The 72,089-nt window shown below is 41.3% G+C and overlaps 1 protein-coding gene across 5 annotated transcripts; it reads right to left on the minus strand.

Moving 5' to 3' along the window:
- Window positions 1–1,485: 1,485 nt before the first annotated feature.
- Window positions 1,486–50,599, minus strand: UGT8 (UDP glycosyltransferase 8). Of its 5 annotated transcripts, none has more exons than XM_076337316.1 (6): window positions 50,578–50,599; window positions 28,236–29,059; window positions 8,767–8,909; window positions 6,092–6,168; window positions 4,348–4,567; window positions 1,486–2,697 (listed from the first exon to the last, which is right to left on the minus strand). In XM_076337316.1, the coding sequence occupies exons 2-6, from the start codon at window positions 29,055–29,057 to the stop codon at window positions 2,334–2,336; spliced, it is 1,626 nt and encodes a 541-aa protein (XP_076193431.1). In that variant the 5' UTR covers window positions 29,058–29,059; window positions 50,578–50,599; the 3' UTR covers window positions 1,486–2,333. The 5 variants fall into 5 exon arrangements, with proteins under 5 accessions (XP_076193431.1, XP_076193430.1, XP_076193434.1 ...); XM_076337315.1 differs by lacking the exon at window positions 50,578–50,599 and adding an exon at window positions 50,117–50,487; XM_076337319.1 differs by lacking the exon at window positions 50,578–50,599 and adding an exon at window positions 49,567–49,585.
- Between the last annotated feature and the right edge of the window lie 21,490 nt (window positions 50,600–72,089).

A 72,089-nucleotide genomic window follows, 5' to 3' on the forward strand; every position in this document is an offset into this window, starting at 1 on the left:
AATGATCTCATCTAATATCACTGTGAAAAAATCTTTTGGTTTTGCTTTCTAAGAAACCGGTGTAACTTAACACATACAAAAAAATCCCACACTTTACCAGGAATGTTTACATAAACTTTAAAAATATTTTAACTGCCTTAAAAAAGAAATCTGGCTAAGCATTCCATCTGTCAATTGGTTCAATGCTCCTACAGGAAACAGATCTACATTCACAAAATACAATAATTTTTGATTTGAAATACGTATCATGCATCATGGTATATACTGGGAAGAAAGAATTCATGTATCCTAATAAGCATCCATTTATATACACTCACACACACTGCGTACTTTAAAATAAACAGCATTCATTTGAATAAAAATATACTTCCAACAACAGAATTTCTCTATTAAATCCATGTTTATTGCTTAAGTTTTATCACAGTGGAGATTAAATTATGCTTAATCATCCGGTCAGTGCTTTTGTACCTTCTTCAATGCCAAAAAAAACATTTAAACCAAGTCATTCATACACTCTAAGTCTTATTACCATCCCACCATTCATCGCCTCTGTGTGCTCCTTTAGTTGCCGCAAACTGCAAGATTGTAAAAAGGTATAGCTAATAGGCTTATTTATAATACCATTTTCTTCAAGTATTCAGAAAGCAGTACAAGTAGCTGTACTGTATATTAGAAACATAACTGCACTGTTATTTATTGCTACAGGATAGAGGCTCCTGATGGAATGATAGTGAAATATTGCATCACTGTGTATGAAGATGATCTCAGCATCCTGTAATCACCGCAACTCTTCCCATGTTAGTGAACAACACTAGGTAAATGGGTTTTCTTTCCTTTCTCTTTCAGGCATGGGTTTCGAACTACAAATAAATAAAGCATACACTCACATGTGTAGTGCAAATTCCAAGTAAACAGAATGACATGGAAATAAACTCATAGTTGCCAACTCTGGTTCCGCGGGGCAGTTATGATTTTATGCCCAGCGCCCTGCTTCCCCGCCCTCGGTGCACACCACCGCCAGCGTCCCATGTCGGCGACAATGATTGAAAGAGATTGTTGCAGGGAGGGGCCGTAGCAGGGGAAGGGGGAGATGACCACCTCTGCAAACCTCGCGCTCCGGTGGCCAGGCTTCACCCAACGCGTCCCGTCAGACCTCGGAAGGAAGGCTGGTCACCCACCCGGAGAGCAGCCTCCCGTCCCGCATCGGAGAATTTGTATTGGCAACTACGTGAAACATGGATTGCGTGGCCCAGACTAATAGAAGGTAATATTTTTCCGGATACAACCATTGAAAGAGAACATCTACAACATTGCAATTTAGAAAGAACTTAATAACAATGAGAATTAATAGGAAAGACATTCAACTTTAGGGTGGTGGGGGGGCACGTTTGTTGTTCATTCATTTTAAACAAACCCCAAATAGTGGTTTGATTCTGCACAGCTCTGGGCCGTTACAAAACCTTCTGCATTAAGCACAGGGCTAGATTTTTTTTGTCGTCGTCATCTCATTTATTTTTCTTAATTATGCAAGTCTGCCTCCCACACAGCCACATTTCAAACTGAAGTAGAACTCCCTAATATTTTCATGGCATAAATTATATATGCAGAGAAAGGCAACAAAAAATTTTTTATAAATTAAAAATTAAGACATATTGTAGACTTGCTCAAGACCCTTTTCTCCAAAGTACTGGTAGCGAGCAGAAGAGTCATGCAGCTTATCTGTAAAAGGAGTACATATTTTTTGCCATTTGTCTTCAGTGCTCATTTTAAGATTTTTTTTTTTAATGTCTGTTCTCAGTCCGCAACTTGCGATTTCTTGCACAAAGACTGGGGAAAATTATTTTTTTTTAAACAGCATTCTTACACAACATGTTGAACCTTCAACAAAGGAAACACAGAGCTAGCACTAAAGTTCTCTCAGCTAAAAGATGGATATATTAAAATAATAAAAAAATAAAAGGAAAAAACCTCTGCAAATAAAAAGAAACCTTTCCTCATTTGGGACACACATATGTAGCTTTTAAAAACTGAAAATTCATAAATACGGTCATTGTATAACTTTAGAGAATTAAGGCTTCTAAAAACTTCAATGCCAAAATAACCTCTCTGCATCAGTATTAAGAATAAAATATTTTCCATTTTAGGTTGTGCTTGCCTTTTTTTTTTTTTAAAAGACTTTTCTTAGTTCCGTAGAATTTTGTCACATAATATTACATACTGAAGGGGAGTGTTAGAACTGCTTATTGAGGTTTTAAGTAGTTGTTAGACTAAGTTACAGCGATAAAATTCGATTACTGATCTGATTCATTACTACTTTACATGGGGCAGTTGGCTCATTTCACCTTTTTTTCATGCTTAATGTGGCCATTTCTTCTATACTTGCCATTTGGTATCCCATTCTGGTAATGTCCATTAACAGCGCTATGTTCATCATTTGACCAAAGATGTTTGCTTTGTTTGCGGATAAATTTTGTTATCCTGGCCAAAATATAATAAAGTAAGGCAGCACCCACTAGTACAACAAAGGCAATATCCAGTAAGAAATACTGATATAAAGAGATGCTGTAAACAGCGGCACGTAGATGTTGGGCTCCGTTGTGACGGAGGATGTAATTAATCCAGTATACAGTCCGGTTAACAGGATGACCAGGTTGGTCTTTGTGGATCTCAGACAGCCTCTGGGCCCGCTGCCGGTAGCTGCAGGGAAGAAGAAGAAAGAAGAGGGAAGAAAGGAAAAATTGTTGTCAGCGCTCTGAGCCGCGCAAGCCTGCAAACACATAAATATACTTAAGCCTCTTCAGATCAAACAGCGTATTACCCCAGGACTCTCGCAACCACCAGCATACAGAGAGCTAGACAGGGCAGATAATCTGTCTCTAAATCAGTCCTTACAGCTCATTGATGAAGAATGACTAGAAAGGCAGACCCGTGTGTGACTAAAGGCAGAAAGCCACCCTCCAGCAAAGCTATGAAGAGCCAAGCTGACCTGCTGCCAGAGGGGAATCTTATCTAATCCAAAATGAATCCTATCCAGTGAGACACACTTGTAAAATGGCAACATACCCTGTCTAACGCACGACTCATTTAAGTCATTGTGCAACTGAATTACTAGAGAAACACAGAACAAAGCGAGAAACTCGGTTTTGATTGCGCAATAGACTTATTTCCGCTTGGGTCCAGAGTTCAGCCTAAAACTTTTTATTTTTCTCAACAGGCCGTCCCCAGCAGCCGATCATGTCAAATTCCTCCTCTCCGCCCTCACCGCAGCTGCAGGGTCAACAGGTTATTTATGCAGGACTTGCCTTTCTACTAAGGATAATTGCACAAGGGAAAGGTGATGCAACTGATGTTATCGAGATCTCTTTAGCAACATTCCCCTTTGCTGTGGTTCTGCTGCTCGCTCCTGACAGGTTTCTTCTCTCCCAAGGCAAGCGCCACTTAAAGACTTTGCTCCCATGCAAGCAAGAAGCATTGTCAGCACCGTACTCCAAAACTGCGGTTAGCCCAATACAATAAACCACCAGCTAACACATCATTATTTTTAATCTGGAGATGGTCTGAACATCACAGATGTTTAAAACAGAACAGTTGGAACAAACTTGTGAAGTGACTCTCCTCGCACTTTAACATCCCTGAGCAAATTCGTTTGCTGGAATTAGAAAGAGTTCCGAAACCCAGTTCATGGGCTTCTACTTATTCTGAGTAACAAAAAAAAAAAATTACAAAAAACAGACTGGAGTCCTCGTATTCATAATAATTTGTTAGAATATTGTCATTGCAACAAACACAAATGACCTTCCTGACCTTAAGAGGTATTACTGGCCAGAACAGGAAAATTTATTGTTGTTTTTTTTTTTAAATCAAATCACAGGACTTTAGAAAAGAGTCACTCATTTTGAACACCTCCATATTTTTAGCTACAATCCAAACATGCCACCCTACAATTGTATAGGTGTACTTTGCTCCAGGCCCCTTAGGCAGCACAACAGACAGACTGCTAAATATGGAGTAATCAAGACACACAAAAAGAGACATTGGTCTGCAGCAAAGAATAAGTCAGGACAGGTTTGTTTCTATAACCTTTCTGCCCTTCACATGGCAAGTGTCACAAAAAGCAGATGAGACAATTGAGTTTTGGTACGCTGAGCAACGAGCTTAGCACCTACACAGAAACCTGATCAATTGAGTAATCTTGTGAAATGGGACAACCATCCAAAGACTTGCCCCAACTGTACACACAAATAAATCCCAACATGCAGGTTTTTTTCCCTTGCACAAAGGTTCTGCATATGCATATTTATCTCATAACAATAACATAAAAGCAAGAAACACTTGCTCATTCCATACCTGGGATCATTAATAACTTTTACTAGGGCTTCATACAATTCATTCTCAGTGACAGTCTTCCAGTTCAACAATATTCCCATGCCTTTGGCCTGCACACGAGTCATAGTATCGTAATGGTCTCCAAAAAGGGGAATCCCCACCACCGGGACCCCATGGTACATGGTTTCAAAAATGCTGTTCAAACCTCCATGACTAAGAAAAGCTTTAATGTTAGAGTGACCTGAAAACAGAAGAGGCATGAAGATTAAAAAAAAAAAACACACCACAAAAAAACCCACACATTTACATGTCCTTAATGTAAAGTTATTGAAGCAACTGGGTACAACGCATTTGCCACCGTGTTTCTATGGCTGCAATTCAGGAAGGCAAAAATGAACGCAACCTGTTCTGAAGTTCTCCTTAAACCCACTCCACTGAAATTTCACATGCATTAGATGATTTCCTTACACACTAAGAGATGGGGAACAGCCAATGCAAAGAAAATTCTCATGTATGAGAGTTGTGTAAAATTATTAATGGAGTAATTAATATACATTGTTTACTCCTGAGTCGCTGCAGGTGGTGCCTACAACCAGCTTAGCAGTACAAATGAGCCAGGGAGAGAGCATTTTTCCTCATTATTCATACGAAATACAAGCTATTTAATGACAGGACAACTGATGTTACATTCTCTCTAAAGCTTCACACACCTTACTTCAGGCTAGCAAGATCTGACAATAATGATAACCTTATGTAATGGGAAAATGAGACTGCCTCAGAGCAATTTAGTAACCAAAACAAATTTACTCGGTTTAAAAGTCATTTGCCTAATCATTATGATAAATACATTATGATAAATACTCTAGCTGACATGCACACACACAGACACACATGCTTAACGCATTCATCAGCACCCATCATAGTACTGGCGCTGTTTTGCGAACCCACAAACATCCAGGTATCCCAGAGACAACCATAAACATTCTGTGGCCCCTCGGATCTGCAATGTATTCAGCTACCCTTCGACTGGGAAGGAAAGGAAAAGTAAAATACATAGACCCTAACATAGTCTTTACCAAAAGATGGAGGAATATCAAGTTTCACCTCTGCACCTAAGAACCCAGAGCACCTCAGGTTAGTTAACAGAAAGGTTATTATCAGCTTGCAACACATGCCCAAGTTCTGTTAGAGCTTTCTTTGGAGGAAAAATAAATGTGTATGTATACAGCACTACGAACAGACCCCCTAAATCTTGTTTTGATGCAATGTGAACAAATCTTGTACGCTCAGTTTTATGACTCTTCTATGAAGAGACCAGTGAACACCATACCATGCTTTTTCATAACAGAGACATTAAAAGTTACAGTCATCAGCTCCCTAAAATAGCAGATTCAAGAAAATCCCTACTTGCTTATCTTTAATAACTATTTTTTCCTCGAGCTGTATAGCTCCCATGGTATAGAAGACACTTGTCAAAAAGTTTTCCCATTTATTAGGCCAAAGAGTCTTTGGAATAACTATATCCTTCTCTACCCATTAACTTAAGGAAAAAAAGGCGTTACTACCAGGGAAAGATAATTAACATCAGAAAGGTGTTTGATTTCGTCATCTTGAAACTCCGACGAATTCTATATTCTTGTTCTATGACTTCCATTACAGAAATTATCCTAAATTTATGATGACTGGTAATTTAGTAGCATATTGTTGGAAGAACAACCTGAACTCGAGTCAGAATAAGCAGTGGATGATCAAAATAGATACTCACCAAGGAGGTCGTTTTGTGGTAACCATTCTATAAGCTTTGTATTGTTGCCTAAATTCCTTGGCTTGTTTCCTGAAAACCTAAAACAATAAAATCAAATTGAAACTGAGTTATCAAGACCTCCAAAATCGATAAACTCAAACCAGAGAATCAAACCAAATGATCCATGAGCCCTAAGCAGATCTCCAGCTACCCGGGGATACTGTTTACTCACTATTACAAGAAAACAAAATAGGCTCAACCAAAATGCTGTAAACAGCTAATAACTTCCAACTCCATGATGTTTTCATCATTCAGTTTCCTCACAATCTGGCTTGAAATGCAGTGTTTTCTATTAACATAATGGCAACGTAGTTCCTTCTCAACACATATATAACTCTTACCACTATGACTAGCAGGAGGTTTCATAACCTCCCCATGGCTCCGAGCCCATTGCTTTACTGAAAACTCTGGCTGGTACTAGATAAATAACTCCACCGAGAACATCCCATCAGCAGCACATAAATAATAATCCCTACCACCAACACAAGGCATTCCCTTTCAGTTGGCCAGTTTCCTGTAGCTATTGATAATCCACACTGTCTTATTTTAAAAGGAGTTACTAATACCAGGAAGGGAAAGGCTGACAGCTCAGCTTACGAGGCAAGAAGCTACTGATAAGAAGTTTGGGATCAGACTGTGAGACAAGTGTCTCACTTGTCTTACTTGCTCAACTGCCTGAAACCCAATGGCCACGTCTTGCTCACCTGAGGTTGCTGGAAAAGTTTAGCCCATAAAATACAGGCTCAAAGTACAAACTGGTTTACATATTAATGTTATAAGCAGTTAATATAGAAAGCTAAGTATATTCTAAACGGAAAAGAGTGAAAAAAATTACCAGTGACCACTAGAGGATAGAACTGTGTTGTGACAGTTCCATCGAACGACTTAAAAAATATTCTGGTTAGAGAGCATTAGAACTATAACTTCATAAAGAATCACCTACATATTCCCAATTAAGCAAGCCATACATCTTTACAACTGGCTGTACATTCTATATGTTGGAAAAAAGCCTACGTTATTTATGATAACTTATACAAAAGCAAATAAACTGTTACTAGTACTCCACAATCAAAAGCGTATGAAGAACTACAAAGATTTTCTTGATTTGGCATTGTGACATAAGACTGCCAAGCAGTACTACCTTCCTCATTTTCAGAAATATCTAGTATAAAAACCATCTGCGTCCAACAGACTATAGGCCAATGATCTGAAGAACAAAAAAAAAATCACAGTAAAGTTGGACTCATAATTTTGTATTTAGGTATTTAATTATGGATCTCAAATTCCCACTGGGGTGGCTGAAAGCCACTTGCTCAGCTCTCCCAAAGACCATGTCTTACACCTAGTCCCAGGGACATCTTTCCATTCCACAAATCCTGATGGAAAGAAACAGCAGGTGAGTTCCCTTATCCAAAAAGCCATTCAGCAGATAATAGATTGCAGATAAAAACAGAACAAAACAAAAAACAAAAATCATTGGTAAGGAAATACAAGTGAGGAAAATTAAACATTTTAAAAGGTGGCTTCAACTGAAATTGTTGCTTTTGCATTAAAAAAGTTATCCCCGAGAAAAATCCATTAAAATTTATGTATTTACTACAGGAAGTGGATACTTCCTACAGAAAAACATACCAGGGAAAAACACGATAAAAGAATAAAACAAAAGAAAAGCAGTAAGATCGAGTGGGACTAACAATTAATTATAAGCCAAGCAGTGTTGCAGGTTTCATGAGAAACAAACATATAGCAGCTCTACCCCAAACAAAAACTCATGAGATCTTCACTACAACTACCAAAGGTTCTGTGCCATGGCCTGAAGAATTTCCATTTTCCTGTTTGTTAGTGGGGTTCACTATTTCAATTATACACAGCGATGAAAACGGTCCCTAAGAGATGGTGGGGAACAGGACGCTAAATAGACTGCTAATACAACTCCAAAAGCGCAGCAAGGACAGCAGTCAAATTGTAAGACACTGATTATTTGGAAACCAATGGTTCACATGAACTCCTCTAAATTATATTCGAGCGACGCTCCATATGAAGCAGAGCTGACTAAACAGTTCTTGGATTTTTACAGTAAGTTTAGAGAGCCACTCAAGATGTTTTTAGAGCCAAAAAAGCTTGTTACTGATTTTTACTCCTGCAGATTTTTCTTCCTCCAATTTCTCACAGATAAAGACAAATGAGAAGAGCAATTATGAAAGTCTATATTTACAGATAAAAGAGGAGAAGGAGCCCAAAAAAAAAAAGAGAGGAAAAAAGAAAGATAAAGAAGAAAACCTAGGATTAAATCAGCAGGATGTCATTCTTGCTCCCTACAGTGGCTTCTTTATCAGAAATGATGACAGTATGTCACAAATGTTATAACCTCAGACTCTCTTCTCACTGTCAGCAATCCTTCTAGGCTATAAACTCCGGACAGGAGTATAACCTATGCCTTATTCTGCCACAAAATCATTGCTCCTCCTTATTACCAGGGGACCACAACATTTCCACAAAGAGTCTTTCAAAAGAGTCAGGTCCTCTGCGCCACCCAGACTGTCTCAATTTCAGCTTCTGCAACTCTAGATCAAGATGGCACAGTAAGAAATGAGCATGCTTCAAATCACCCCAAGTACATCTATCATTGCACTTACCTCCAAATAACCCTCTGAGGCAGTCTCGCCAGAGCATGTGCTAACTTATTTGCTATATCTTCCGACAGGTATTTCACCCCAGCTCCAAATGAGACGAGGACAAAGCCATTTTCGTTAGCACCATTCACCCATATTTGGAGATCCTGTTGTGAAAAGTGAAAGTTTATACTGAGCACTGTAGAACCACAGGTAAACCACAGAAGCAGATTAAACAACCATTGCTTAGGAAGAACAGTCATTGGTCCTGACATTACTTCGCAAGCCAAGTTTCAAAAGTCATGAACATTTTAGAAGTTATCGAGTACGACGACTCGATGATTCAGAATCCACGGTTCAGGCTATGAACAGCAAAATTCTTCCGGGTTTGTTTTAGCTTCCGTATTAACAACCAGTTTCATAAGACAATGTGTCCTTTCTTAACCGATCAGTTGACACACATTCACATGTTAACACATTACGTTTTAACTCAGCAAAACATAAATAGATCTATCTTGCAGTATCAGCCTGGAAGTACAGCACAGGAAATACACGAGCGAAGTCTGGGACTCAACTGTGTGATTTTTAGCCTTAAAGAAAGTGAGTGTGCTTCAGAAAGGGTTGTTTTTATTTCATTTATATAAAAATAATAAACACAACTTGAAAGAAGCCAGAGCTTCAAAAAACACCCTCAGTTTCCACTGCTCCAATATTTCAAGGAGCAAGGAACAATACTGCATCTGCATGGCAAGTACAGGGTGGGTGTCCCTCTTTCTTGGCTCTCTATACTTTATCTTCCTTAGACCTAACTGTGTGCCTCTTCCACAGCAAGTTACCAGTATTACATTAAATATAAACAAGTGTAACAAAGGCCAAAGCCCTTTACATCCTTAAGCTCATCCTCCTCCTGTAAGTACTCTGAAATCGAGTCTCTTGCAACACAGTTTTTGCTGACCCTCTTGATTCAAGGGCTGCCCCAACACAGGCAAGGCAGGCAACAACCCTGAAAGCAAAGGTCTGCAGTACTGCACTGCTCAGAAGTACTCCAAAAGCAGAACCAACATCAACCTCCTGGGGGGTAACCCGACGGCCACGCCATGAGATTCAAGTTCAGAGGCAGCAGCTTTTACAGTAGGGCACCCTGCGATGCTTCTTCTGTGGCAGCGTCAGGCCCCCTGCCTTCTGCTGCACAGGGCTTTGGGGCTGTCACCAAGAGATGCTCAGCCCACACGTGGTCACTGGGGGGAACGCCCTATGCACAACCACAGCTGGCCCAGGGTTTCACTACACTAAACACCTCAGTGCCTTGGGTCCAGTCACAGGTAATTCCTTCACTGCTGATGCTTTGGGCAAGTCCCAGTTAAGTTGCAAAGGAGACCGCGACATTCAAACCCCTGGGCTGACTTGGTGGAAACGGGATTTGTGTCACCGGTGACAAGGCAAGCCAGCAGACACCACTACCAACTGCCACCAGGACAGCAGGGCTCTGCAGGGTGGGAGGAAAAACCATCCTAGTACACAAGAGACAGCAGAGCTGTCAGCTAAAACAAGTCTTGGACACAAGAACAATGTAATTTGGCTTCAGGGAGGAAAAAAAAAAAATGATGGGAAAAAAGGTGAAAGCCTCAGTGTACCCTTTGCTTTTGGAAATGTAGATTTAAATTCTATTTTTCCAATGCAACTGTTGGCAGTGGAAACTAGAAAATTATACCACTGACACAGATATGTCAGTCTGCCAACGAATAACTTACATTTCCCAGGATATGGCTTAATTCTGGTCTCACCAATTTAGACATAAGCTTGCTCAATATTAGTACAGCAATAGGAAATGAGTAAAAGGAAAATCAAGAGCCCTGTTCACAATGCACCTCTTGTCCTGGTAATAAATAGCAGGCCAGACAGTAATAGAGTACTGCTATTATACAGTACAATAGCAAATGTGCTATTGTATCTGAGCACAAAACCACAAAAGCTACTACAAAAACCAGGAGGCATAACGAAGACCTGTACGTTACGCTGGGGGTTGTGTGCTAGTCTCTGCTATGCAGTGAAAAAGGGATTTCCATTTTCTCTAGAATCCACACTTTTTCCATTTTTCTTCATCCTTTTCCAGTGCACTTTCTTTTTCCATTTTTTTTCCACATCTGTGGAGGGAGCAGGAAGAAGGGAAAGGAGGGGAAGTGTCTGCGATCTGCCCTGAAGCTGAATCCTTTATTATGGGCTGAACTTCTGACATGAAGGTTTCCAAGTGGTTTCATGATTTATTTAAAGTTTGTCCTTGAATTTTACTTAAGGACCTAAGGCATGTTGCAAATGTAATTATATTATAGTCACTTTTACTTAGTGGTTCAACTAGTTACATCTTGAACCATTTCCTCTCTGTTGTTCAAATGCTAAATAGAAAATAACCTTTTGCGGGCTCTAGGACAAACCATTCTGAAAAGCAATCAAGTACCATGCTGTGAAAGACAGCTCTCTGCCCATTTGTGACGTTCGACCAAATTATATTCTGAGAGCTGAATTCACCTGTTACAAGGTGGTTTTCTTCCGACAGCTGGAAGAAGCCAAACATTTACAGGCTCTGGTCTTCTTAGGGCCCTCACCCACCCCAATACCTGCTAGAGGGGCAGAAAGCTGGAGGTTTCTGGAGTGCCTTCTTGATGACAACTCCATGACACAGGCGCTCAGGAAGCCAACAAGAGGAGACACTCTGCTGGACCTCATGCATACAAACAAGGAAGACCTTATCTGGGATGCAAAGGCTGGGGGCAGCTTTGGCTGCAGTGACCGTGAGATGGAGGATTTCAGGAGATGCTGCTGTTGTCTTCCTTGTCCTCTCAGTATCCTGGACTTCAAGGGAACCGACTCTGGCCTCTTCAGAGACCTGCTTGGAAGAATCCCATGGGATACAGCCCTGGAGAGAAGAGGGGTTCAGGAGAGCTGGTTGATATTCAAGCATCAGCTCCTCCAAGCTCAAGCACGGTCCACGCTGATGAGCAGGAAGTTAAGCCAAGGTGGCAGGAGGATGAACAAAGGACTCCTGGCAAGACTCAGATGTAAAAAGGAAGCATACATGAGGTAGAAACAGGGACAGGTGGCCTGCGGGGGGAATATACAGGCACTGCCTGAGCTTGCAGGGATGGGGTTTGGAAAGCCAAAGCCCATTTGCAGCTTAATCTGGTAAGGGACATGAAGGGCAGCAAGGTACATGAGCAGCAAAAGGAAGACTAGGGGAAGCATGGGCCCACTGCTGAATGGGACGAGGGACCTGGTGACAAAAAAAATATGGTAAAGGTCAAGGTACTTCCTGCTTTCTTCATCTCAGCCTTTACTGGTAAGACTGGCCTTCAGTAATCCCAGGTCCCTCAGACCAAAGGGGAAGTCTGGAGCAAGGAAGACCTACCCTCAGTGGAAGATCAGGCTAGGCTACTTTTAAATGAACCAGACATACACAAGTATACAGGACCTGATATGATGCCCCCAGAAAAGCCAGTAGGCAACCGGGAGCTGGCCAATGTCACTGCAAGGCCACTCTTGATTATCTTTGAAAGGTCAGGGCAATCGGAGAAGATTCCTGTGGACCGGGGGGGGGGGGGGGGGGGGGGGGGGGGAGGGGCGGGGAGTGTCAGGTAGCAGGGGGTGGAAGAAAAAGCAAGCATCACTTGCATTTTCGTGAACGAGGATCCAGGGAATGGGCTGCTCAGCCTCACCTTGATCCCTGGAAGGTGATGGAGCAAATAATCCTGGAGGTCATTTCCAAACATACTAAGGACAACATGAATGGAGCAGTCAGCATGGATTTATGGAGGGAAAATCAGCTTGATCAACCTGATAGCTTTCTACAGTGAGAAAACTGGCTCAGTGAATGAGGCAAGAGCAGTGGATGCTACCCACCTTGACCCGAGTAAGGCTTTCAGCCCTGCCTCCCACCACAGCCTCACAGACAAACTGATGAGGTACTAGCTACACAAATAGACAGTGAGGTGGGACTGAAAACTGGCTAAACTGCAGGGCCCAAACAGTTGTGATCAGTGACACGAAGTCCAGCTGGAGACATGTTTGCTTTTTAATAAGGACAACAACAGGATAGCTGGCAGTACTGCTCAAGTATTTCTCATTCAGCATCGGGAAGTCCTACCCGTGACTACTTATGCTTGGTCAGACACACGGTTTCTGCTGCTACAGATCAGTCTGTTCTAGCTGAGGAATGGCTCCCAAGGCTACTGCTCCTCTTTGCTTAATTAGAAATTCCGTGAGACTTCATAACTCTGATGTATTCACATGAGAGTTATACATCGTTATGTAAACATAGAGAAGGTATAAAATATGTCCTTATAATGGAATTTCTAAAATAGCATTCAAAAATCCACATGTATAACAACAAATAGCTATTAAGTATTTAGAATTTTATGTAGAGGAAAAAAAGAAAGGAACTTTACTATGTACCATGGAATTAGAGTCACCCTACAAACAGGCTTTTGCATTTTATCTTGTGCAACAGCAAAGCAACCTGCTTTGAGTTATTATGGATGATTTCATAGCCAAACCTTTCTAACCCCTCCCTTTGAAGGTAATGCCACTGTTTCAGTGGAACATAACATGTACAAAAGGGAACGTAACATCTTGACAGGCAAGACAAGATCCTGCCATCAGGCTGAAAAGATGGAATTTGTTTGTCATATTAAATGGGATTACATTAAAAAAATAAAAATCAACAGAATACAAACTGTTTTATTTTGTATAAACCGAAGCTTATTATCCGAGCACTCCCTCTCCTGACCCACTTCCTAAGTGTGGCAACACACAAATGCACACTCGCAAGCTCTCAAACTGGGATCCAAGCAACAGAAGTGTGCATGGAAGGATTTTAATTAACTTCAGAAATCAGGCATGCTTCCCCTCCAGACAGGTCCACACAAGGAAGAGACAAGTGAAATGAGGTTTGCCATGCTCCAAGTTGGTCAGGTGCAAATCAACTCTGATCCAACAGGTACATAATGATAGGTACAAGTGCAACAGGCAGGGACTTAGCTCAGAGAGAACAATAGCCTACACAGCTACCACAGGCTTCCAGACCAGAGCTGGATGTTTCTGATATGGGTTGGCCAGGCATCAAAGGAACTTGAAGTTTTCATCAGCGTTTCTTTTAGGATGCTAAATTAGGAAGAATATGATTTTGACTCTTCACACAGTCAGGGTCAAAACTGTCCTGTGCCAACCTCGAGAAGATCCAGAAGAATTTCAACTCAGCTTGTCGTATTTTAACATCAACTGAAAGGTTCTTTCCCCCCGCACCACTCAAATTTGTCCTAATTTTACTTAAGCTTTACATCATGCTGGTAGTAAGAGGAATTGCTTGCCTGCCTTCTGATCTGCAGCCCCTTTCCAATCTGCTTCCCCAGACGGGTGCTGGGGATCAGTACCATGCATGGGCTGCAGAAAATGAACTACAGACTTGTCAGGACAAGGGTTCTCCTTGCACACATCTGTGTAATTCCTGGCATAACACAGCCTTAATTAAATAGGATCACTAAGCATTGCTAAAAATGTATGAGTTGGGTAAAAATCAGGAAGTGAAGAACAGGGGACTTACAGTGCCTCCTTGTACAGCTCCCCGAGTTCGTGACCTGGGAGTCCATTATTCCTTTAACTTCTTATAATTATTTCTCCTGACAGCTTTGTAGTACAGACTTTCTAAACTGAAGATTAGTGAAACTGAATCCAAGTGAGTGGTGTTCACAGGTCTTTGGTTGCAAGATAGATCTGAACGTCCTGGTACAATTAGCTGGGCCATGGCACAAAGGCTCAGTATTTTCTTGTACTTTCCCTGTTCTTTGTGGCATACAAGGTATAGAAGTGATACTCACAGTAGATAAAAAGCAGGCTATGATCTCGGCACATGAAAGAGACTAAATACTTCATCAGCATTATTACTATGGCTATGTATGTCACTTAATTCACACATATACCTTCCTAATGTTTACTTTAGGAAGCGCACCACAGTGACCATGATGCAGGACGAGCAGTGCAAAATACAAGCTTTGAGCGATTCTCGCAAAACCTGAATGGTGGAAGAGAACACGCTGATGCCACAGGAGAATTCGGTTTGCCTACAATTTCAGCATATCTAGCCACTATAGCCTTTGGTCACCTTCTTACGGCCTTAATGAATGGAAAGGTATCAGCCCTAACACCCCAAGTACCAGCCCCAATGAAACCACCACACCAACACTGTACGCTAAAAAGCTTCACAGACACCTAGGCTCATCCCCCTATGAATCCACCCCTTTCTTTTCCTTAAATCCACTTACACTTTTGACCTCCAGCGCATTCTGTCTTCCTGATCTAATTACGCACCGTATGAAAATGCACTGAGTCAGGATGAGTCATTAGAGCTGCCTTCATTAAAAGCAGCATTCCCTGTTTGGGCAGCATTTTACAGCTCCTTGCTCGCAGCAGGAAAGCGACCTCCTTTTGCCCAGTTTAAGGGTTGAGGTTCACTGTAATTCAGCGTGATTTTTTTAACGAAAGGAAAAGATACTTAATATTTGCAGTTACAACTTTTGAGGTCTAAACTTACAGCAAAGGTCTGAGGAGTGGGGTTATTACATGACAAGTTGCATTACTGAGCCTTCCTCAAACTCTTCTTCAAACTTCAAGTGAAGAGAGAAGTGAGAAGGAAACACCTTTGACTTCCGCAGTTAATTCAAACTTTTCAAAAGACAAGCACTTCTTTAAATGGTTCTCTCTTTCAGTGACTGTAACAGAGCACCTGATCACTTCCCCCCCCCCCCCCCCCAAATAGAAGCATTCTCAGTTTTTGTTGTGTAGAAAGAAGAACTCTTGCCTCAATTACTTGAAGTCCTAGCATTGCCAGCAGACATTTGTTTCGCTGAGGCTACCCTGCAAACTTGACAAACTGACCAGAAGCTTAGAAACAGAGAGCTGGCTTTCCCCTTCCAAACTAGGGATCAAACCTCAAACAATAACCCCCAAACCTTGATGAACCTGAAAGCAAAATTTCCAATAGAATTTCCGAAAAAACTTAGATCAGGCAACTCACATAACTTGTAGTTGAAGAAACATTAAAAATGTCATTACTCTTCTTTATAAGGTCACACTGAAAACAAGCAGACATTAATGAAGTATTAAGCTGGATACACAGGTGCACACCAGGATTTTCCAGAAATTTTAAGACACTTAAACATAGCTGAAAAGCCTGGGATTGGAGAGGTATTCACAAAAGTGACCTGAGGGAGGGAGGCTGTTGTCTCCAGGCTACCTCAACCATCACTGGAGAGGCTCATCCAAAGGAGAAATCTGAGCACCTACAGCTAGACACGTCACACCTCCTCTTGCCCACTCCCATCTCCTCACCAGGCACAGTACGACCTCAGATGAGGTTAGCGCACGTGAAATACAGAAAACCTGTCAAGTCTGCTTTACCACGTGTTCAGTTTCTGAACTGAATTGTGAACGACATTTTCTAACTGAATTCTGGTTGTCATCCAATTATAGCTTTCTATACATCCCCAACAAAATATCATCTAATACACACATTAATTCATTACCATTTTCACTTGAGTTAAGTGATTTTAAAAAAATAATCAATGCATGCTAAGGTATGAAATGGTTAAGAGAGCCCCAACTACAACACTGTACCAAACCCTGTCACGCCTCTGCCTGTTTTCATGTTAACTTGTGTGCAAATGCATGTTCTTTGGGCAAAATAGCAGAGGAGAAGAGACTGAAATGATGAACTTTCTTTTGAAGCTCCCTACCTGTTCATTCTAATCTCTAGTTTCACTTACGTTGACTGACTGATCCTGGCACACCGAGTCCCAGAGGAAGTACCGATTCGTCTTCAACCGTATTCCACATCAGATGCGCTTTCTAAACCTTTTTAATAGATTATAATTAAACACACTTACAGGTCTCACAGAGAGGTATGGCACTTGCACAGATCAAGCAAAGGCAGTCAGACAGCTACTATTCCCTTCCCTACCTGGGCAGGGAGCTCTCACATGGCAGCAGACCGGCCTTGCGGCCATTTCACCCCTCTCAGAAGTTGCATGCTTGCTTTTAAAACACCGCCTTAAGTTTGTCATATACACTGTTCAAAGGCTGCCTAAGCAGGCTTCTCCTTTTTCAACGTGGGTAATATTTATTGCAGTCCGAGCTTTGCGCAGGAACAGACACTATGACCTTGCCTTGTTCTCTTTTCTGAGTTTGGTTGCCTATGAGTAACGATTTCTGCGTGACACTACGTTACTGAAGAGTGAAGGTTTTTGAGTATCTACTAGTCTTTTATTGAGGTTCTCCCTGTGCTTGCATAGGGAGAATAAGCACTTATTGATCCATGCCGTACTATAGGCACGAGGGGGGAAGGGGAGGAGTAAAAAAAATAAAATAAAATAAATCTTTTTACCATTCTCAGACAGGAATGCTATTGTGCCAACCCTACTATGTGAGCTTTGTTCTGTTTGATTTTCTAATTAGCTATTCTTAGCAGGCTTAGATGCTAAATGCACAGCTGTGACTATAGAGTGAGGACCCAGCTGGCAGTAACCAGTGGTGCCTAATACTGAGCTTCGTTTCAGATAAACAAAGTACACAAATACAAACATAACCGGGTTTAATATCCGAAGCTTTCCCTGTTCAGCTGCTCGATTCAAATGTGTAATAGCACAAATGTCTGTTCTTTGAACATGGTTGCAAACCACCATTCCCCAATGGAGAGCACAGGCATACTATGCAACTTCTACTACAAAATGCTGCTTAGAGTAGACAAAACCAGATCTATTTCAAAATAAATAAATAAGCCACATGAAGTGATCTTTAGAAAGGAGATACTCACTGATAAATAAACAGAAAGGTACACAGACCATTTTTATTAGAGTCCTAACTTTTCTGGCATCTTCTAAATAGTATTTCTCTCCTATGAAATATTCAAATGCTATATTAATACATTTTTAACCTCATTTCAAATTTTACTAAAAAACAACATTTCAGCACAGGCGGTTAAAGGTCTTATAGATGCCATTATACGACCTATACCATCACTGAACAAACAGGGTCCTATCATATAATCTGAAAGTTAGAAAATAACTTGTCAGTCTACAGCAAACCCAAAGAAACACCTTCACTTTAGGCAAAGTATGCTGTTTGTATTTACTTGCCATGAATTTGTAAGTCAGTTTACAATCAAAACCAGGGTTTTTTTTTTTTTAGTTGCTCTGACAAGCAAAGGACATGGGACAGCACAGCAAACACCCAACTGAACCGAGCAGAGGATGGCTCGCACCTCCCTGACTCAACATATCCAGCTGCCTTCTGCTGGCTCAGCCGAACATCTCCGCATCGGCTAGCGCATGTGTCACACGCTGAAGGTTATTTTTCCACTAACTAAATCCCTGCCTTTTAAAAGCGATGGCCACGAGGCAAACGTGCTCATCCCATTTTATCAGGGTTTGTTCCTTTTCATATCATGGGGCTCAGTCAGTTCAATTAACAGCAGCCATGCTGCTCCCAACCTGGACAAGATCCTTCCCCACCCCACCATTTCCCTCTGGATTAATTGCAAGTTAATTTTGTCTTTCCTCAGGTACAAGTTGACGTCAGCCACCAACCTCCTCTGTTGCGAACTTATAACTAAACGTATTTTTTCTGGTCTCTCCCCCCCCCTCCTCTCCATTTAGTCCGCTGTCTGAGGTCAAACTGAAATTTCTAAAAATGAAACAGAAAGGTGGGGTATTTGTAAAATCTCCGTAAGTTTACATCTTGTCTTCCCTAGATATACTGATGTTGGCTGACCTGCGCCATATACTATTAAGATGCTGATAAATCTCATTCTATTCATGAGATCTACCATACACAGAGTTCATGCAGTTAATATTCACATTATTTTTTTGTATTTTGTAGTTCATATTGGCATAGAATAAGATAATTCCAAAAATAATACTTTGTAGACACTAAAAAAGCATACTCAGATTATGGCATTAGACTGAATTCCTCTATTTTCTTGCTGGTTAAAGCCATGCTAACGCTCTGGGTTGGGAAACAAACTGCACGATCTGAATGGTTTTCTATTAGGACCCCAAGCACTACTAAGTGCACTGTCATCACATATTCATCTAACCATGCTGTTGATAAAGTGCTTCTTCAATAATATTAGACACAGATTCATCACCCCTTTTGAAATACAGACTTTTTCCTTTTATGTTTCTCACTAATTATTTGGTATATATACACTGCATATTTGGCTTATCAAAATGCATTGGGGAAAAAAGGTCTTTAAAGCCTTATGAAGCTTTTCAACATCTAAAATGTTGCATTTTCTTGTCCCTGACCTCTACTGCCTTCTCCCATTTAACATCCAATACGGACAAAATGTTTAAGTCCACTTAACTTTAAAGAGGAATGAAATTCAGACTCAAAAACACAGGCAAGAAATACAGTACCGCAAGCCTTTGTCTTTCCTCCCGTAACTCAGCCCTCTCTAGAGTTACAGGCGTATCCAATGAAGTCTCCGAGAACAGAGTCTACCTAAATCTAGAGGTCAACCAGAAAACTGCCACGCAAGTACTTCCCTGATGCAATACTCTCCATCAAAAATCCATTACTCACTGGACCTTTGGCAAGCACCCCGGGAAAGCAACCTTGTCTTTCAAATGAACGGAAGGTAGTCAAAAATAAGAAGCTTGCCCTTCAAGGAAGGTTATTAAAATCACTGCATAGAGTAGCAGGTGCAGCAGAGGTATCCTCAAATCCAGGATTCAAATTAAAAACCTTGTTGACGTGACCCCAGAGGCAATATTCTCTTAAAAAATACCAAAAAAACATTCACTTTCCTAAGCATGAAGCCCCACCGTATAACTTGCAAGCATACACAGAGAAATTTAGGATTATTAAATGTAAATGCAAGGCAAGGTTTTGCCAATCCTCCTACAGTTTCAGTAGCTGCATATGTAATAGAAAAGCTGCACAAGTAACAGTTAAGAAAAGACAGTTTTAAGTACAGAGACTGTTTTTACTTACTCCATCTATAGAACATCGGGTCAAATTAAATTGCAGCGAATACAGTACGAAGGAAATTGAAGAGAAGCCGAATTTTAAATCCAGACCTCTGCATTACAAATACTGACATACAGCCCCATCCATAAATCCACATTATAAACTAATTTAGGTGGGAAATTCTGTCTTTCATTGTTCCAGTACGACACCTGTGCTCTGTGGATGGTAGGAGATATAATTCTAGCCTCCAGCTTTGATTTAATAATAGCAAGTTCTTCTTCATTTCCTCTTCAGATTAAATAGCTTTCCTTTCTCCCTGGAGCTTACCTCCTCCCTTCTCTTTTTTTAATATTTATAAATACATACACACATGTGCGTGTATGTATACACACACATAATATACACATTTTTATATAATATTTATATATTTTAAACAGGCCACCAGTCATCACCCCTTCTTTACCAAGCTTAAGATCAGCTGGCTCCTGAGCCTGTGGTTAAGTGGCAAGATCTCTCATCCTTCAATAAGACCTCCCTAATCTCCTCTTCTGCTCCTCCACTTGCTCAGGGTGACCAGAATTGCACTCAGAAACTGTTAGGAGGTCCCCATCTACACGTGTCCCCCTTCACCTTTGTGCAAAAAGCATGAAGAGAGACCAAGCACCACAGTGGCGCTTGCTGAGCAATTCCCCGTTTTCACCTGTTACGGGGCCCCTGCTCCCTCCGGGTCTGGATGCAGGCAGGGCTGCCAGCACGGGCAGCGCAGCGCTACGCAGGATGAATCCCCGCAGCAGCTGCCAGGTTATCAGCCTCCACCTCCCCAGACCAGGGTTATCTGACCCCGGCACAGCACACTGCCCTGCAGCATCCCCTGGGCAGGCTGCGCACAGCTCGTGAAAACTCCGGGAGACGGAATGGAGCTACAACCAGCAGCAAAACAGCAGGTGAAGGTTAATACTCAATTACAGAGGTGTATTGCTGCGTTAAAAGTTAATTCTACTCAGAAGTTTTAAAAAACAAACAAAAAAAAAGCATTAGGACAACACTGTTAACAGCGAAACTTCTGTTCAAGGTGCTGTTGTGACCTACAACAAACTCCCTGTCAGGATATGAAAGACGACTTTACTTCAGGTCATCTGTAAAGTACAGCCACCAAACCTGGGCACTGAAAAAATTACTGTACACCAGGTTTCAGCCAAACATGAATTGACTCCCTGAAACTATGATTCCCTTGAAGGCAAGCTTTTAATGAGAAAGGCGTTATTTGGAAGACAGATGCTTTTCTAGGCAGAGAAGCTGAAGATACATTACTGACTTCCCCAGCACTCTTCAAAAGGTCAGGTAAGAGGTGCTTGAAGCCACACCACGGAAGAAGTTACATACCACCTGCTCTCAGCCACTAACACCGGGGCAGGGGGCCAGGTGTGGGACCGTCCCTTTTCCTCCCCATCCGTCACTTTCGGTTCTTCCTCTGAAGCCTCCATCCTCTCCTGGAGGGCCCTGCCGCAGACACCTCACCACCCCAAACAACGGGTGCTAACCCAACACTAACCCAGCCACAGCATATATAAATGCCCAAACAGATTATCAGCCAAACACGAGTTATCCACTTCACTTGAATAACCTTTAAGCAACTAGGACATTTTAAAAGAAAAGTTGGCTTGATTACAGAGATTATTTTTTCAAAGTCAATAATATTAATAATTAGGTGTACTGCTCTTCAATGTCAGCTTTGAACATGTCCCAATTTCCCAAATTATACAAACATGGTGTTCAAACTCAAGCACGTTCCAAATACTACAGAAGAAAGTATGCCTTTGGAAGTAAGTTCCTATCTTCTGTTTCTCTACATAATGTTAGAAATTATCCTACAGTACGCTAGAGAAGTAGACCATGGAAGAAACACGAGCTCATTATTTGTCCTACATACAGGTCAGTCTTAAAAACTTGCAAGTGACACTCACAGTTAAAGCACTGCACATAACCAAAGCGAATAAATCTTGCTGATTTCTGCATTCCAATATGAAAATGATGAATTAGAATACTGAAAGCCAGAAAACTTGTTTATAACAGTAGCTTATATTAACCTTTTTGATTTTTTGTAAGTAAAGAAATATAGTAAAATACCTTCTGTTGCTTTTAACTTTCTTAATTTGACCTATGCAACATCCAAGGTCTGAACCTTGTGTTTTCCACTCCCGATATACACAATCATTTGAGCTGAAGAAATAGCCACTTCATACCACTATCCATGCACCAAGTAAACTTGCTTTTCGATGGACAGCACAGGTTTGCTGAAGAGGTTTGGTGTTTTTTCATCAGATCACTGGATGCCAGCTGACGTTTGGCACATGTACTTGGAGGACCTGCCTGCCTGACCAAGTTTTACTGGAGATACTTAACCGACTTCCAAAATCAGCCCTGCATCCTTTTCCCCCCGTGTCTTACACTACACAGGTAGATGCTGAGTCACGTATCTTCCTGAATTTAAAATGCAGCGGTATAGCAGGAATAGACATGGTTAATCAACCTAGCCATACTGTAGCATCTCAGACTGGAGACTACGGCAGTTTTATGACTGTGGGTACTTGAAGGGCTCAGGCAAGACTTACTTGTGTAGCAAAAGATCAATTGTTGGGAAGGAAGAAGCTTTATGTAGAAATATTTTTCAGAGCCAAAATACATGATCATATGGTTCAGCACAAAATTTACACAGTGCCCCATAATCTCTATCATCCTTAAAAGGCTTTTTGCCTCCCCAGCCGACCATTACATGCATTTTAAAACAGCTCTAGATTTGCTTCACATCACCAGAAATTTACTGTCAAAAGTAGCTCTAAAGAACTATTCCCCAGCCTTTAAAAAGATAATATGATGGTGCTAGGCCATGCGCAAAAATCTATTGCTACAGTCTGCAACAGCTTATAGACAGTGTCCTTGAATTTGAATGAAGGAGAAAAATCTGATCGAAGGAATAAAACATCTCTTTATTCTTCCACCTAATTTTAAAGATAAATACCAGGATCAGCTAACAGACACGTAATAAATATACATCTGTCAGCAAGACTCAGAAAAAAAAGACAACTTTTTAGTGAAGACATTTCAAAGCCACCAATTTGTTACATAGATCTAGATCTATATAACAACAAGATTAGATAAGAGATCTACAGGGAGGAGCAAGCATGTTACTGTAATTATTATTTGTTGACAGCTATGGCTGAAAGAACAGCTTCTACTTCTGAAACGTGAACACCCTCCTTTATAGCATAAATTTAATTTACTCAGGTATGGAAGAATTAAAAAAAAGGAAATGTCATTTGTTTCCCTTTTCCTATCAACAACAAATGGCATTCAGTCCAAAGAAGTACCTCAAGATCAGCGTTGAAGAAAACGCATTGTGTTACACAGAGGTAGTTATGAAACTTTAAAAACTACGCAGATGTGAAAAAGCAGCTCAACTTAAAAACTACAGGGTTGCATCATTTTAGTTTGTGATTTTTTTTTTTGTAAACACTACCACAGATTCTCTCAAGTACAACTGTATCTAAACCGCAGGATCCAACCTATGTTCAAACGCACCTACATCATCATCGAGTTGATGGAAGGGAATCCTTTTGAAACACTGTTCGTCTGCTTTTCTTGCAGGGAAGAAGCCTGGTGTTTTCCAGTGCCCTCTGCCCCCTCCTCACCAGGGACCAGGTATTCCCCAAGGCATCGGCTTGTAGCACCTTTTGGGTTTCTACCCTGATTCAAGGACATCTCTTATCAGGCTGATTAATGCCTAACTCCATATCAAACGAGTCACGAGATATAAACACCATAGCAGAGGTTTCCCCATTGTTTCTTAAAACGTGTGTTACTTTAAAAGGCCAGCTTCATTCAGCTTCACAAGACCCCTCAGGAGAAGTGTAATAAGAAAGAGGCAGAGGAGCCTTTTCCTTTCCTAATGGCCACTGCCAGTTATCTGGAAAATACTGCCAGGTAACACCATACACTTAATAGTTTAAGTCAGCAATGACCTTAAAGACTTGATATTTGGTCTGTCTCTAGCTTTTGATCTTTTAAGGCTAATTCTGCTTGCGCTGTCCTCTATGCAATTCAAAATACACTCTTTTTGAAGTTAACTATAAAAACCCTGGAGTCTTTCCCACGTGCATGTAAGATTTTATTCACTTATGGGTAATGGGTGCAGCCACATTAACCGTTTCCTTGTCTTTTACAGAGCACACTATTTACACAAGAACAACTGTCTAAATCCACATGCTTTAACGAGCGAAAATAGCACACGAGCTACCACAGAAAAAGACTCCTAACTGTGCTGTGTCTATTGCCTACGCTGAGCTTTGTAAAGCAATGATCAGCCCTTCTACCACGATGAAACACAGTGACACAAGTTCTGCTCGGCTTCATCCACCTGCAGCAGGGATCAGAAGAGCACAGGAGGAAATCTGCCATCATCGGGAATTTCAGTCACTGACTGACATACCGCCTTCTCTGTAAAGGGCAAGACTAACCCTGCTACTACCGAGGAGAAAGCTCCCAACTGCCCGCGCCATGCCGCAAGGCACCGCAGGGAGCCAGGCAGAGCCGTGACCTCCAAAGGACCCGCTGCTCTCCTCGCTGGCTCTTGGCTCCCGCTCCTCGGCATGCTGATCACTGCAGCCGCGCTGAGGGACACTGCACCAAGCGCAGACTGACATCGGGGCACAGCCTTAGAGGGAGAGCAAAAAGAAGGATTGGAGCCCGGCAAAGGCTTCCCGAGGCATCTGGGCAGGCTGCAACCCAAAGACACATTTGCAGTTCGCGTACCACAGCCGGGTGCTGCGCGCTGCAGCCATAATTGCTACAGAGGTCAGCAGCAGCTAAAAATCATGCCTGCCACACGAGCTAACTGCATGATCAGCTACTGCTGGTTTCTGATCCATGCCAGGCAGTAAGGATACACACCGGTAAGGCCAGTTCCCTTCACAGGTGACACACGAGATGCACAGCTAACATACAGTCCCAGCAGGGACTGCAGCCTGCCCCTACCTGAGCACCGTGCCAGCACAGCAGGGGCTCTGCATAGACACTGTGCACGCTCCAGCAGCTTGACTTTGGCTACATAGTCTATTGTGGTCCCCGGTCTGAGCGTCCCCCCACGAAGCATGTCCCTTAAAGCCCTCCAAAATGCCAAATGCCGCTACAGACCCTTATGTCTCCTATCAGACACCAGCAAGCATTTGGTTTGCAGGTGAAAAAAAGCTTCCTGCGTAGCATCCTCCAAAATAAATCTAGTCTACCTGCACCAAAAGTACTCTACAAAGGGAACCCACATGCAGGAAGTGGGGATGATTGTGGGATTTACAAAACCCTTCCGTTGCCCTGAACCAAAATATTAACGTAGATGGGACAGGGGCAGAGCAAAGCAAGAGTCAGGTTTGTTTCCCCTCACACACACACTGTTACATGACATGGATATTCAGCACCCCCCTAAAGCTGTGTTTTTCTAACTTTTCTTTAAAGAAAGTTTAAGGAAAACACATGTGCAGACTCTGAGCAACCACAAAACACATCCCCCAGAACTAACAACAGCCATCCTGTAACAGTTTAAAAGGCCTTGACCATTGTCTTCACTTTGATTGTTTAATTATTACTCTCTGCCTTTTCTTTTCGAGATGTTACTTATTAGCAGAAAACTAGAGCTGTTCAGTTATGTATAGGAATTCTGATTCGGTTAAACAAACTACTTTTTTCCCTTTTTCACCACCACCACCCCCCCACCACACAATAACAAACTCTCTCTACCAACAAGGCAGCAGTGCCACTGCTGAGGTGCCTGGGTATTTTGCATTGAGCAGGTATTTTGGACTTGAAAAAACAACACTGACTTTTTTCCTAATACTATCACAGAAAAAGTGGATGAGGCTACTTATAAGCAGTTTTGGAGAACGTAAGACCTGAATGGCTTGTAATAGTAACTTAAATCCGTCTGTTAAAGCTGTTGTCTCCAGCCACGTGCCCCTCTTTTCTGATGATCATCTCTGGGCAGGAACATGGCTTTCGTTTACGAGGCAGCTCCTGAAGCATCACCATTTCCAGCCCAGCACAGAAACGTGAACCAGCTCTGCTTCTGACTTACCTTAATGCACCAGGCTAAAAGCTGGAGAAAATAAATTAGCAAAGGCTCCTGCCTTGGAGGTGCCGCAATAGCTGAAAACAGTCACAGCACTAGCTATCCAATTTTAATCTGCCAGAATAAAGCAACAGTTATGAATTTTATCTAACTGTTCAGTAAAAACAAACTGATTGCCCAATAATTTACCTACAATACATACCACAGTGGATTATGCGTAACAATTTAGGCATGGACAAATTATATGATAAGAGATTAACACACTCACTTTGTCTCTCTCGCATTCAATCAACTCCCGTGCTTAGAACACTAAGAATGAATTGCCCAATAAAACTGAAGAGAAGGTAAATAATGTCTCAGCTCACAAATAATCACAGGGTTCCCCCCCCACCCCACTGTAATAAGTATTTGCCAGCCTGTACTCTACCTACAGGTCTATTTCAAGGTCACTGTCAGTCTGGTTATATTAAACATTTTATTTACTATTCCACCTTCTTGCATCGTAAGATATTGTAACAGGTTCACATCTGTGGTTCCAGAGTAAATTTAGAAAGTACACAGAAAAATATTCTCAAAAGGCTCCAAATATATATTCATATATGTGTGTACAAATATATATCTCTATCTATACACACACACCCCTATAGCAAAACATTGAAAGAAAACTGCTCCTTTCATTTTCTTCCACTCCATTTTATAGCAAAGAAAGTATCTGCTTTTGAGAACAGTTAAGTTTTTACCCTAAAGACCAATCCACAGAGACAAAAAATAGACAATGTTGACATAGTGCCCAAATTTATCATATAACAAAGACATTCTTCTTCTTACAGAACAAGAAAATACCGGTTTGGAAAATGAAGAACTGAAACTCAATGCAGCCAGCAAGGTTTTCCTGGAGAAAATAGGGCTGAACTTTGTTTAGACAGCACAGGGCTACCTTTAGTCTGCTTTCTCCAGCTATCTGTGCAGCCTGACGCTTTCTAAACACTAACACATTAATGTACACACAGGAAGAACCAGTTAGAAGCAGCACTGTTATGGTCATCTCTGATGACACCTTGGAGAACAGACAATAGCATATGTTGGGATATAACCAGTAGCATGTTCAGAGTGCGATCCAAGTGCCTGCTTTCATTCAGCTCAGGTGCATTTGAAGTTGAACAGGGGAGGGAAAAAAATGATGAGGGAATTGGCTCAGACACTCCGCATCCTGCAGCCCAAATCAGAGAATTGTCTGGCTCAGACACTCCGCATCCTGCAGCCCAAATCAGAGAATTGTCTGTTTCTGAGTTGGTGAAAAAAGGTACCGCTAAGTCAAGACACTACCAACAGTGCAAAGAAAAAAACAAAACAAAAACACCCCAGCCTTCCACAACAAATTTTCAGGCTAAAACAGATGAAAAGTGGGCCTGGCAGTTTTCGTGCAAAAAGCAAAGGCTGAACGAGGCATTTTTTAGAAGCAAATTGCTGAGCACTGCAGGTCTACCTACCTATTTATCACCTAGCCAGAAGCATCCATTAATAATCACCTCCAACTCAAGATCTATTTGTTTATGTGTACATAAATAGAAGTGTAAATGACACGGTTTTCTGTGAAGTTTGGGTCTGCCTGTCACTCACCATTGTGTTGCTGATATATCCAAGAGGCATTCTTGGATATCAGGTATCAAAGACCACATGGTACACTGAAGTAATCAAGCTTAATCATTAATCTGTGCAGCCAGGATTTCTGGAATCAATTCAGTCACTATTACTATTTCAGTCTGAAGTTCAGTACCTGATGGCCAGTAAGTGTAGAGTAAAAATTCATATCCGAGTACAGCAGTGGTGCCATTTATGTCAACTCACATCATCTCCATTTCTCGGCCTATACACAGTTTCTTCATGCTTATATATACACCTAGTTTTAAAGACATTTTTACCTATCAAACCAAGGGAAGCAGACTCTCCATAAAAACACTAATACCATGCAATTAGATAGTATAACCTATCAGCTGGCTTTTTCAAGCATAAGCAGTATTCATCCGTTCTCCCTTCTTCCCATTTTAACCCACACCTAGTTAGAAGCTATAGATGTAATTTCCAAGACAGCGTACGCTGTTTTTCCCTCTACTGACCATTAAGCACCTTACTCAAAAGCAAAATACTTCCTGCAACCGCTAAAGACTCATTTTGATGAGTTTGTGTCTGACAGCTCCCCTCACCACCACCCCAAGCTACTTCCAGTGACTTCAAGGGTCTATTTCACCAAGCAACAACAAAAGACACTAGATCCCATTTGAAATTCACTGCTTAAAAACTGCCACTCATCATATGAGGTCAACCAGATACCACAGAAATTACTGTAAAGCTCAGCAAACCTTACTTCTGGCAGAGGGCTGGCCGGTTTGGTTAGGATTCCTCCCACATAAACAACATTGGGTAGTGTAGGTCTTGGAAACTCCAGTGCTACATCAGTACAAAGCATCCACAGGCTGGATCCATGAACCAAGTCATACATGGACCGTTCTGGCAGAACCTTGTATTTCTGCATTATCCTTTCGTATTTTGGCAGAACCAAAAAACTGACTCCAAATCTTGAAATAAGATAAACAACAGTATTTTTAATCCTCTCAAATAGGTTCATGTGATCTGTGAGCAGCGAGTTAAATTCTGGAACGTAAGACAGGGGAGCTGGAGCACCCACTTCTGCTGGATACCAGAGGCCAGTGGAAAAGACAGCATATTTAACCCCTAAAAGATGAGCTATAACAAATCCACACATCTCATTGGGATCTACCAGAAGCAGGTCAAATTTTTCCTGTTTCAGGGCACGCATGAGGTTTCGGTTGCCAACAATCATGTCACAGTTCTTGGAATAGTGGTCCAGGATATCGAACAGTTCAAGAGCTGTCAGTCTCCCAGAGAAGATACTCCTCATCTTGGACTGGAGAAAGTCATCCGAGGTGCTGCTGTTAAAGATCCCTGGGTAGCGCTGAAGTCTATAGTGATTAGATGGAGGAATCTCTCTGCCCTCAGAGAGGAGAAACACTGTCTGGTGACCTTGGTCATGCAAGGCTGAGGCCAGAGTCTTGAAAATATAAAGATGGCTTTCAAACATAATTGGCGGCACAACAACGATTTTGGCAGCCCTCGCTATCCCGACAGCACTCCACAGGAGAATGAAAGCTGGAGCGTACGGCTTCATAGCTGAAAAGAGAAATAAAAGCATTACATCAACAGAAAACAGGTTTGTATGCTACCTGGGAATTTAAAAAAAATTATGTGGCCACCCTGGAAAGCTAACCACATCTCCCTATTTCAAAGACATCTTTGCAGCAGTCACGGGGAACAAGAGAGCCACTCGGCTTCAGAGTGCATTTGGTAGCACTTTGTTTCCAGCGAGATCTGCCTTTTCCCCTCCCCTCCCTTTCCATCTGGCATTAGGGGTAGACAAGAGACTTCTTCCAACACAGATACCGATATGGTACCTGCATTAAATGGCAGCAAAACCAACTGAGACAATGAGGTTGGTACCCTCCACAGAGATACCGCGTGCACTGCTTCCAAATTATAGATGCCATCCAACAGCTGCAAGATCTTGAAGTCAGCCCTGAAAGCTAGATCGTGCTACATTTGGGATTATATTTACAAGTACAACTGCGTTATTCTCATTGTAACATATTAAGTGAATAAGAAAGATGTTAAGTTCAAAGACCCAAAGGCTAAAATCCTGTATTCACACGAGACCCAAAGGATGCACTGGTGATTTTCAGTGCATAGGATACAAGATGACTCTTATAAATACAATTCAGTCTTGCCCCCTCAACTGGTACTTCTAATATGTCCATTTTAATTTTGTAGTTTTGAGCACACCATGCTTCACACTACTGTTAACATGGCTACAAGCACTTCTACCACAAGGTCTTGGCTGATAGTCACCCACAGCTTTCAAGCTGTCCTCCTTCAAGTTGAAACTCTCTATTCTGATTTAAGGATAACATTTTCTGCCATTTTGTCTTCATGTAAGCCAATGGGAAGAGAAGATTTTTTCTTCCCCTCCTAAAAGGACAGGCAAATTCATGCCATGTTTTTCTTTAGTATCAACACTGATCAGACATATGGGGGTGGAAAGTCAAAATCTGGCAGGAAGACACTACCATCAAATAAGAACCAACTTAACTACTTTGAGCTTTCAAAATTACACTTTGTGTACGAGACCAAGTGAAATAACTGGAGTTAGTACTACATACACGAACATCACAACTTCCATGGAAGCACTTCTAGAAGTACTTGATTCTGAACCTACTTAAATCGGCGCTTAAGCATGCACTCAAGCACGAACTCTAACCTATGCCGAAAACCCCACTGCCGTCCTAAACACGCACAGTTCCTGACAGTAGCAGGCTGCCAGGGAAAGAGAAAATACTACGCGCCCCTCTCCGTGTCTTGGTGAGTAAAGCCTGTAAAACACTGTATGCACCAGATGAAAGCAAAACACATTAGAAGCATAGAGAGGGCATGTCAGAAAGCTCCTCAGTCACTTTAACCCTCCTGGGACAGAGAAACAAGTGCAAGCCAAAGCAAGCAATCTGCTCTTTTCTGATGCCAAACCAATCCACGTGGAAACCCGAGTCTACTGCAGTGTCCTTTATAAATAAGCACAACAGAAACAGGTAACACCGCTACTCAGTCCTTGTTATCTCCTTACAGTGCAGTCTTATAACCCTCCTACAACAGATTGCTCAGGACTTTTTTTAGGTTTTTTTTTAATGTTATGTGGGTTACCAGCTCACCAACAGAGCATCTCATACTTGTATTGCTCCTATATAATATTGAGCTTTCTGAATGATGCCCCCATTTTCTCCTACTCCAGCTTCTGCAAATGGCTTGACTTTAAAACATTTATAAGCATGCACCAAGCTCAAGTAAAGTTGGAAAATCACCACAAGGTACATTGACTATTTAAATCAAGTTTCTCACATGAAAAGTTTACTTACTGGATTTGAAGCCTCCTCCACACTTGTCTTGAGAAAGTGTTAGCCTAGGAGATTACCAACCATCACTTAGAGAACTCTACCAATTTTAAATTAATTATCACCAGCAATAGCGCGCACAAAAAATTTCATTTGGGCAGAGACATATGTTTTTTGGGGGTTTTGGATTTTTCTTTCTCAAGACAAAGCCCACAGCACAAAGATGCACAGCAAAACCTTATGGTACCCATGGGCAAGTAGCGATGAACTGAAATACGGAAAATTTATTGAGATCTCCACACCACCACCACATCCACAGGCTGACGAAGCGTTCTGGGAAGTACTCAGAGGCTTTGCTGTTTCTAGGCACAAAGCTCAATTTTACAGAGATAACGCTTTAGGGGAAGAGGGAGGAAATGACTTATTGGTAATATTTGCAGCAGCATATGAAATCTTCACTATACTGCACCATTGTCTGACATCAGGAGACATCAATTTTTTTAAGCTGCCTCAATTAGAGTGTTGGAGATTACCCTAAAACATCTCCTTGGTGAACAGCAGTAGTTAAATCGAACTAAACAGCAATCCTATTCACTCTCCAATAAAGTTGGAAAAAGCATTCTTACTACAAGAGAAACAGCTTACCTCCCAGCGCGAAGGCCTGACCTACCAGAGAGTTTAAAGTATTAAATTGCCCTTTTAGTTTAGGCTTTTGCTTTCACTGGAAGCTTTCTAGAAAACCTGCAGCACCCCATAGAGCTCAGCTGCCCTCCCAGGAGCTCCCATTTAAAGGATGTGCCAACACCGAGCCCCGCTCACCATCCCACTTTGCTCCCATCTGTAAAACTCGCAGGTTTCAGGCCCCAGAAGAGGATTGTGCAAGTGCAGAAATACACAGGCTTGGCATAGCGTTCAATATTGCTACCAACGAGCCGTGCTCAGCTATCTTCAAGAGGGCCCCACTGGAGGATAACACTCATTAGGTAACTGTGGCTTTAAAAAAAAATAAGTAAATAATGGTTCATCAATGAAATATCCAAGCAAAATGATTAATCAAACTTGGAAAAAAACTGTTATTGATTACACCTCCCCATCCTATAAGCATTGCCACAGTATTAAGCTACTGCTCCTGTCAACGATAGCAATATTACAAAACCATGAATGGAGGTATAGGATTGGGAAACTCAGAAACAGTTAACATGTCTATCAGCGGTATAAATCAAAGGTACCAGGAGCCTGAGGGCTAGTCATGATCCAACAGGTTGCTAGATGCCCGCATGCCAGCTGTACTTTGATCTCCTGACCCGAGACAGGCCCGGAGCACAGCACAGGAAGATAGAAGCCTTAGCCCTAAGGCGTATTTTCCACAGCCAGGGTTATGCACGTGCCACCAAAAGCCATGGGAACTACAGCTGTACTTCCCTGGGATGACAACGATACTGCCCCACCGCTTCCTATCCCCACCCTCACCGAGCAGCAACATTTTAAATGGGAATTGCATTGGATATTTTACTCTTTATAAAGGTATTATAAAGCACTACCTACCTAACATGAAAATCTGTCAATATAACTACAAGCAGTTTACCAAACATTAGTTTTTCTCCTCTTGAGGTGTATCAGCGTCAAGACATGACGCAACACACTTCCCCAGGAGTCTGTAGCTTGCAGTATCTTTGGAACTGATAAAAAAAAAATCACTTCTCAAAAATGTATTATGCAACTCCCCTTTTCAATGCAAGCATCTTCCACAGGGACAGGGAAAATATATGTACAGGACCTGCCAAGCCATAGAGATATTAAACACATGATGCTATTAGAGAAATGCCGATTAAGTGACATTTTTACTGGGAAAAATGGCATTGACCTTATACTGAACTTTTGGCAGGAACCTGCAGGATGAAGCCTCACGATTTCATCCCCTGGCCAGACAGAAGCAGGGAGCTTGGAAGGTTTGTATTTAACAGGAATGAGGGCAATATGTAACAGCACTTTGTAAGCCAATTAATCACGAGCATAATTCCCATTTGGCAGACTGGGAGGGGGGAAGAGGTAGGTGCTCGGTGCCATCAGCAGGGCAACACCACATGACTACGCAAGCTCAGCTCCAGGCTCGGCCCCAGATGCCCCTTCACTCCGACCGTCCTCAGCAACAAACTCCTCCAGCACGTCACACATTCCCACCAAGACAGGGAGAGCTGCGGAGGCTTGCCTATTTCAACAGGAATTTCTGATGCGGCTCATCTCCAAAAGCAGTAAGCAGCGACTAGGCGGAGGGAGCTTTACAGGGGTCAGGAAAATTATGAGATGGTGCTCAGTTGGAAGCCAGCTAATGAAAACCAAAGCACGAGGGCTCTTCCCACTAACTTCCAGTCATACTCCAGCTGTGAACTCCCAGAATAAATCACTTGCCAAAATAAGTAAAAAGGATCAACATCCAATGCAACTGCTTTCTGTTTCTGAATACCAGGAGCGTGAAAAAGAATTGTCAAGTGTCCTAACAGAAAAGAGGAGAGAAAACCCAAAGCCAGAGGATGATGTGTTTCTCCAAGATAGTTAACAACATAAAACCAATTTCTACCTCTCTCAAGTCCTTCTGCTTAGGATTTGCTTCCATTAAAGAAGATGTTTTTGGTGTCTGAGCTGGTATATAACATCCTTTTATAACAGAGGGTGAAAAGAAAAATCCAAGTTTTCTAAAATTTAAAAAAAAAAAAACAACCAACCAAACAACCAACACCCCACAAAATCATCACTGAATTGAAGCCATTACTACTTTCAGCCAAAAAGCCCTAAAAGCAATGGTATGGAGGGAAGGGGAAAAAAAAAAAAAAAAGAGATGTAGAGTGGCTTTATATGAGTGAAACCAACTGCCAACTGTAAAGAGTTCACCTACTGGAGTGCAGCAAGAAAAAGTTAAGTATTAAAGAAATACCAAGAGGTTAAACATTAAACTTATTCCAACAGCTTCTCGTAAAGTTAGTGACCTACATGTGGTTTTTTTTCAAATGAAAGAGAAAGTATGAGTTTTAAAGTGTGCTTCAGAAAACCAAGCACATCCACAGAAGACTGCTGGAGGGATGTTTTCAGCTGACCAAAACAGTTCTAAATCCCGATTTTTTTTTTTTTTTAAAGTATTTTTCCATTCACCCAGAAAGACCAAGCAGGATCTAGAACAAGTATGACTATACAAAAATCGGTGACTTCCATAGGAAAAAAAATAAGGGGGAGAATCCTTTCCCCCCATTGTGCACAAAGGCCTGATACTTGAAAATTGGGCAAGATGGAAAGAAACTGAATGACATTTACATTTATATAAGTTATATGAAAAAGTCTTAATGTTTAAATTAGTATTATAAAACTGAACTAATACTACAGTTATATTTCAATCTTAAAAATGGTTTTAAAATAATTCCAATTAATAGTTTATGTAACAGTCAATTACAATACTGGAATATATACCGAAGATTAGATTTACTGCCAATCCTCAATAATCTGCTAATCACCCTGTAATTAAAATTTACAGGCATGTTTCGGTTTTTTCCTGCTTTATAACACTGGCTGCCTACCTACTATCTCTGAATCTCACAGAAATAACTATTTTCAAGCCAGCAATACCATTGTCAGTGTTTTCCTCCATTGTAGTGAGATCTAGAAGCAAAAGAGGCTCTCAAGCACCTCCGTACGCAGCACAGCTTGAGTTCAAACCACACAAATATTTATCGCTACTCAAAAAAGTAAACAGTTCTTATGCACTTGCACATACTGTAACAATACAAAAAAAAGTCCTTTTATTGACTAGTAACACATAACACTCCTGACTTCTAAAGCGGCAAATGACATTTACAGAGACCGAGTTCAGCGATGCTATTAGCTTTTTCAAGTTCTTCCCTTCTTTTCAGCCTTTCTTTAGATTTGCTAAGGTTTGTTGAGTTTACCTGGGGAGTTTGGTCAGAAGATTGGGACCTCTGCCTAGAAAAGTGTCCTTCATACTAAACAGCAGCGCCGTACCGACAGCAAAGGAGCAATCTTTCTAGCTGCTGATCTCTCTCACCTTACCCAAAGAGCTCAAATTACTCATTACAATTTAACAGATACCAGTACACATTAAAAGGAGCAGGCTTACCAACTAGACTTCCACCTCTGCAAACCCAAGTGTGGACGCTAATTAGCATTGAAATGACTATGCCCAAACAGAAAGCTAACTATGTGCATCACAGGAGTATAATTATCAAAAAAGGGGGAAAATTTGAGATTTGTATGCGTTTCAGCAAACCACGCATGCTGCGAGCTGCCGTCAGAGTTCTGGTGATGTGCAGATTTACTACTTAATCTTGCTCACAGTATTGTCCTCTCTTTTTACTATCAGTTCATTACACAAAACTCAGTATTTTAGAAGGGAGAATACAAACCCTGCTTTCAGAGCTGTAAACTCTCCAAAATTTCACGTTAGTGATCTGAGCCAATTGGAACAAAAAGCAGAAAAACAGAAAACTTTTTTGGACCAAAAGAAGGTATATTTTATCAGCAACTAAACTTTTATTAAAAGTTGCAAATCTGATGCAGTTTCCACATAGGGAGAGTCGATCTTGACCAGTTATCGGTTAGTACTGCAGCTGCCTGCAGCGGGCCCCAGGCCAGGCTGCTACAGAGCCGGGTCCCTCTTCTTTCACCAAGCCAAACTCGACATCAGTTATCCCACCCGCTCGTATCTCCATCCGAGGTCAAAAACCAGAACCACAAGCAGTGCAGCGTCACCTCAGCAGCCAATCCCACCTTACCATGCCCAACAGCAGCATTTACCACAGGTAAACACATACAGTGTGTTTATTTCTTTTAAGATAGTATGTATTGTAGCGGTAAGAAGAGACACATATGGTCAAAAGTATGGTGAGAAAAATGCTGACCTGAATTGTGGCTGAAAGACAACTGGCTACCAAGAGCACCACAGACTCCCTCAGAAAAACACATAAGCAGCTACTGACTATAGTTTGCTACCGCTCTTAATAAAAAAGAAGCATTAAAGAGGAGAAAGAAATGAGCATGGATCTCAGATTGTTATCTGATGCATTACCTGTGTTACTCGATTTATTGAAGCTCCAGTTCCGCCCCGCCTACTCAAAATCCCATTGACGTTAACTTCTTATGTGCATATCTGTTTGCTTTAGCCATTATTAAACACAGGTTTTTCAAATAAAGCATGGTATCCAACCTTCACAGGCTTGTAAACATTTCTGTTGAACAAATACGGAACCAAGCCCTGCAATGCTAGTTGCATGACCAAAGGCCCCGTAAGCAAAGCATTTTATCAAGCCTAAGATAGCAAGGAATGACTAACAAAAAGCACCTACAGTTAAGCATAAAGCTGAAAGAAGAAAATATTCCAAGACAAAGAAAAGGTTCTCTAACGTTGCTTACAAGATGGTTCAGTGATAAAAAAAATACAGCTAAGATTTGGTTTGGGTGCATGTATCATGCGAGCAGCTGATATTAAAGACAAAAATATATATACACACACACAAGCATGAATGCAGTGCATTGATTCAAAATTGGGGAAGAGCGAACAGAGAAAAGTAGTCTTTCCTTCTATTTGTGACATCCTCCAAGACATCTCTTGAAACAATACAAATAATTTTTCAAGACCCCCTCAAAACAATTTCTGATTTAATACCAGTCCACATCAGTATTTTTTTGCTAAGCACCAGAGAAAGGAAATGCTACCTACATGAGGAAATGCACTGACCAAATTATGTATAACAGCAAATCTCCGAAGATGATCAAGTTATCACAGACACAGGAAGATTTTAATTAGCAGCATAACAGACAACAGTAAGCAAGGCCACGTTCTTTAAGCTAAAAGTACAACTTGACTCCTAAACCCTTCAAGCTGGCAATTGTAAAATACGTTCTTAACCTGTAATACTGCTTGCTGTGCTGTACATATTCTGTAGGTAATAGGAAATACTACTCCATAATCCTTTAGGAGCCTTAAAGTAAATCAGGCCCATAAGCTGACTTGAGGCAGCAAATTGCAGTTTAAGATTAGGAAGCGGTTGCTACTAAGCAACCCATGTGCTGTAAAACCGATGAAAGCATCAGAAACGTGTGAATGCACAGAGCCTTGGAACAGCAAGCCATTATATTATCTAGGAAGAGACTCTGATAACAGGTATTGCACAACCTTTGGATTTATATTCTTAAATTTTTCCTATCGCACATCTTGTCACTAATTGTGAGGTAGTACATGCTATGATTGTTATTTCGTGTTGCAATGTTTTAGATAGGTGGTAAGATTTAGCTTGTAACTACAGGCTCCTATTTCAACCAAATGAATAAATTAAGAAATTAGTGGAAATTCTTAGTAAGAAATCATACGCGCATAAACAAGGGCAGGCTTTTGCATTTACTTTGTACAGTTTCTTGAACAACAGCTACATCCTTCTATCCAATGACTGAAGCATTTCAATGAGCACAAGAATGTCACATCTACAGATAAAAGAGAGAGGAAGATTTATAGGCATTACGATGTCGCTGTAATCATCCATCAGAGACTTACTGTGTCAGTTATGCAAACAGCAAAGGAGTTATTAAGAGGGCATCAAAAGGATATGCAATTTATGAAACCCCTTTTAGTAACAACTTCTTATTTGTGTAACAGGTTTTATCAAACACTGAAGGATTTTACCTAAGCTTTTGTACTCGAAAGTTGTGGAGAAACGATTTTAAAAATCCTCGCTCGGGTAGCAAGGTAGAACAGGTACTTCTCTTTCAAAATATAGGTTTTACAGCTAGTACACAAAATAGTTTCAATAGACATGCTAGCAGATAGATCTTTTTTAACAAGTTACATGGGAATGGAACTTTTATGCAAGGCACAACGTCCTATCAAGAAGAATTTACAGCAATTGACCAAGGTGTAACATTCTTGCTAGCACCTTGCCACTGGCTTTCTGAAAGAACGGCTTTAAATGAGTCTTCATGGTTATGTAAAACAATCCTAATCTTCTGAAAAGATTGATTATATCTAAAAAGATTAAAGACTTGCAAAGATTGCCTTTATTATTCTATGAATAGATTCTGAATTTATACAAGATTTCTAAAGTTATTAACAGTAATACATTCAATCTTTTAAACCAAGTCACTTATAAATCACAGCAAGGCCCGCGTACTTCGGGATTGTCAATACTGCAGTATCGACAGCATCAGACAAGAAGAGATTTACCTGAGGGTAAAGGATTAAAGTCTAATTAAATTAAATTTAAATTAAATTAAAATTTTCATAATGTGGAGTAAGTTACAACAGGGCAGAGGCACATTCCCCTTCCCATGACTTACATTTCTTAACACTCGATGCACTAGAACTGAGCAAACAGTATTCAGTCACAAAAAAAATTATGGAATGTCACTATTGTACCAGTACCCATTTTCAAGATTCAGTCCAACTAACTGCATGAAAGTGAGTTTCAAAGATTTTACACCCTATGAAACATTAATGTTCGCAGGCCTACCAGATAAGCTAGTTAAAACAATTCAAAATACCTCAAGAATATATTTTAATAACCCAAATGAAAGTAAAAAGGGCAAGAAAAACAAGTTCTCTTTTGTCCTGCTGTGCACTGGGCAATTCAAACGGGGTATTTTAAGATCCTTATAATTTGTAAGTCTTTCACCTTACGTAGTGGGGATTAGCATTTGCAAATGCTAGTCTACCTGTGAATGTTTTGGTAAAACTGAGTGCTACTGCAAATTCTTCTGTAAGGCTTAGCCAGGCCTAGAAGCGCTGCACGAAGAAAAAACCCATCCTTTCTGCTGCTGGCCTAGGCCCAAAGCAGTGGAGCAAGACCAGAACAGGCTACCGGCCCCAGCCCCTCGGCAGCTGCACTGTATCCCCAGAACTGGGAGCAGGGGGGAAGATGGCGCAGAGACGTATCAGCAGGACAGCTCAGGTCAGGCTGTGCTTATTACTTTGGGCCCTGCGCCAGAACAAAGCCGACCACGTACGCACGTAGTGTTGCAACGGAGCTGATGTGCCATCCTGGACCTCGGGACAGAAAGGAAGCACAGTGCAGAAACGCTGAGAAACGAAAAGCCTGCTCCAAAACCCATGGACCTTCAACCGAATGCAACCTGACTCAGCGTGCGAGCGACTCGGATTTCTCCACATTGGCACTCTCTATTATGCAGGTCTCTTCCTTGCTGCCCAGGGTTACTGCATCCCCAGCACCTTGGAAAGATAAATGCTGACTACACATAGTGAAAAAGCCATCTATTTGGAAGCGAGACACGTATATTCCTTGTGGAGAGATTTGTCTTGTTCATCTAAAACAATGTGAGAATGTTTTCTGACAAATTATACATCTTCCTCACAGGTACTGTGAATTCACAGAAGACGCAGTATTTTGGCACCAACATACATGTCCCTTGACAGAGTCCCCTCAACTTCTGGAGACCTTTCCTCCAAGTACTGAGATCTCAAAGCAATGTTTCTCAACCTGCTCCAGCCATTTTGCACCAGAAAGCAAGCAACCAGAAATAATGTTGTGACATCGGGGGGTGGGGGTATTAACAGAGAAGTCAACAAGTTACTCCACATTTCCTAGAGACAGTAGTGCTGTTTAAGACGTTATTTACCAGCTCACAAACTGTTGGCCCTGCTCCTGCTGTGTGATGCTGCGCTGCCCAGAAGAGCCCAGTAACAGAATAACTTAATACAACATGTTTCATGCTGCACAGTCAAGAGCTACGGGAGTTAAGTGCAGGAAGAAAAAGAAGAAAACCTTCTACCTGCAGAGAGCAGGGGGCACGAGTGCCACAGCAGCTGATGGAGACAAAGATGCCTCCACTGAGGGGTCGAAGCTGCCCAGGAAGCCTTCTCTTTCACACTGGCATCAAAAGACAGGTTGAAATACTGGCTGAATGAAGTATCAAGAAGAAAAAAGGAAAAAAGAAAAAACCCAACTCTGCCTGACTTTGAACACTTTCATCAGTGACAGATTCTCCTTTAATAAAGTGACTCTCCAAAGAAAGGGCTGGAAGAAATTGCAAAGCACAACTTCGTAGTAAGCTTAATTTGTTGGTGCAACAAACGCAGCCTATAGTTATATGCTGCCATCACACAAGCATGAATTTTGCCTCATGAACGAGCCTCGGGATCTGAAACAACATTAGTTTTAAACTTCAACACATTTTACTGGGAATTTATTTTAACTTTAATTGTTTGGGGGGGGGGGGGGATGCTTCATTTTTCACTACAACTAGCTTCAGCTTGGTACAAGCTCTCCCTGGTCACGCCATCACATGACACCTAGAAGCACTGAATGAATTTCTTTGTTCGGTTTCTGACTTCATCCTATAGCAAATAACTACACTTTTACAAGCCACACAAACAGAATCACAAGGGAAACTATAGCAGGTTTGTTTTTGCAATGGGAAATACAACTTTGAATAAAGTTAAGATACTTGATTTAATGTTTTGCTCTTACTCAGCTCAGTTAAAGTAATTTAATTGCTCGGGACTGCATGCAGCAACAACGCACGCTCCAACAACATGCAGCTTGTTCAGTCTGATCATCATTAGGTTCTGTTTTGAAGTTTACAGGTAGGTTTTTTGAAAGCAAATTGTCTTTTGCTTTCAGATTTGTGTTTTGTAGCGTCTGCTTTGAACTACCTCCTAGTAGAATTCGGTTGTTGGAATAAGGACAAAAATACTGTATGTAACAGCTTTTCTCTATGTAGTCTAATCCTCAGACTGGTTTTAAGAATCATAGAATCATTGAGGTTGGAAAAGACCTTTAAGATCATCGAGTCCAACCGTCAACCCAACACCACCATGTCCACTAAACCATGTCCCTAAGTGCCTCATCTACATGTCTTTTAAATACCTCCAGGGGTGGGGACTCAACCACTTCCCTGGGCAGCCTGTTCCAATGTTTCACCACTCTTTCAGTACAGAAATTTTTCCTCACATCCAATCTAAACCTCCCCTGGTGCAACTTGAGGCCATTTCCTCTTGTCCTATCGCTTGTTACTTGGGAGAAGAGACCAACACCCACCTCGCTACAACCTCCTTTCAGGGAGTTGTAGAGAGCGATGAGGTCTCCCCTCAGCCTCCTCTTCTCCAGGCTAAACAGTCCCAGTTCCCTCAGCCGCTCCTCACAGGACTTGTTCTCCAGACCCCTCACCAGCCTCGTTGCCCTTCTCTGGACACGCTCCAGCACCTCGACGTCCTTCTTGTAGTGAGGGGCCCAAAACTGAACACAGCGTTCGAGGTGCGGCCTCACCAGTGCCGAGTACAGGGGCACAATCACTTCCCTACTCCTGCTGGCCACACTATTGCTGATACAGGCCAGGATGCCATTGGGCTTCTTGGCCGCCTGGGCACACGGCCGGCTCATGTTCAGCCGGCTATTGACTGATGTCCCCAGGTCCTTTTCCGCCAGGCAGCTTTCCAGCCACTCTTCCCCAGGCCTGTAGCGCTGCATGGGGTTGTTGTGGCCGAAGTGCAGGACCCGGCACTTGGCCTTGTTGAACCTCATACAGTTGGCCTGGGCCCATTGATCCAGCCTGTCCAGGTCCCTCTGCAGAGCCTTCCTACCCTCGAGCAGATCAACACTCCCGCCCAACTTGGTGTCGTCTGCAAACTTACTGAGGGTGCACTCAGTCCCCTCGTCCAGATCATCGATAAAGATATTGAAGATATTGAAGAGCAAGACCGCATCACTTATCAGAGTGAGAGGGGACAGAAATCAATTCAGGAACCTTCTAAAAGGTGCAGACTACACTCCAGTAAGGGGTAAGAAAAGATTCGGAGTGGGTGGGGGCGTGTTTGCAGTAGCTGTATAAAGATTTTTTAAATACACAGAAACTTCCTGCCAATTTCTAGTATCAGTAGTTGACTAAGACTGCATTATAACTTCAGATAGGAAAGGGGATAAAGATAGGGTTTGTGGATTTTCAGAGACAATGAGACTTCAGTACAATCTGTTAATCTACAAATATTAAGGAAAAAAGAGACATGGATCCAAAGGTTGCAGAGGGTCAAGATAAAGATGATTCACAGAGGATGATCTGGGTGTAAAACCGTAACAACTCAACAATAAACCATCCGGATGCACATCAAGTGCTTCTACATGTGCACGTGTCTGTTCCTACCCACTGAAATTGCACTTTCTGGGAGATGAGAAGATCTTCCTCCACTTCTGGAAAGCAACTAAAACTTTTTGAACACTACCACTATATAATAACAAATATCTGGTGGGGGTTTATAACAGAAACATGTTCTCTTAACTACAGCCCTGCTATAGGCTATCAAGTTATTTCACCAGCAAGTAGTTTAATGCAAGATTGACTGTTTAATAAAAAGTGTAGTCTGAGATTAAATTAATTTATTTGGAATACTTCAATCTTCTTGAGTGTACTTTTATGAAAATAAAGCTAATGGATAAGTAAGCAAAACGATTACCCAAGTATCACAAAGCAGAGTAATTCAAGATTGATCACTGAACAGTTAAAGAAATATGGCAGCTTTAAGTTACACTCTTAAATTCAACACACTGTACACCAGACTCAGATCTATTTTACAAGATTCTCAACTTTGAAAGAAAAATTCAGATAGTCATCAACTGTCCTTGGGCAAGTTTCCACACAAGTCCTTGCAAGATTTACACCAACAGCTCACATTTACAGACTTTCAGGCCCCACAAGCAATGGATGCCCCAAACACTAGACTGGCCTATCTAGTCATGTTACTAAAAGCCACCTGAAATTTTCCACTTTAGAGTGCTAGGAAGAAAAATGTGTGTAAACAAAACTTCCCACAACCATTTTATGCTCGATTTCTTACAAGAGACTTCTGTGCCCAGGGACCAAACACCACATGTACCAACACACACCTCTCAAAGTTCAGTTTCTTTGAACCCAGGGAAAGGAAATATCATTCTTCCAAGGACCTGCAAGGCTTAATCCAAGGTCTAATTCTCCAACAAATCTTTCTCGGTATTTACAGTACACTGGTGTACAAGTTTTATTTAGACTACCGTGACAGTCTCCTCCAAGTTCACTCAGGCATAAGAGGCTTAGTGGAAGAGAACCCTAGAAGAAAGCAGAAGAGATTGAGATCTTTTTTCCCAGCAAGGTATGGAGCAGCAGCAAGATTCCCACGTCCTGTAGCTCACTTCAGGGAGCATCAGCACGGCAGGCTTCCTGTATGAAAAACTGACCCATCTCTCAGATCACAAGGACGTTTGCAGCCAGCACTACCTACGGCCTACAAGCTGTAAACACAATTTCAGCAGGTGCCCTGAGGACCATCAGGAACAGGCACAAGCCTGACCTGGCAACCAGGTAGCCACCTGATAGAAACAATGGTTTTCAAAAAAAAAAAAAAATGGGAGCGATCAGAGTATGTATTTGTTTCCATCTTAGCCAATGCACCTTGTCAGATCTTCCCATTTAGCTTCATAGCTAAATTCATTGGCTATCAGTTTGCCATTACTGGAGGGAACAGTAATTGCAGCTTAAAAAGTTCAGACTGGCACTAGAAAAATCTTCTCCTTTGGAAGAATGGTGTGGCACTAGAAAAGGTTACCAGAGAGGATGGGGAACCTCCATCCTTGCAGGTATTCAGGACTTGGACGAAAAAGAACCACGGCTGACCTGATCTTATGTTGCCAGCAATTCTGTATTGAGTGGAAATTTGTACAAGACCTGGAAAGATTTCTGACCTACTGACTCTGTAGGCACCAGAGTTGGTTAACCCTTTCATTCCCCTAAGGGTAACTCCTGCAGAGGCAGCGCTGCCCGCAGCACATACTCTGTCCTGAGTACTGCCAACGCCAAACCCCATCTGCAAGCTCTTCACTGGCAGCAACCTTCTAGTCAAGAATGCTCTGAAGAAAGATACAGCTACCAAGGTCCAAGTTTCACATCTCAGCACACCCATGCTATAAAAAAAAGTACTTTTCAGCACCTGTTTGCATTATGATAAATTGGCAGAACTGGCTTCCCAAGCAAACTTACTAAATAAACATTTAACCACTTGCATACAGTATCTACATTCTCTAACAACTATCCCGTTTAAAAAAGTACTAAATCTTATTAATCTGAAACAGATACAATGTAAACTACTACCCCAGCTCAGTAACAGCTTTAAAGTGAGAAGGGAGAAACCAAGTTAAGTGCTCACTTGAAAGAGTATTTCATTATAGAATTTCCAGCAGCACGAAATGTTTATGTATTTGGCACACCTCCTTTGCATTCTTATTCCTGTGTCTATTTCTCACATTTCATCTTAGACAAAAATATTTAATCAAACTGTGGTGGTGGGAAGGAGAACATTATTTTCTATTAATCAGATTCAAATTAGTAACTAAATCCACAGTCTCAATCAGTTCAAGGACAGGTGTAGCCAAGAGGAGAGACGCACAGCCGCAGTCAGAAGAGTAGATTCCCTCTCCAGGCACTGCACATTGCAGAAAGCACATCCCACTACGCTGCTGTGTTTGACAGCTGCAGTGGGCTCCTCAGCCACACCTCCCGCTTCACCTCAAAAGCGAGCTGTGCATCTCCGTGCTGTTTAAATTATTCTGACGTTTAAAGCAGTATTCTGACCAAAATTCCTGTTCCTAACTCAGATTTCATTCAGAGAGATATGCTTCTTTGATCCCATTCATACTGTAAGCTAGGAAATACTTGGCTCTTCTCTGAATTTGAGAATTCCCTGTTTTAAACATTAAATTGGGAGAACAACAATGATATCCTGAGAAGAAAGTTAAGGGCAATTAAGTGTCAACACATGAGTACTGGCCACAGCTTTGTTTGGGTGTTTTGTTTTTTTTTTAACACTAGTACTTTACTTTCATTGAAAGTTTTTACAATTTTTTTTAAATACCTTTATTTTATGAATTGGTGTTCTTGGCATTAAATTACAAAGCATTACTCATTTGACTTAAGTCAAATAACTTCCAGCTTCCAAGCCGGGGGAGGGGGGAGAAAAATCAAATTCAGCATATGTAACTGCATTTTAATGAACATCTTCACAACTGAGGCCTTGAATTTCAGAATTTAATGTTTGAAGGTTGTGCTACAGCTATGCATTCAATCCTCATGTGTAACAAATGTATGAAATAACTTTAAAACTGGTGTTGATGTATGGGTGAAAACAATTTCTCTAATGGAATATAGACTTTTAACATAAGGAACTCAGGAGGTCCTCCGCCTTTTATGTTGACACTGCTACGTCCCCTTAAATACACTGAGAGACAACCTTCATAATTTTTTGGTTTGATTTTTAATCATTTCCAACTCAGTTCAGAATCTGAAGTGACCCCAGGTTTCCCATTAACTCTCCCCTTCAGTTATTGAGTAGGAAGGGAAAACAGTCTTAAGTCACTTACTTCTCATGCAGCTGAACCATCCATTCACAGGAAGAAAGAACAGCACAGAACAAAGAAAACTTTATTTCTGTAGGGGAAGAAGTATAGCTATGTGCATGACAGCTGTGCTACTTAAGAGAAATTGTCATAACAAATCAGGTTATAACTACTTTTTGCAACTCTGAACTGTATAATTTGGAAAAGACAGTTCCCTACATTGTCTTTCAAACCCCTTAAATCGTAACTGTTACATTTACAGTTAGTAAAAATGCAAAATTTGGTGGTGTGTTTTCCATTTACCATCACATCTTCCCATATAAAAAACACCTTTTTGAACTGTGCTAGTACCTATTCTTTTACTAAAAAACCATCTCCTGATCAAAGAGTCAAGACTTAGCAAGGATATAGTAAGTGTCCCTTACTCCCAGGTACAGTCGGTTAGGTGTACTGTTTCTAACAGCTAAACAATTAAGTTATTCCATAAAACCACAGGTAATGTCATCAACTCTTCCCATATTTAGGAATTAAGAACACACAATTTTATGTTAAAAACTAAGAATTTCAAAAGCTTCCAAAAGAAAGGAGACTCTGCTACTCCAGCACACTGGCTCCAAGTCAAGAACTGTAGTGCAAAATCCTTCGTGTAATTAGCAAAATAAAAAAATAATTCAAAAAATAGCATGGCGTGGTTTATATAACAGCAAAAAGGAAAGCTGAAAATTCTTCTCCTATTAGATGATAAAACATTAAGAAGAAAAATATTTTAATGGACTTGCAATGAAAAACAGTGGTGGTCAATTCCCAAGAGGTTTTCTTTACAAATCTACAGATAATTTAAAGACTTCTTCTTTACAAGGAGTATTAACAGGACCTCACACACTGAACATTTAAGATATATACATCCCAAGCGTCATGAAACACTAGAAATATTTTGTCAAAGTGTTCAAGAAACCGTATGTCACAAGTCTTGGAAATTCACTTCAAGTATAGTTGTCCTGGGGGGAAAATAGAAAAAAACACCACACATTTCAGGACAGAGAGTTGTATTAAGTGGTTCTAGTGTATTTTGCTTCCTGGAAAACAGGAAGAAGAGCCCTCTACAAAGCCTGTTCACAAACACTTTGAGCTGTATCAGAATGTCAGTTTTCAGCCCAAAGATACTTTCTAAAACAAACAAACAAAAAAATCCATGCTGAAAGTTTTTTGAAGAATAAGAATCCCAGCAAGAGAAGGTGAATTATTTCAACTGCTTCTAATGTATCAGCATTTCTCAAACACAATCCTATGCTCTTCTTAAATATCACTCTATAATACTAAAACAGAAATAAAAGCATTTCTGTTAAGAGTTAGGATCTAGAGAGAAAAAGTGTTTCATTTAGTAAGCATCTCTTGAATACGATCTTAAAACAAACATCACTAGCTTTTAATACTGTAGTGTGATTTTTCTAGTAGGTAACTGACAAGGGACTCGGTCAAGATGAAATAAACTGAGATGAATTCTTCATACTATTCTAAAGGAAGCAACTTGACTAAAACAGTGATGTGGAAAGCAGCGCTTTAAAGAACCCAAAGTGGAAAACACAAAGGAAAGTAGGTGTGGGCAATAAAATACTCAGCAGTTCAAGTCAGAAATAATGTAGTTCATGCTCAGGAAGGTCAATTAGAAAATAATCAGGTCAGGATAGGCATTGTTGTTGCAGTTATTAGTATAATTAATTGCAAACCATTTTTGAAGTGGTAGGAGGAGTGTTGCAGCAAAACACATACTCTGTACAAGTAAGTCTCACCAGGTACAGAAAAGGCCATACGCAAAGCTACGCTCAGTGGCACTGTTTTATGGATGATGAGGCTTACCACAGTACCTTCTCACCCCATGTCTGCATGTGTAGTAACACACCTACCACATGGAGAAGACTTAGATAAACTTCATTTTTTTCCATTCCTGGAAATAAGACATATTGCCAGAAATCAATCAAGTCAATCTGTAGCAAATTACATACAGCAGAGAATTACGGCAGGTTCTCTTACTTTTTCTTTACAAACTAATTAGACCACATTGTCATGATCCACAGCACCCCTGGCATTCATTTACTAACCCAATAGAGTTCCCCCAAGTGAACCGACTAACACAGTTACCATTCTAAAGGGTTGATTCAGATAACAACCTCTAACGTGTTTTAGATATGATAAATATGGCATTAAAATTTCATTAACATGGTAGTTCTGACTACCTTCAATTTCTCTAAGCGATAACTAAACCAGTTAAGTTTATCATCGGGTACCAATCTGGAGTTACAACAGAGTCCTGCCTCGATCACAGGCCAAGCCCAAGCTGTAGCTGCAATGACTGCTAATAAACTACAACAGCTAGTAGCCATTCACTAAGTTGAAGTTGCTACCAGTGTATAAAAACCAATCCACTGCTTCGTTACCCCTTCCCTAGTGAGTCAGCTGCCCTCCACTCGCACAGGCAAGGAGAAGACTCTCACAGAGCTCCGGTGACACCACCCCGCACAGAATGAGGATATGGGGATTGTCTCAGATGCCTTCTCCTCAAGCCCTGGTTAGTCCCACAGGTTTCTCTGTCCAAATCCTGCTTCAGAACAACCCAACTGCTTAGAGCACTCTAAGAATATAAAATTAAGGGCTGTTTACAAAGTACTCTAACATGATTCTCACCTTGGAGTCTATATACTTATAGACGTGTATGACAAGTAAACCATTTTCTTTTCTTGCTTCCTGCAAAGGGCTTCTGTTGACGGCAAGTGTTGTGCAAAAGTCAAAAATAAAATGCAAGCATTTCAGGCCAAGCGCTCATTTCCTCATATTTCAACAAACATTTTCACAATAGCATGAAAGCCATCTGAAAGAATATAAGACTCTAGCACGAACTAGTCAGTAGTTTTAAAAGAACAGCCACTGCAGTATCCAGTGCTCAGCCTGGATCAATGACCAAAACAAAAGAACAAAAACAAGTAAATGTGAAGTAAAGGTTAATGGCATACCATGTTGTGTTGGTGCTATAAAACTAGCTCAGCTAAAATATGTAAGTGACCTTGTATGACAATTGCCTGGAAAACCAGGCAGGCAGCTTCAGATAGGAAATGCAACCAAGACAATTTTTAGAATACATGTCTAGAAACAAGTCATTATGTGAATTATTCCCAAAACTAAGTCACCTAGCCATAACATGAAAGACAAAAATACTACTTTCAAGGTGTTTCCTGTGAGAGGGCGGGGGGGGGGAAGACCTTCAAGGATCTCCCTCTAAAGTTACCCACTGCTGTTCACCCCCAGGCAACTCTGATGAGCAGGCAAAACGGGCTGCGTATTTTTTAATGATTTCCTATCATTCATCCCACAGTCAGTACTAAAACGAGTATGTAAACAAGTCACAAAAGACAAGATACCATTTAATATCTGTTTAAATACCGCAACTTTATTGACTTATTCCCTTAGAAGTCTACGCTTAACCCTTTTCCTTCTTTTTAAACCCACAGGGGAGGCACAGCAGCAATTATGCAGCGTTCTTCCTTCAAAGGCAAGGCAGCTGTAATCGAAACTCAGTTAGCGTTCACGGAAAGCACAGCACACTCGAGACGCGTCCCAGGCCAAACGCTCACATGGAGGTCCCTCGCATTACGTCTTCAAGTTCGCAGCCGGGTAATAAAAATATTTACTAGCCATCCACAAGCAAATGTGGCTGCCCGACTTACATAACTTCGGGATGGCTGTCGGCGACGGCCCCTCACGGCGATACCAAGGGCCGAGTAACCGCTCCAGTTAGTTAATATAGAAGGGACAAAGCCAAATGCAAGGCTGAACTAAGCCAAAGTCGGTGTCCGAAAGACAACGGCCCCCCCGCCCGCCGGGGCCTGCGGCAAGCGCCTGCCCGAGCGCACACACACCCCCACCGGCTGCCGATCACCAGGTAACGCGCACGCCCCGCCGGCCGCGGGCACCCCCCTCCCGGCACGTACTGTCACCGCTTGCTTCATCCCCCGAACTTCTCCGAAGTGCCTGCCCTCTGCCGAGGAGCAGCACGAGTGCGTTCGCCTCGGCGTCGGCAGCGCCGCGGCCCCGTTCTCCTCCTCCTCACACGACTCACGGCGCTCAACTTCCCTCAAGCCGCAGCGCGGGCACCTGCCGGCCGCGGCCGGGCCTCCCAGCGCTGGCGACCCGGCGCCTCTCCCCGCTGCGGCGCCCGAGGCGGAGAGCGGCCGGCCAGAGAGACCGCCTGACTCCCGCCCGCCCCGAGAGGCCGTGCCACACAGGTGCCGTGCCCGGCGCGCAGACACCCTCTCCCAGTGACGGTCGCGCTCCCTGCCGCCCCCAAACCCCTCCTCTCCTCACAGCAGCAGCCCAAGCTCACCTCAGGGTAAGGGCGGGGGGTGCCGTCCTTTTTTTCGCCCAGAAATGACGCCTCTCGACACCCCCGCAAGGACACGGCGCTCCCCTCACACACTCCCAGGTCACACCGTCCCCTCCGCGCCGCTCCCCTTGCTCAGGGACGCCGCATCGCCACGGCCACCCGTTCCCCTGCGGCTTCTTTCTAGTCAGTCCACGGCTCTCCCACCCCGCCATCGCTCTCCCTCCTCCTCCCGCCCCACCGCGCCCTCTCCCTCCAGACCCTCCGCCGCGGGGTGATGCAAGGAGCCCAGGGCTTCCTCTCGCGTTACGGGAGGGAGGAAAGAAGGAAGGAAAGCAAGCAGGAGGAGAGGGGGAACTGAAAAAAAGCAGCAAGGTGAAACGAAAGCCTCCCTCCACCCACCTCGCCCACCTCCCCGCCGGCGGCGCCCGGGCAGGGACCCGCCGCCTCCCGCGCCGCCGCCTCAGAGCGGGGCGCCGGAGCCGGGACCGCCTCGCCCTCCTCCCCGACCCCCCTCCCGCTGCCCCCGGAGGGTATTCCCGAGCTCCCTCACCGCTCTCCCTTCAGGCCGTTTCTCCGCGTCGCTGCCTCTGGTAACGAGCCGAAGACCGGAGCGAGCCGCTGCTCGGAGCTCCGCTTGCCGCTCTTTTCCTTCAGTCGAGCGGGCGCGGGAACTGCGCGGCTCCGTCCGGCCCGGCCTGAGGCCCTGCTCCCGCCGGAGCCCCTCCGCTGCGGCGCCGGGAGCGCCGGGCCCGCCTGTCCCCTCCGCCCAGGCTCTGCTGCACCTGCTGCGGGGCTGGGCTACCCCTGCGGCGCGGGCCGAGGAGAGGAGAGGGCACCCTCGCTCCGTCCTCCCTCAACTTCTCATCACTTCCCTCTGCCCCCGCTCCGCTCCGCCGCGCTGTCGCCCCGGCACCCCACCGCCCGCCGGACGCATGCACCGGCGCTGCCGTCGACCCCCGCGGAGATGCTGCCACCGGGTCCCTCGCCTAGACGAGGAAAGGCTCCCCTCACCCCTTCCCCCTCGCCGGCGCGGAGAGCTGCCGTCCGGGTCCCCGGGCGCTCTCCCGCCCCATACACTACCCCGGCTCCCAGGACAGCGGTGAGCTCCCGGCGGGGCAGGTCCCCTGTGCCCGCCTCCGGCGGGTGGGACCGGGGCCGCCCTCCGCCAATCAGTCCGGGCGCGGCGGCGAGGCCGCGGGAGGCACAGCCGGGCCCGCCCGCGGCAGGACGGGGGGAGGCCCTGCCCCCGCGGGAGCGGCCGAGGTGCTCCCTGCCGCCGTCCTCTTCCCTCCCAGCTTCGCGGGCTGCTCTCATGCTCGCCGACGGCCGAGCACGCTGCCGTTCCTGCGTTCGAGTGCGCGCTGCGAAGCGTAGAGGATTTACGAGGCACAAGCCGGCACCCCTGCGGGAATCCTAATCTCCGCCTGTCGTAACCGCGAGGGGTATCTCGGCGGAGCCGTGCCCTAACGTCGGTCCTCTTTTGTCGCTGCCAGCTGGCTTTGGTTAAAAACAAAACACTCAGGCGCTCACAAACTCCACAGCCTTTTTTCCCCCCCTCCCACCCCCTTCGTTAGAGCTAAATGCAGTTGCCTAATAGATCCTGGCCACTCGAGTGATACAGGGTCCTTTATTCTCTCCTTCTGCAGGAAAGGGCGCTCAGCTCCCTGCCGCTTTAGTTCCTGCTTGGCGAAGGCTGACCAAAAGGGACATAACACTCCCATCCTCCATCATCCTGGAAAAGACCGACCAGTGGCCTTCTAAGCCATCACCTGACAAAGTTTAAATACTAATGGTAATTGTCCAATTAGTTTTGTGTGTGTGTGGTTTGGGGGTGTGTGGGTTTGGGGTTTTTTTTTTCTGCTACTCACTTATTATATAATAAAAGTGTAATTTCACAGCTGACAGGCAACAAAGTTATTTGAAAGAACAAGATTTGCCCCCTGCCTGCCACACACTTTTTAAAATCCAAACTTTTCCCCTGCTTGCTTTAAGTTACAAGTTCAAAAGTGTTTTATGGACCCACCAAGGTAAATGTTTCTTTCGTTGAAGTTTTTGTAATGAACTTTAAAGGAAAAGAAGATTCAGACAGTCTTTCTGATTTGACAGATCAAGTTACTCCTTTAATAAAAGTAAAGGTTTAAGTTTCATCAGACAAAACAAGAAAGTTAATGACATTTGAATGATAAGTTAATGAAATGCACGATAAGAAAACTGAACATAAGCTTTAAATGGATCTCCATTCTAGTAAAGATGGCTTGCGAAAGGCAGCTTGCCAAAGAAAATGAAACTTTACTTTCATTCAGATTAATCCAATTTATTTGGGACATAGAACTTCTCATGATACTCATTACGGAGCCTTTTAAAAGCTCGTCTGTTTCTCACATACAAAACAAATCATTAAAGTTTCTCAAATCTCGTGTTTGACATGTAGTTTGACATCTAGTTAACATTAAATTAGGTGTTAGGCTTTAGCGGGTGGTATTCAAATCCTACAAGCTAATAGTGGTCTTTGGCTTTGAGGTAAGTATTGAGCTTCTAAAAATGAGGTTCTGAAGTTAAATGTCCCAGAATCGAGCATACAGAATCACTGTTGAAAGCTTTAGTTACTTCCAAAATAATGCCAATTGAAGACAATAGGTAATAGTTGAATAAATTCAGCTCCTCTGCATAGCTAAACTACCTTCGTATTCCAGTGGTAACTGATTTAGTAAAATCCAAATAGAGCGGAGCCATTCTTAGGTTAAGAGTGGGCTTAAGTCTAGATTTGAACCACGTGTAAATTTTGTTCAAACTTCCCTGAGGTATGTTGGTATCTCCTGGACGTTTATGAGTATTCTTTTTGTTTCTTGGGTAGCAGCTTTAATAAAGCTGTTCTTGCCGTGGAAGTAGCAATGCTGAAAAGTAGCAATTGGTGCAGTTATCTGAGGAATTTTATTAAAATTACTTATCGGACCTTGGTAAAAAATTTAAGCATCTTTTCATGGAATGTTGTGCTGAAAATGTCTCAAACGATGATGATAGTATTTTGGTTTTAATTACTGTATACTATTTAATACTAACTCAGGAGAGAATGTTACTACTGGGAGCTTTTTTATTCATCCCCACACCTTCTGCCTTTCCTGTCAGCAAGTCAGAGTTGCTTGATTTTATCAATGTTCTGCCTTCCCAGTTTCCTATCTTCAGCAGACTGGCATAGGTCAGATAAAGCATTTTATTGAAAATTAATGTGTTCGGAGTTCATGATTTCCTCATAACATTGTACATTTATTGTAACAGGATGTAGTGATCTTTCCTAGGTGCAAATATTTCAACTCAAAGCACGTGGTATTGTCCTGTCTTTGCCTGTTATGGTTACATGCTATCGCAAAATTGTTTTCCTTTCAAACTCCAGATATGCGTATAATTTTGTATTTAACAATCTTGTATTTCTTTCAAAGATGATCTTTCTTCATCTGAGGGAAGTGCTGAAATAGACGGTATCTAATGTAACAGTAGCACCTGCTCTTACAGAGACTGCCTTTTGGCTGGGAAGAGTATCTTTGAACTTGAACATTCAGGTAGTATCATCTCAGTTTACTGTTTTCTAGGCAGCTAATCCTGTAATGATTTTCTTTTTTTTCTTTGGCAAGTCCAGGAAAAGCAACTTCCAGTAGTGACTGTAGTTGGATATCTTTCAGTGCTTTCCTGGTATAGAAGACTCCAGATGTACTAACTGTTGATTGCCTTGCCTTCAATGTAGGTTTTAAGTATGGCGATACACTGCAGTTTGGGGTGAAACCGTCTAAAGTTCCATATCACAATAATTTTCCAAAGTAATTGAAACCAGAATTATTAACTTGTGTGATACAAGTATTAATATGTAATACCAACTTTCATCTTGTCACAAATTAGTACCTCTTGGAAATACTGGGCACTCCCGGAGACTCAAATTATGGGGTCTTGGCAGATAAAGTGGTATTTTTCTCTGGAATATCTACGTCTTGTACGTGACAGCTCCAACCTTTTATTGCCTGACTTGTTATTTTGATAAACAATATTGTGATGTTCATATACTTTTTTTATCATTAAAGAGACGCAAGTGAACTGTAGATTGTTTTCAGAATAAAAAGTGTGCATAATGCAAAGTAGTTGGGGTTTTTTTCTGTGTTTAAGTGTTTGTTGTGTTTGTTACTTGCTGCATATTTACAGCAACCCAGCTGTGGAGACAGTAAATATAAGGTGTTAATTATTAATTAAGCTATTATTACAAATCTAAGGTATATAAGGTATACAGCCCAGTACTGAAACATGGAATTTTTGTTCTCCAGTAAATTCCAGAACGTTACATAGAAATTCTGTGTTGCAAAAATTTCGGAATCTTGGAATTCCAAATTGTGATAAGGAAATCAGATTCAAATAAGATAATGAGAAGTCACAAAATGCTATAACTATGAAGCATTTTTAATTTTCATTAAAGTTTTACAGGACTAATAAACACTTCAGAAGTGTTTTTGAATAACCTTCTATTGTTGTCCAAAGGGACACCTTCATATTATTTTCCAAGAGAGAAATTTATTTCATTTGCTTTTAAGTTGGACACCGATGTCATCAAAGTTACTTTTACTAACTGAGGAACAAGAAATGCATCTTGACATGAAATGTTTCTCTGAGGGATTTAGAACTGGTTTCTGTTGGATGAAGGCAAGAGTGCAGGAGCTGGAGGGCACTGCTCCCTGTTGCGTTTTCTTCCCGCCAGAGTTGTTGTCAGTCTCGTAAGAATATAGAAATATTACACTGTTAATTCCAGATTTGTGCTTCTTCAAACCTGGTTGATTGGACCGGGCAACGTATGTAAGTTAAATTGAAGATTACGTCCCTTGTGCTTTTCTCCTGATTTGCGCTGGTCTGCTGGCAAAAGAGAGCATAATTTCTCCAGTAGATTTCTGGATCATGATGATTCACATACAGTTCTTTAAGTGTTTTTTTCCTAGTGTCTTGATCGTTTTGACTACACATGCACATACTTAAAGAGTTTCTGCAGAGCAAAGTAGAAGTATAACCTTCCTTGTAACTCATCCAAGATAGCGTTAGCTAGTTTTGCTTGTTAATTGGTATGAGATCATAAGCAGCCAAACTAATGTATTTAAATAAGGCTTTTAGTTCTATTGCCTTACCGATTTGCCAGATGGAACTAATCATCTGAAATGTATACTACCTAATTTAACCGCAGTGTTACCAGACAACCATTTCTTCCAGATCTGCTTGCCACATCTTGTGACCTTGTTCACAGATCCCCATAAACACAATGAAGGTGCACAGGAGAGTCTTTGCTGTAGGCAACTGTTGGCCTCATTATCTCACACAATTGACGCTAACACAAAAGTGGTATTTATTCTACCTATATAGGTGACTCCCATAACTATATATTACAGCTATGAATGGTGGTTCCTAACAGAAAATAACTACTGTGTGGTCACGCTATGTTTTCTGGATCTTGTAAGTGTGAAATGGTAATTTCTAGTTAACTGATGTATACCCAGGTAGCAGCAGAACATGGGGCGTCTCAATTGGTTTTTCACTTAGAGGAGAAACCTGTGATCCACCTGCAGTTGTTCTCTCAGTGCAGCCTGCGTGTTTACAAAACATAACGTTCTATTTCCTTGAGCAGAAATTTTTAACAAAGGAGAAAGGAATCATTTATAAACAAACTTAAGTGAGATCTCATCTCCTATTATTCCTTGTCTGGCAGTACTATAACTTTCTGAGGAGGTTTTTGTCCTGAGTGTTTGTTGACCACAGGCTCAGAACAATTTTCACGTAGAAAAGTGTAAAAACCATTAATGCCACTTCACTGTGCCTTGTTATAAAGGACATACTGTGGTTAGAGAAGGTACAGGGAAGAGCACTTAAAGCGGTTAAGGGGACTGAGCAGCTGCCTTATGAGTAGAGACTAAAGAAGCTGGAACTCTTCTGTGTGGAAAGGAAAAAGCTGAGGGAGGATACGCTCAAGATTTGCAAAACCGTGAAGGGAGTCGAGATGATACACAGCTGTTATTCACTAGATCCTGTAATCCAAGAACCAGGTGACACTAACTAACTGCAGCAAGTACCAAAACAGATTAAACAGGTGAAGGGAAGCTCTTCTGGAAAAGCAGCTGACCTTGATTTTTTTTATTACCACAGGAAGTTATAGAGGCAGGCTGTTTCAGCAGGTTCACGAAGGGAGTAAGGAGCTTCGTGGGCAACAAGTCTATAAACAATCATTAGAGGCAGGGGTTTACCCTGTAACTGTCCAAAGACAATAACAGAAGGCCCTGGGTGAGTAATAGGGGAATTTATTTTAGGAAGTGGCTGCGCTCTCTCTGAAGGGTATTTTCTTTTCCTACTGTCAGAAAGCGAATAGTGGCCTAGAGAACTTTGTTCACCCTTATGGCACTTCTTGTGTTGAGAACTCTCAACTAGAGAGCACATAAACTCATGAATTGAGTTCTTTTTTGTTAGTTTTGTACTGATTTAAAGAGAGTTCTGTATATGAAACTGTCGTTTGAAAATCTCAAGACTCTTTTTGGTTTTCTTCCTGTTAGTGAGCGGAGGTGCATGTGTTTTTGTAAAATTTGGCTCTGGAAAATTAAGTTATGTTTATGTCTGAGCACTTTAGTCTTAAGGTAGTATAGATGTTAGGTTGAAATGTAATAAGGAGGCAAGAAGTGCTAGGTGTGGCGTAGATGTTTGTTGATTGAGTAGGGTTTTGTTTCTGTTACCTATTCTGGTGACTTTTTGTTCGTTTGTTTGTGCTACGCTTAGCTATGATTCGCTGAAGTCGGTTCAAAACCGGTGCAGCTCTCTGTATCGTTCTCATGTTCTAATACTACTCTTCTGACACTGCACGCTCAGTCACTTCTTGAATTGTGTAATAACCGCTTTCTCATCATGCTTTTAAAAAGAAACGTTGCAATAGAAAGATGGATGTTTGTGTTCATGTTTTGATGGAATTGTTTGTTTTAGATTCAATTTCAGAAGAAAAGTCGTTAAGTATATAAAAAATCTGCACGTGAAAAATAACGCACAAGGTTTTATTTATTATTATTGTTTCTATCCGTAAATGTCTCTTTTCAGTTATGACATTTTCTTTAATTCTTTGGGAGTTGAAATTAGAGCCAAAAATTGAAAAGCCATTGGTATCATTCAGATGAAGGTTGAAATGCCAGATAATTGTTACATTTCTGCAAAAATCCACAAACCATCTGTGTGGATTTAACCTGATTAAAAGATTGTATTTTTAGTTGTAACTACAAATGTTTTGTTATTTACAAATGTAATTTGTTATTTTTGTGCAAATAATGTAATTTATAGCCATTCTTATTCTTCTTAAAAGAAGATAAGGGCTACAATTTTATCTCTTTAAGCTTGAGGAATACAACATGTAACAGATATTGGTGATAGTCTTTTGTCATTTTGAAGTATCAAAAGGTATTCAAAGTCTGTTACCTGATGGGGCTTGCTTAATCTGATTAGTTTGTTAGACACGAAGAAGTGATGACAAAATGCTACTACAATAAAGTCTCCTTTTAGAAGGAAAAAAGAAAGATATTTTAAATACTTAGCAAAGCTTGGAGCTAGTACTAATTTTATACCTAACAAATGCAAGTTGCTTTTTCAGAACCAACTGACATTCTTCTGGTCCGTATTATCTATATATTGTAACAGGTACTGAGTTCAAAATCTGATTGCAGAGAAAGTAAATCAATCCAACAAGATGCTTGAATACTTTGTTTTTATATTTCCTTGATAAGTGACTTTAGGAAGTACTGATTAGGCTTGCAGATACAGCTGTAACTTGAATCATTCATGATGGTAAGCTGTGGTTTATGTAATTTCCCTGTATAAGCAGAAAAGGTTAGTAGTGTATGACCATAAGTAAGGTAAATAATAGTGCCTGGATACTCTACTAAAAGATGTTGCTGTTTGAAAGAAGAAAAAAAGGGCAATAAAACAAACAAATGTATTACTCCAGCAGTATTTTATTATATTTGGTTCTTGCAACATTTCTCATTAATAAGAGCACAGTCTTACCACACCTACTAAAAAACCACCAAACCCAGAAAGCTCTGTGCATCTTGTTTGTTCTCCTTACCTCATCTGAAAGGCAAGAGTAATGAATAGACCTAACATGTAGAACCTCAACAGGGACTCAAGGAAGCAGTTAATTGAACTGAGATCTAGCTGGTCATTCGATACTGGGATAATTGACAGGGGTGTGGCATGGTGTGTGTTAAGTGTGTGTTCAGTTTTCTGTTTTATAAATGGTTGTTAAAAGAGTAGTCTTAATTGTAGAGTGGCAAAAGCTTGACAAAACAAATAGTTATTAATCTCCTTTTAAATGGAGTTCCGCGTTTCCTCTCTTTCATGAGGGTGGGTAGTCTTCTTTTTTACCTTCTTTTTTCTTTTTTTCCCCCCTGTTGTCAGAGGTAAGATAAGAGGAATAGGCCATACTGAGCTCAGTGTTGTTATGGCTTTGTAGTCAAAGAAGACGCGAAGCAGTAGTCTGAAAAATTTTGTTCAGCAGCGTTAGAGTCTGCAGAAAAGAATTCATGTCCTTCCTTCCTTAGATGTCTGAACATGTCTTCCGTCTCCTAGGACGGTGCTCTAGATGCATGCTTATAGGCTCTACTTGGTAAACTAATGATGACTGTAACCTTTTGTACCTTTTCCATTTGTCATAAAAGTACTCTGTTTTTAAGATGAGCTTGAAAAGTCTATGAAAGACATTGTAGGACTGAGTTCCTGCAATAGTAGGGTAATAGACTCAACCCAGGAGGTCCCTTTCCATCTTAAATTGCGGATTAGAGACTTATAAGACCTGAGAGAGGGGGGGAAAAAGCCAGAACATGGCTCTTCAGCCTTCTTTTAGGACATTTGCAAGGGGTCCAGGGCAAAGATCCTGAGTTCAAGCTCCAGTGCCAGGTGACTAATATAAATACAGTCTTGCTTAGATACAAAGCTAGGAGAGGTAGAGGATAGTGTTTTCCAGTAGCTGATATGAAACAAAATAACCCAACAGCATGATTAATCAAAACTGCTAAAGTAATAAAGTATGGCCACTGATGCAAGTCCACAGAGCATGCAGAGAACATGGTGTTTCAAGTGCTATGAGCATATCTCAACAACCCTGCCGTACTTTGGTAAGTCAGTAACTTCTGGTATTAAATGCCTTGCGACAGCTGTGGACCTTCACTAGCAATGCCTGTTAATCTTGTTACAACTCCTGCATTGGGTGTGATGGGAAGCATGCCAAAAATCACTCTATGTACCTACCACATACCAACAAGTCGTTTCCCAATGTTTGGGTAGCCACCACAACATCCTCATGCCAGATATTCCAAACAAATTCCTCACTTGTGTATCTATGTGTTTCATTCTGCAAACATTACGATATGCTCCTAGAATGTCATACTGAAGTCACCACCATCCACCATTTTAAAAATCAGAGGACATTTTTGTGTTTCATCCAGAGAAGTAGTCTTTCCAAAAGCTACTCCTTTCTGTCCTTCAGTTTCTACAGTAATAGGCATCTTCACAGAATTTCCTTGTCCCTATTTCATCTCTGTGCATTCCTGAACATCTTATGAACTATTTGCTGTCTTCCTTGCTTTTAAGCAGCTCTGGTAATAAAAGCATTCTGTCAAGCTCTCTTCTGAATCCTGCAGAAGCCTCTTTTCATCTTGCACCAAGTATCAGTCCCTCTTTCTTCATCACATCTACATGCTCCAGGCATCATAGTGGGTGTCATTTCTTCCACTCACACCTAAGAAATGCATCCATACTCTGCAATTCCACCGTCAAAATCTGTTTTAGAGACCACAGCCATTTGCAACTAAGGTTGTCTCGTTTTTATAACTACCCCTTTTGCTGTGTAATTTTACGTTGCCCCTTCTGTACAAGTAGCTTTACAATTTCTTACAGCATGTAATTATTCAAATATTAATTCTGTACTGCTTTATCTGTTTTTAAGAGTGTCTCCGGTACCGTTTCCTAAAATGTTAGGTTTTTCCCTGTTCCTCTTCCACCTATTTTATGCTGTCCCTGGGCTTAAAGCAACCAGAAAGCTTGTAGGCCTGAAAGTATAGAATGATTCATTTAGGGCGGGGGATCTGCTTTGGGATGGAGAGCAAACTGAAAGTCTTTTTCTTTCCAAACTGCTCTTGTTAAGTTAGTTTTCAGTGTAGCCTTCTTCCCTTATATTTGGGAGGCGAGCTAAATACCAGGAGAAGGATGGGAAAGAAACTTCTAAGATCAAGAATCCATTTCTCTCAAAACTAGAGAAAGAATAGTCTTAACAAATTAAAACTTCGACAAGCTATAAAGAGAACTGAATTTTTTAATGATATACCTAACATATCTATAGATACTGGAAACCTGTTGGTTGGGGTTTTTTTCCTTACTGATGGCATACTTACCACTTTTCTTTCAGGCCAAAGGTCTCAAATGAGGAATCATATGTATATTTGTCCATGTTTTTTTAAGAATATGCCATGCACTAATCTTTGAACTTATTTCACACGTTTAATAGTTTTGATGTAATTCTGAACAGCATAATGTCAAAAGGCTGTATTAAAGTAAGAGTATTAAATAGAACAAGAAATTATTTTTAAACAAGTAGAATGTATGTATCACTGATGCTGATGTTCTATACAAACTAACTCTAGAAAACTGGTTTTAAACAACTGCAGACAAGAACTCATGTTTTGCGTTATTGAAGTGTGTTATCCCTCCTTTACAAATAAGCATTTTGTCAGCTTTTATTTTCTAGGTATCTTTTCTTCCTTTCTCCCCCTGGAGGGGGAATTTGTCTTGTATTAATCCTCTCAGTTTATTTTCTTTGTATTGTCTTTCCATTATACATTCTCAAATGTAGTTGTCTGGACATGGAACTATTTAGCTTGTATCTATGACCTGTGGAGAATTTCATTAATCGCTTTTGAGAAGCATGACTCTACATCTCCTACATTGACTAATACTTAAGGTTTTCTTGAAATTGCCATTGCTTTCCTAGAACTTCACAGTTAAACACTGTTGTAATCACATAATCGAGTATCCTAAGCCAGATGCTGTGTCTAAGTTACCTTAGTTTTCTTTTGGTAAACCTGCTAGAGCAATGCAGTTCAGATCTTTTTTCTTCTAAAGAAGTCACAAGCGTATGTTTTCTGTTCCTAACTTAGAGACTAAGATGAACTAGATGTATTAACTGGAATGCAGTGAAGGCTTACACTTTAAATCTGAAGTCCTTTAAGGTCTAGAACCAGGAGCTCTGAGCTCTATTTGCTTTTGCTTGAAAAGAAATGAGGAACAAGAGAAGAATTTATTTTCTAGCCAACACTGACATCTCTGCTTAGAAACAGTCAATTATTATGTAACCCCATCTGTGCTTATGAACTACCAGGGAAACCAAAATCAGACAGGAATAGTAGCACAGATAGATAATTGCTGACAGAGACGTGTTGGCCTGAACTTGTGATGGAGGGGAGAGCAGACGCACCATTGCTCAGTACAGAAACCTTGCAGCTCCTCTGCAGTCCTGCGTTGATGCTGTCATATAACGATACGTTTCCTGAGTTTTCCTCCTTGTATGAATGCTGCTCTTCTGCAGGGCCTTGTCCCGTACTGAACCTTCAGTGATTTAATTGAAGCTGCTAAGTGTCTCTCACCGTGTACGTTTATATTAACGTACAAGGTTCCCCTTTTGGGAACCTTGAATAATATATTGAATGTTTTGCTAAGGGAAATTGAATCTTCTTAGTTTCATTCCAAGACTGTGTTAAATATATGCAAGAGGATCAAGATGTTTGGAGCAGTGACCTGTTGCACTTTCATTTGTCCCATTATCCTATTAGTCTAGTAGGACTGATTGAACACCAGCCAATCAAAAGTGTATGTTTACGGAAGAAAATCTGTCATTTAATGAATAATCTCTCCTTTTACTCTGTAGTTCTACCAGCAGTTTTTGAAGGTTGGTTCTTTTCTTGGTAAGGCATAGCAAAGCTTGCTCAGTTTGCAGTTAACGTAATTTATTTCTCCTTTCTCTGTGGTGAGAGGGTTTTGGGTTTGTTTTTTTTCCCCATGCATGATTATCATCTGAGAATTTTGGTTTTGTGTGCTGTGAATAGAGAAGAATACCAAAATCCATTACAGAAATGTTTCACATCTAGATTTGAATATTTAGAAGCCTTAATGAATTGTCCTTCTGCAGAAGAGGGGTCTGCTGCTTAATGTTGCCCCTGTAGAAGTCTTGGAATAAAGATCTGGAAATTCTGTGTATCCAGAGTAGCTATAGCCAGTAACAGAGATCCTTGAGCATGGGAATGGTAAAATAATTTAGGTTGGAAGGTATGCCTGGAGGTCATCTAGTCCAACCCCTGCTCAGAGCAGATCATACTAGTTTTGGGTGCTTAGGGCCTGACCACTTGAATTTTGAACATTTCCAAGGATGGCGATTGCCCAGCCTATCTGGGCAACCTTTTCCAGTGTTTGACCACCCTCACGGGGTGGTAACAGGTTTTTTCCAAGTATCTAATCAGATTTTCCTGTGTTGGCCTCTATGTCCATTGCCTTTCATACTGTCACTGTGCACTTCCAAAAAGAGCCTGGCTCCTTCTTTATACCATCCCATGAGATAGCTGAAGACAGCAATGAGATCTCCCCTCAGCCACCTCTTGAGATACAGGACACTAGAGAAGCTATTCATCTGCGTTCTTTCCATCTTCACCTGAGTATGGATTTTGGGCAATAGCGTGCAAATATCCCTCCACACCTACTCAAATCTTGGGCCTATTTTGTAAATCTGGGTGCAGAGGGGTTTATGTGGAACAGAAACACTGATTCCCAGAAGGACAGTGTTGGGAGTCTGAATTTAAATCCTATGTTCTTGACTCAGATCAGATCTTGAAATCTGCGAAGGCTGGAGGGAAGGCAGAAGTGGTTCCTCCCTTTGACCTATTTCACATCTGTGAAATAGCTGAGAAAGCACTCCTGAAGGAACTCATTACAGAGGAGGCAGTTTGAGGGATGGAATGAAAACCAGAGAAGAGAGAGGATTAGTGAAAATGAAGGCATTGGTAGTAGCAGGGCGTGACCAAAAGTTAAGTACAGATGATGCAAATGCAAAGAGCAAACTGGAACTATGGCATGGTGGGCAAATGGTCACAGAAATCACTGTATGCATCTTAACAGGCTCGGGCTTTCATGGACCTAAGTCATAGAGGAGCAGGAAACTACTTTTTTTTTTAACTCCACAGTAATTTATTTGTGGACAAGATAAGAGTAAAAAAAATTAATTCAAATATTGCAAGAGAGGAGTCATGGAAACCATTGAGTTGCATTTCTCTGGAGCAGTTGGGGAAGATTATTGGTAGAGGGGCAAGGAGTCGTTTGCTTTTCAGCCACTGCTTTGAATAATGAAATATTTATTCCTTGGGAGAAGAAAAGCTGAAACAATAGAGCTGTGTTTATAGAAAAATGGTCACTTGTCCAGACTCTGATTTCTGGTTCATCAATACCTCTTTGTGAGAGGTACTTCCCTGAAATACGCCTTTGTTTCAAATGGAATGCAACCAGGGGCGTATAGTGCAAGGAGTCTCAGTTGGACAGGCTTAAACAAACAGTAAGACAGTGCAAAGGCTGAAATTAAAATGTATATATTTTTTTCTGTGCCATGTTCTATTCATTACCTGATTAAAGCACAAGGCAAAACAATAAGACTTGAAGCTTCCAAGCAGATGAGTTGTATGTCTGTACAGCAATGTTAGATGTTTTTTAAAACAAAATGCATCATTCGAAAGGCAATTGCCAAGCTTTCCATACTGTTTGTTTGATGAGGTTCTAAATGATGGAAATAACCAGCAAAGCTCTGCAATTTGTGTCTGTTCACAAGGACAAACACCAACTTTTTCCTCTTTTCCCAGACCACTGAGCCCAGCGATCCAGCGTTATACTTGGAGGGAATATGACAGGTGGTAACTGAGATGGCTTTGGGACACTTTCAGTGTAACACATCGATGTTCTCAAAATGACATCTGCTTGCCCGGAGGCTGCACTAGGTTATTTTCTTCTCTCCATGCCCCAGTATTGTTTGTTGGAAGCAATTAAGAGCTAGGAATATTTATTAACACGTTGTTGTTGTCCATGTCCCTGTTGTGATGACAGTGTGTGTTATGGTTCTGTGACAGAGAAAGGAAGCCTTAATGTGACCTAGTCATAGTAGAAATTTAGGATTGGTAGGTTAATGGCGTATGGGTTATGCTTCTAGTTTTATTTGTTGTACTTTTTTCTCTCTGTACTGGCACGTTGACCTTGGCTGGTATTTTGACTTTTGTTGTTTGATTCTTTTTGAAAGCACCATCTAGTGGTAAGAACTCACAAGGAGATTTAGGAATAGGGTTCTCTTTCTGCTTCAGTGCTTGCTTTCTGTGGTAAATCTGTCTCTCTTGGTTTTTCCTTTGCTGATAATAAGGCTCAAGAGCATTTCCCCAGATTCTTCTCCAGCCTAGTTCATGTTGGGAAACTTATTGGCTCCATCCCACCTCTGTGTTGCTTATTTTTGCCAGAAGCTTAAGTCAAATGGAACGATCACCAGGAACTGATCTATGATTCTATAAGTATAAAAGATGATTGCTGTATTATAGTCAGATAAACAGGTGGTACTGTACCAGTGGGACCGCGTGTCTGCTCTAGAGGCAGATTAGTCTGCAGCAGGGCTAGATGGAGAAGAGCTTCTGTTCTGTCAAGTGTTTGGATTTTTTGAGTGAAGTGATTTATGTATATTTTTGATCCAACAAAGTAATAAATAAGATGCAAGGATACTGGGATCTCCCCAGCAAAAAGGCACATACCAGAAGGGTGGCTTCCAGGGAACAATGTGTGCACAGTTGAGAAGCAGGATGTGAAATAAGGACAAGGATGGCAGTCAGGGGAGAGACAGCTTCTGCCACCTATTGTAAAAGCAACAAGTGTCATGGGACAGAGTGATAGAAATGACCAAGAACCAGAAAGTAAGGAACTACGTGAATGATAAATCATGGAGAATATGAATGTGGAGTCAGTGGATTAAAAGCAGCTGAATACAACATTGCTTATGCATGGAGAGTTCATTGAGAAGTCAGGACAAGCCATCAAAGAATTTGTGAAATGACTTGCACATGTTCATGACAAGGTTGGCAATAGTTGCTTTACTGTATCCATATGACAGCCTGGTTTCAACAGTACGAACATCATTATGCCTGCACAAATAATTGATTTGTTCTGGTCACTGAACAAAACATAAACGCATGCAGCCCAATGAAATGAGAAATATTTTGACTACTTAAATACACAAAGTTAGGTTATTCTAACAAAACAGAAGAAGTGTTTTCGAAAGGCAAAATTTCCTTATCAGTGACAACTGATGAACAGATGGTGTCACACCTTGCTGTCTTGCCTGGATCAAATACTTCCTCTGACGAATGGGTTGTTGAAAAATCTCTCTCTCCCTCCCAGAGTAACGCTACCTTCCCTTCTCATGGTCACCATATTATAGAGTACTAGAGGTGTCTCTCAATTTCATTAAAAATATCAAGGAAAAAGTGTTTTCTGATGATCAGTGAGTATGCAAATACGCAAGTGCAACATCTTAACGGATAAATCATAAAAGACTTATCCTACCATATAGTATGATATGCTTTTTTGAGTATTTAGCGAGGAAAATGAGCTTGAGCTTCTTCAAATAGGACGGGGTTTTAAACCCTGTCTTTTTATTTGACCCAGGAAAATGGCACATAAATACTAAGATTAAAATAAAAGCTTTAACGTTGTTGATTCTAGAAATATTTTCAGCCTAACCTGCATTCAGTTTTGAACCAACTGATACCATGTTTCTGGTATAATCAGGAATCAACAATGAAAGAAAAAAGTTGCTGTGTTCTTATTATTGTGCTGCACACAATACATCTAAAATGTAGGGAGCCAAAACACTCCGCAGTCCTGTGCTTATCTATCACAGCTATTTGTTACAACAAAGGTATAACACAAAGAGAGAGAGAGAGATGTTAACTTAGACATAGCATAAAGACTTCACTGAGTTCTGCCACAATACTATAAAATTTTACTGCCATGTATCTTCCAGGCGCAGATGTGAGAAAGGGTGAAAGACAGCTGTAGGTACCTCCTTCTGTTTGAGTAAGGTGCAGTTACTTGTCTTTAAAATACGTAGCAAGAGAAACATTGCTAACAGGCTGGTTTCTATCTGCTGTGGGATAAAAATCTCATGAATGTTTTCTTAAGCCAGAAAAGAGGGTGTATCCTCACAGCATGAAACTTTGAGCTATCACCAGATCTTAATTCTTGGCTTCGCCATCAGAAAAGATCACTCCTTTCTTGCCAGAACAGATGGGACAGAGGCAAAAGGTGCTTGAATAAGTCGGGTCAAGTCAGCAGAGCAGATAATGAAACACTGTCTTTACAATATGTGACGAGTAAGGACATGATACTGATAGTGACTCAAATTCTTTTGCAATCCATGATGTGCTGTAAGTGTTGATTAGAAATAACCCTCAAAAACTTGACTGCAAATTATAATTAGGTGTGAATTATCACACAAACCTTAAGGCATCTGTGAACCAGAGTGCAAGTGTGATGATTAATATGGTGATTGTGTAGTGAACTGCAACTGTGAATTGTAGGACAGGAGTTGCTGAAATGCTTTTAAGTTCCATAGTAAACGCACATGAAATTAAACTTACGTTACCTGTGACTTCTGATGTATAATGTGTGGTTATGGCTTATGTTGATAGCTTATGTATGTGGAGTTGAGCAAGTGGTGCGAACAGTAAGAAAGCATTGCTATCTGTTTCTTGAATGTCAGCGATGAGATTCTTGCACAGCCAAGTGTCCTGCTTCTACTTAGCTGGAAACATTTGCAGATGGTAGTACTTCTATATCTTGTGTGCCTAGTGAGTGGCTATGGTGCCCAGCGCAATTAAATACAGTCAGTGTTAGGGGTGCTCCAAACAAATCTCTGCATACTAGTAGTTGACTCCACTTTAAAATTGTGTTGCAAGTTTTGCTAGGTCGCTAAACTTGCTAAGTGCAGGAAATAGAAATTTAACTCTTGCATTAACATCGTTTGTCTAATGGGGGATTTTAAAAAGGACTGTGTATGAAAACAGGCGATGACTCTTGGACTGGGATCTTTAAGGCTCCTTACCACAAAGGCAAAGACCTGTAAACCCTCTGGTTCCAGGCTGGAGGTATAAGTGTGAATGAAAATCTGCTCAGTTTGCCCTCTGACAGATAAATTTTCATTCATTCTAGGTTTCAAAAGAAATTTTGAAATATTAGTATGTTACCATAAAATACTTTGTTTAAAATGAATTAACATTTTGCCAGTGAAAATCTGTTTTATGTTAAACCTTCTGAACATCTCGAAATATTCCCCAGAAACTCTTCTTGTATATAGATATTTGTTATATTCTGATATTGCATTCTGATGTTGGCTTCAAAACTCTACCATGTAGTTTCACTACAGTTCTGAGCAAACTTTACAAGAGTATTAACAGACAAGAATATATATATAAAAAAAAAATACGTTTGTTGCAGTATGGCATCTATGCAACCTAACAGGTCTTTGGATAGCCATGTAATGGAAAGGAGAAGGTTTCATTATGAATCTGGAAATATGTGGGCTCTGTCTGGTCCAGAGGACTTGTCACATCCAGCTATGGACTGACCATAGCATCACAATTGTTTCACAAGAAGGGTGTTAAAGCTTTTCACTTCCAGTGTAGCTCTGATGGAGAAAAGTGACCGTAAAGGTCTGAAATTATTTTTGAATTTATATTTTCTATTTATTGTGCATATTGTAGAGAAGAACTGTACAACATGACGCATTTTCTCTTCCAGCAGACTTAGGCAACAAAATTCAGCCAGACTACACCTATGTTAGTTCTCATGTCCTTTCAGTAATGGTCTGCCAAGCACAGTCCTCAGAGGATGGTTCTTGATCACTAACATACAGTTGCCAGAAAGCACAGCTACCCAGGAAATTTACTTTGGCTCAGAAAACAACAAACTCTGTTTCTTGGTGTTGTAGGTGATGTGATTTACTCTTCAGGAAAACATTTCACTCGGTAAAGCCAAGATGTTTTTCAATAGACAACTAATTTTCAAAGACATACTTAAGCAAGAGCGACCAACTGTTTTGACTAGAGAGAGAGGATAGGATTGATAATAAAGATGAAACAGCCATCTCTCTTTTTGTGTATGCAATGCATAGCACCACCACCACCATTTGACTGATGGCATGAGCACCATAAATTACATCCCATTGCATCTGATATCATGACAGTATATGCCATGAAAGGAAATACAGAATGAAAATTTACAGACTGAAACAGGGAAGACGAAAGCACAGTAAGCAAAACCCGTTGTGGAAACGTATTATACCTAGAACATTGCCGAGGCAGGAACAATGCAAGTAAAATGTAAGCACATGAACCTTGCAAAAAATAATACTAATTCCTCTTCCAAAATTGCAACATCCTAGTAGATGAAGCCTTTAGTAAATAGTCACACCATTAGAAAAAATGAATGCTAAAGGTTGGAAGATATAATATGATACTATTTTTAAAATCTGCATCTAAAGGCCAGTGTTACATAGTGTTGGAACGTCAAATAATGTGCTAGAAAAGTAATTTATTATACCAGCTATATGAGATGGGAAGCTACAGTTAATGCTCTGACATCCCTGTTGTAGAGTAATTCCTTGGATTTTAGAGGTTATATTTACCTGGTCAAGTCTGAGCTCATTTGGGGCCTGCAGCAATGCAGATTAGCCCTGAAAATCAAGGACCCATACTGGTATTCTGTTCTTTGTATACCACAACAAAACCCCAAACAAACAAAACCCCAAACCACCACCAACAACAACAAAAAAACCCAACCCAAGCAAACCACACACCCCTAAAAAAAACCAAACAAAAAACCCAAAAACCAACCAAACAAAAAACCTGACAAAAACATGCTTTGTGAAGCAGAATCGTTTGTTCTAGCTAACATTTCATATACTTGCAGATTCTGATCAGGTTAAAGACTAAATAAAAGCAAGTCATTTATTTAAGACCTTGTGTGTCAACAAGGTAGAGGTGGAGTAATGACTGTTGTTCTCTTCAGTTCTGTATGTTTACAAGTCAGTCAATTAATTTTGTGTAATTTCTTAGTTTGGCTGAGTTGATTTTCATCTCTGAGGTAGCGTTTGCAATACCTGACTGATGCTTGTGCCATAGTGTGGTGGTTGATGAATAACCTAATTTCCCAATCATAGTTGTATTGATGCTTTTTTTGTCCTTTCTTGGATTGTTCTGTGTAATGGCTGTCAGATTAAGTTATTTTCTTTATTTTCCATAATGCTGCTAATCTTCTGTTAAAAGGGAAGGATGTAACACATTCCCATGAGTCCGATTCCACTGTAATGCAGCTAGGCTAAAAGAAATGTTGACTGCCTACTGATCTGACTACCTAAGCTGATAGCTTTTAGAAGAGCAGGCTTATTGGCAAAGATCTTCCCAAATGTGACTTTACTGATGGTTTTGTTCAGGCTGATATAAAAAAGCATTTATTGATACTTCAGAGAGAGAGAGAGTGTGTTGTTATACAACATATCTACATATTTCCATTCAAAAATGGATGAACCTCCAGAAATACCTCAGAATTAGCTGTCATATAATGCACTGAAAACACTTATGTGCCAAGCAAGAAAGCAGGGTTTGTGCTGGAAGAAATTATATGGGAATAAAAATATCTTCTCAGTTGTAAGCTCCTGCAGTAGTTTCAGTTTCTGCTTCTGTACCTGAACATCTCATCAGAAACATGAGATTTTGCACGTGTATTGTTGTATGCAAACTGTTTAATTTTCTAACTTGCAAAACATTCACATATAGGAGTCTGTAGACTTATTCTAATGAAGATGGGACTTATTAATATTCCTCTTTACGTGCAGGGCAGAACTTGCATGTGGCCCCGTTATAAATCTTCGCATTAGGAAAGAGATTTTTGCATGCTCAATCCACTTATTCTGGTATTTTCCAGCCTGTGTGAATTCACGCAGGTGACCTTTTACTGAGTCTTCTGTGATTGCATGCCCAAAGGTTTGCCTAATAGAATACTTTACCTCTCCCTATGAGAGGTATCATATTATATCCCTAGCCCATCACAGCAACAGAATTACTATCTTAATTTATTGTGAAAGTCTTTGATTGGCGTAGCTCTCTGGACAAGTACCTGCATATCTTGCTCCAGAGAGCCTATTAGCCATATGAGGCACTGCCTCAGAAGTGCATGACGATTATTAGGGAGAACACAAACGTTAACTTACAAACTTTACTAGCTTCAACCTAAGGATTTTGGGCAGGCTGAGCTGGATAAGTTTTGGGGGAATGCACTTCCCTCCTTGCAGTAATTTCAGGAACAGAACACTGAAATGGATTTATTGATGTAAGATTATACATTACACGGTGTTTTCAGCATGTAATTCTGTAGGTAAGTTGTAGGTCCATGGTCATTAGGTCTTGGGCATGAGATGCTTGCATGTGTTTATATATGTATATACACATATGCAAGTTTTTTATCATTTTTCACATTTTTTTCAGAATCACTTTAGTCAGAGTTGTTGGTAATATCTTGGTATAAATGAGGAAGGTGTCTTCATCTGTTCTTCTCCTTCAGGGCAGATCAGCTGTGAGGGGAAACACTGTAAAATGTGTTTACAGAAACCTATTAAGTAGAACTTCCAAATGCTAAGCATTGTCCGTGGGTGGTTTTTTCCATTCCTATGCGATTTCTCTCTTTTCTTTCTTCTCAGGATATCTCTGTGCCACTTACTTATTAATTGGTCTGTTTTTTCTTTACTTCTCTTCCAGTTCTACCCATCTTGCTTTTACTTGATTCCATTTTAATTTATGATTTCTGTCAGTTGCAAATTATAGATATATCTTATATGTAAGTATTAATATATATTTAAGAAGATAGTCTTAACTGAGAGATGGATCTGGAGCCAAACGTTCAACCTTTCTCTCCCCTTCATTCTGAAACGTTCTGGTGAAATTAGGATGAGAATTTAAGCATAGAACCATGAAATTGATAGTGACGTTTTCTTTGTGGGGTACTGAAAGGACTTCAGTGAGGCTTAAATATGGGCTTGACTCTGGCACTCCTGCTTATAATCCATAGTTTTAAACATTACCTCTTAGACTTGGCAGGGGAAGGAAAGGGTTGTTGATATGTGATACTGTGTAAGGAATCGTACAGTAACAAGCTCATGTGACGTGAGCCATGCTGAGCATTCAGATTTCCTGTACAATATTCAAGGGCATCAGGCACCGGGTACCACATAACTTTCTCTGAGTTTTAAATAACCCTCCAAGCCATCTAGTCTGCCAGTCATCTGTATAGAGAAACTCACTTTGAATCCCAAGGAAGATCTGAATAAATACTTCAATTCTCTTTATTAATGGTATAGTAACAAATGCTTGGTAAAGACAATTCTCTTGTTAATCTTCATGCTTGACATGCCTACTCTTAGGCAAAAATCACTGGATCGTGTCATAGCCTGATATTTGCCTTGGCAATCAACGTCACCCTAATCTGTTTACAGTGGCTGGGCTGGATTCTCCCCCAGACAGACCTATAAATGTCAGTGCACTGATATGCATCGGTGCTAGATGCATATCTAGCTAAAGCATCATCAGTTTAAGAGGCATTAGCTCTTGCCTACATGCGGACCACTGGATTCACGAGTATGCTTTGGAAGCCATTCGTGTGTGTGTGACGAAGTATTGTGAGGACTCGGAGACCAGAAGAAGTCAAAGATTCGCTATTTATTCTTTGCATGAGTACTTGGGGCTAAAAAAAAAAGCTTAATAACATATAGATAACTTCTTTCCAGCAAAGAATGGTTTTCTGGGGAGTGGAGGGGTGTATAGATTATGCATAAAATGAAAATACAAATGCCACAGACCATCACGGCTCCATCACAGTAATTTACGTAGTCTATAAGACGTTACAGGAAGTTTTCAAAAAATATTATTTCCTAGTATGTTTTTCCTGGGAAGAATAGTGTCTTTCTTGCCTTCCTTGACACAGGAAGTTGGCAGCTGCCTGTCTTTTGAGATACATCTTGAAAAGATAGAAGTAGTGAACTGGGGACCTCTAAAGCAGAGTGTTCCAAAAGCAATATATTAGAAGAGAGCACTGTCTGAATTTTGGCTCGGAACATGAGCACTCTGTCCTCTTATTGTATAACTTGACAAACTTTGAGTCGGATAAAATTACTCTTGGACTTTATTTCAATGCGTGTACTAGGTCAAACGCTGTTAAATCTGTACTGTTCCACTGACAGATAAGCTAGGGATCTTCCTGCTTATTGAATGTCTGTAAATGCTAAATGAAGCTCAGATGCACGCTATGGCTTATCATGGGATGAGTATGAATCATCATTAAGTCATATCTTAATATATCAGGCA

Source organism: Aptenodytes patagonicus, chromosome 4 (assembly GCF_965638725.1).
Source record: "Aptenodytes patagonicus chromosome 4, bAptPat1.pri.cur, whole genome shotgun sequence".
Taxonomy (NCBI): domain Eukaryota; kingdom Metazoa; phylum Chordata; class Aves; order Sphenisciformes; family Spheniscidae; genus Aptenodytes; species Aptenodytes patagonicus.

Excerpts from the sequence above, each read along its gene's own strand:
- UGT8 (XM_076337316.1), bottom strand. The coding sequence starts at position 29,057 with ATGAAGCCGTACGCTCCAGCTTTCATTCTCCTGTGGAGTGCTGTCGGG. Across the intron at positions 8,910-28,235 it reads CGGCCAGCCCTCTGCCAGAA|GATCTCCAAATATGGGTGAA; the intron begins GTAAGGTTTGCT and ends TTTTCACAACAG. Across the intron at positions 2,698-4,347 it reads AAAGTTATTAATGATCCCAG|CTACCGGCAGCGGGCCCAGA; the intron begins GTATGGAATGAG and ends TCTTCCCTGCAG.